Here is a 72,089-nt window from a genome sequence, read left to right on the forward strand (position 1 = left end):
CAATTTTTTCTTTCTGCATCTAGCTGAGCGCACCTTCATCCTGACGCGACTTTTGCGTACAAGACGTTCGTTTCATTTTCAGAACAGATACATCCTGATTTAAATACTATAATGTGTTGACTGGTGAATCATCCTTGGATGCCGCTTCCTTTGTTTTACGGCTGGTGTGTCGATACATCATATATAGCCGAGTGTCATTTGTTTCAGTTGGTTGTATTTAGATAATGCTTTCGTCTTTTGACTGTACTTTTATGTCCATTTGGACACTATTGCAATTGAACATGTGTAGCTATTATCCGACTCTACTAACATAATTTTGAAGATTAAAATTGTTGTGTTGGCAGAAGAGCGTGTTACTAGTGGAGGCCGAAATGCACGCGTTTTAGCTCACGCAGGCTGGCATGAGGAGGGAAGGACTATACTGACGTGAGGTCTAGAACATGACAAGGAATTCGAATTCAGAAAGCTGACGTAATTAGTTTGATACTTAACTTTAATCCATTAATGAAGAACGTCGCTCTTGACGGTACATGATTCACAATATTGTCTGTTCAGAATACATTCATAGTGAATGAATATGGCGCCTTGCTAGGTCGTAGCAAATGACGTAGCTGAAGGCTATGCTAAACTGTCGTCTCTGCAAATGAGAGCGTATGTAGACAGTGAACCATCGCCAGCAAAGTCGGCTGTCCAACTGGGCGAGAGCTGGGGAGTCTCTCTAGACTAGACCTGCCATGTGGCGGCGCTGGGTCTGCAATAACTGATAGTGGCGACACGCGGGTCCGATGTATACTAACGGACCGCGGCCGATTTAAAAGTTACCACCTAGCAAGTGTGATGTCTGGCGGTGACACCACAAAAAATTCGTTGAATTCGTCTCTTCTAGCACTAGTATACTAGCAGGAGAATTTACTGTTGCTTTTTTTTTAAAGTGATGTTAATACCGACATCTCTTTAATTAGTGTGTCTATGAAGAGAGACTGCACGTCATTTGGTGAGTATTTTCTGACAATTTATCTGGGTGAAAGCAGAATCACAATGTGTTAAGCGGTTCACGAAATATTTGAGGTGAGTAGCTTAGCTGAGTCACCCTACATATGAGCAAAACGCCCTATGACCGTCCGTAAGTAAAACCGAATATATATACAGGCTGAAAATTATTCAAACCAACAGACTCTGAGAGGTTGCACGGGACACAAGAAACAAATTTTCCTGTGATGATTTCTTAAACCGGTAGAAGAGGTACCTCTGGATGAAAGTTAATTAAACCAATAAACTCTGGGAGATTGCATGAGACAATGAAAACACTTTGTCTAACGTGTTTGCCTGTAAGGCATCATTTTACAAGGTCATCATATCTCACTCACTGTAGACAAAAAGTAACACAAACAAGTTTTCCCTCTTTTTTACCAAGAGGCAACAGCGTAAGACAACAAAATTTCAATGGAGCTGCGAGGAGACTATCAACCTTTTAGACCTCACCAGTGACATCAGCATTTATTTATGATGTACAGAAAAGTAACAGCAACAGACAAGTTAATACCAGCCAGTTCCCAGCATCCCATAACACATAAACATGCCGCCTTCCACTCTTTAGTGCGCCACCTACTATCTGTACCTCTAACCAAAGCGGATTTGGGAAATGAATTGAAAATAATAAAAGAATTAGCATACAGTAACGGTTACAATCCTACACTGATTGACAATATACTCGGCTAAATAAAGAGACAGAGGATAACAGCTCTCCTTTATCCATCTCAGACAGCTCAAAACTACACTGATAGCAAATGGCCCCCATGCTATATGTGGTTGGACTTCAAAGGCTCTTTCCAAGAAACTAAAGTCCAAGAAATATGCTCCAGCTTTTTACACTAGGAATACTTTGCTCACTTTTGTTCACCAGTAAAGATAAGATTCCAGAATGAAGCTATAGGATTTCCAGCAATCTGTGTGGCAAATTATATGTAGGTCAGCCAGGTAGGACTTTACGACGAGACTGACTGAACTTGAAAGAAGTTGGAGTCTCGGAAAGAAAGATTCCTCCTTTGCTGAAAATGCTCTGAATGAATGTCATTCATATGACGTGAAATGTGATGTTCTCTATAAAGAAACTACAGAGAGAAAACTAACATTAAGTAAAATTCTGTCCATTAACAAACACCAATCAAAGAATCCTGACCTGGTCGTTAATGACCAAACACAGTTCCATCACTCACCCTTATTAAAGTAACAGCCAATTATTATTCCGCTCACCATTAAGTAATAAGCTTGTTATAACTGTTCCACACCCACACTCCATAGAGGTCTATCTTGCCCTTCGTTTATTCGGTCTGTTCATCACATTCACCAGTTTGTCCATATGACATAGTAGCCTGTGTCATTATTCGCTTGTAGAACGTTTCTGTTTTATACACTCACGTAGTTTCAATGTTTGAATATACTGTAATGTAAGATTTATTTGTTCAGTTTCTCTTTAGGTATTACATCATGCTTGTGTTTTGTATCGATATAGTCATAAAATTTCACATATCTTTGTACAGCTATGAATTCTCGCTGATGTTCTGAGGACTATCTGTTCAACACTAAGTTCTCTGACGACTGCCTAAGAAGCGAAAGCCGAACTAACGAACTAATAAATATTATTGTGGAACATTAATACATTGTATTAATTACTTCATTTACAGTAGACGTTTAAAAATGTCACCACTGACTTATAAACTAAGGTCATGTTCTGTCGAACATAGTCACAGGCTGCTGCAGTGCCCTTAATTTCTCCTGCTGCTGGCACTACTATCTGGGCAACGAGATCCTCTTCTGATTCAACAGCTGTTTTATAAACAAAGTTGCGCGTCGCTCTTCACACAAAAAATCAGAGAGAGTTCAAATCAGGTGATTGAATGGGACATACTATGGACCGCCTCTGACAATCCACTTTTCTGGAAACGGTCGGTTCAAGTATCGACGCACAGGACGACTGAAACATACAGGCAACCCGTCATGCTGCAATTACATGCACTGTCTTCTAGCGAGATGCACACCATTCAGCTGCTGTGGGGAAAAAATTGTAGTAATGCTTGCAATTTAATGGCCTATGTAGGAGATACGGCCAAATTAAACAATCACCAATAACACCTGCCCAAAGTTCACATAGAAGCGCGCTTGATGAGTGCGGGAAAATGAGGCAGGTGGAATATACTCACTCCAAACATGCGAATTGTGGATGATGAAAATCCCATGACGTCCGAACGTTGTTTTAGAGGAAGGGTATTTAGAATGCACTTTACCCTGTTCTAGGTACCACTGCAACAACTGTTTTCAGGGTGGATATCATATGGTTCCAGGTTGAGCACATGCTGGAAGTGAAATGGATGTAACAATTTCTCTGATTCGTCATTCGTTCCTATGTTACGTGCAATTGCAAAAGTGCTGATGCAAGAACCTAGCTCCAAATGTTACAGGGCAGTTTCCGCAAATTAGAGAGTTCGTGGTGTGCGACTGCGTCCCTGTCCAGCTAATCTGCTAAATGACCCGGTCTCACGCAGACTTTGACGCAGACCAGTAAACTTCGAATGGTGAGGGGTACAGTGATTGGAGTATTGTTGTTCATCTGTTGTGGTCCATCATGCAGTAAGCACGAACCACATCGACATACTCCCTCCAGGTGAATCGCTCCACTAGTAAACAACTACTGTTTTGGGTCAAGAAATACAACAAAATGTGAACGTGGAACAGCTGTTACAACTGAAGACCCAAGCATGCCCTCAACCGATGCAACAGGAACAGTTACAGTAAAAAATCAGTCAGAGCGAATACGATCGCTATCGGATTAAATAATGCTCTCAGTAAATTATGACATAACAGAAAAATGTTTATTTTGTGGTCCCGTGCAACCTACCACAGTTTGTCGGTGTAAATAATTTCCATCCTATACAGCGACTTTCTCTAGCTTAACAATTTAAGCACCGCAAGCATCGCAAGACGATAGGAGTCACAAATGTTATTTACTCCAAATTTAATTAGTGCATAGAGTGACATGGTACTGATTTGAGCTGTGAGATAACACCCCACCTGGTCTGCCCAACTGCAGCGTCACCTAGGAGCGAGCTATGGCCACTGAAGAATGCACTGGGAATTCCACTGTAAAATGCGGAGGAGAGAGAGCGAAGGTGGAAAGAATACATTGAAGGCCTCTATGAGGGGAAGACTTGTCTAATGACGTGACAGAAGAAGAAACAGGAGTCGATATGGAAGAGATAGGGGATCCAGTATTAGAATCAGAATTTAAAAGAGCTTTCGAAGGCTTAAGATTAAATAAGGCAGAACGGATACATAACATTCCATCAGAACTTATAAAATCATTTGGGAGAAGTGGCAACAAAACGACTGTTTACGTTGTTGTGTAGAATGTATGAGTCTGACGATGTACCATCTGACTTTCGGGAAAACATCATCCACCCAATTCCGAAGTTTGCAAGGGCCGACAAGTGCGCGAATTATCGCACATTCAGATTAACAGCTCATGCATCCATGTTACTGACAAGAATAATATACAGAAGAATGGAAAGGAAAAGTGAGGATGTGCTAGATGACGATCAGTATGGCTTTAGGCAGAGAGGCAATTCTGGCATTACTGTTGATAATGGAAGCAACACTAAAGAAAAATCACGTCACGTTCATAGGGTTTGTCGAGATGGAAAAAGCGTTCGACAATGCAAAATGGTGCAAGATGTTCGAAAACCTGAGAAACGTAGGGACAAGTTATAGGGAAAGGCGGGCGATATACAATATGTAGAAGAACCAAGAGGAAACAATGAGAGTTGAAGGCCAAGAAGAAATGCTCGGATCAGAAAAGGTGTAAGGCACGGATGTAGTCTTTCGCCCCTAGTCTTCAGTCTATACATCTAAGAAGCAATGACGGGAGTAATAGAAAGGTTCAAGAATGTATCTGTGATCAAGCGGGGCTGTACTGTTATCAAATAATTGTGAAACTTCATTGTAGTTGAGCATCAGCTGTTTATTTTTGCGCTCAGTACTACCGGTTTCGAGTATTACACCAATACCAAAGCGTAACCAGCTTGTGACAACAACATTTGAAGCGAACAACTTCGATGTAGGTAGAAAAACATAACTTCTGTTACAATGTATAATCTCCAAAAAGACACATTTACATATCTCTGTCGTTGGAGATTATTATTTGTAAGAGAAGCTATATCATTTTCTTAACTTCATCGAAGTTGTTCGTTTCAAATGTTGTAGTGACAAGCTGGGTCCCCTTTGTTTCAGCTTGATAAAGGTCTATTGATCGAAACCGGTGCCATGGAGAATAAAAATAAACAGCTGATGCTCATCTACAATGAACTTTCACAATTCAAAATTAGAACTAAAATTCAAATGGTTCAATCGGCTCCGAGCACTATGCGACTTAACTTCTGAGGTCATCAGTCGCCTAGAACTTAGAACTAATTAAACCTAACTAACCTAAGGACATCACACACATCCATGCCCGAGGCAGGATTCGAACCTGCGACCGTAGCGGTCGCTCGGCTCCAGACTGCAGGGCCTAGAACCGCACGGCCACTCCTGCCGGCACTAAAATTCAAGGTGAAAGGATAGCAATGATAATAATCGCCTATGACGTAGCTATCCTCAGTGAAACTGAATGGAATGAACAGCCTAATGAATACAGAACATGGAATCAGAATAAATCAAACAAAGATGAAAGTGATGAGAACTAACAGAAATGAGAACAGCGAGAAACTTAACATCGAGGTTAGTGATCACGAATTAGATGAATTTCCTGGAATACTGCATCCTAGGCGGCAAAATAAACCACGACGGACAGATCAAGGGGGACATCAAAAGCAGACTAGCGGTGGAAAAAAGGGCATTCCTGGCCACAGGAAGTCTACTAGCATCAAACATAAGCGTTAATTTGAGGAAGAAATATCTGAGAATGTTCATCTGGAGTACAAAATTGTATGGTAGTGAAGCATAGGCTGTGGGAAAACCCGAAAAGAAGAGAATCGAAGCACGTGGGGCGTGGTGCTACAAAAGAACGTTGAAAATTTGATGAACTGGTAAGGTAAGGAATGAGCAGCTTCTCCGAACAATCAGAGAGTATAAGGAACATATGGAAAACATTGGATCAGGGTGGTAGGACATCTGTTAAGACATCACGGAATAACTTCCATGGTACAAGAGGGAACCACAGAGGGTTAAAACTATAGAGCAAGACAGAGATCGGAATACATCCAGTAAATAACTGAGGACGTAGGTTGCACGTGCTATTCTGAGATGAAGAGGTCTGCACAGGCGAAGATTTCGTGGCGGGCCGCATCAAAGCAGTCAGAAGACTGATGACTGAAAAAAAAAAAAATAAGAAAAGCCACTTGCCGGCTGCCGAACTGTAGCGATAGTACGGCACGAGATACAGTTTCTGTACGACCCGTTACCGCAATTTTCTTTACACTCCTTAAACATTAACTTTATATTAAAAAGTCGTTATAATCAGATAGATTAAGTACATATTAATATCTAACACTTCCAGCATCGCATTTTATTTAGGATGCTAGCGTCAGCTCGCACCACGGTACCAGTAGCAGTAACTCGCACCGGCCTGGCAGTGCAGTTGGGTGACCTTACGCCTGTCTCCTGTACCCACAGACCTTCCTTGCGAATCATTCTATTGAAGAAAACCGTACCAAAACCTCTACAATTGTTCCTGAGAGTAGATTTCACATACAGATAGAAAAGAGTGGCAGCGTACTTTATTTGTAGTAGGTCTGGATGATTCCAAGGGGATCCAGTTGTGGCGTTAGCTCACAGCTCCGATCATTGTCATGAGATGTCGCTATGTATGCCAATTAAATACATTCTTGACTCCTGAAATTTTGCGTAGCGTGCGCTGCTCTAATCGATTAAGTTATGCGACAGTGATTATATTCAGTTATCTGTTTTCTCTCCGGTTTTTAATCATAACTCTACCCAATGGCTAGTGAACAAAATTACTGTTTCATCACACAAGTCATTAGGCTGTACGTACTTAATGCTACCAATGCAAAGCGGCTACTAGAAGACAACAGCATCATCTTCACAGTGATGGGGGAACTTCAGTCCATCATTACTCAGGCAATTTGCACGAAATTTTTAAAAATTATATACACAAACCTTCTTCGTGAATCAAATCGTTATAGTGGTGGCTTAACATGCAGACAGATGTACAAAAAAACGGAATCGTTTGATATATAGTAATCCCCTTTTCGCCCAGATGAATTTTGAGATTCCTTCCTAATTAAAACATAGTCTCTTTTCACAGCCATATTAATTACAGAGACATCAATATCATCTATGGTTTCTCAAATGAAACTGCTGGAATGTAAACATATTAGGATGCTTCTGTATGACGCTAAATGAAACTGCTGTTACGCCCACATATTAGGATGTTTTCATATTACGCTTTCAGTTTATTTATAATTACCTATGTTATATTGGAACACAGAAGGATAAGGGGAAGGTGTGCTACTAGGTCTTCAAAATCGTAAACACCATAAAACTAAGCACGTCATCTAAGCAAAATATTACTTCCACTTGAGAAACTGATTTATTACCCAATAGGCTGAATATCTGATGTTACCCGGATATGTATTTATTTCAATCTTCTATTAGTCCATCTCCTCCTTCTCCCTCTCTCTGTCTGTCTAATCCTTCCCCTCCTACCCCTTCCCCCGGTTCATCTCATCCCATTTCCTTTCTGTGTTTATCTCCTCCAATTCCCTCTCTCTGTTCATCTCCTGCTCTTCCCTTTCCCTTCCATTTCCTCCTCCCATCTGCCTGATCACCTCCTCCTCCACATACTCTGCCTATCTCTTCCTCCCCCTCACTCTGTCCGTCTCGTCCACTCCCGTCTCTCTGTCCGTTCCCCCCCCCCCCCCACCCTATCTCTATCTCCTCCTCTTCCTATCTGCGCCAGTTTCCTCCTTCCCCCTCGTTGTCTGTCCATCTCCTCGTCCTCCCTTCGCCCTCTGCCTTATCACTCTCACCCCAATAAGAGGCTGGTGGTTCTTACACACCTACAGTATTTATTTCCAGATTATTACTTACATATGTACGAAATCGTTCTGTAGGTTTATGATGAGTTTCTTAACAGTGAATCTGAGCGCATGTGTACATGTCAAACATATTTCACTATGTTTAAGATATTTCACGCGTATTTGCACACATACGAGGGTTGGAACTTAAATAACGGCAACTATTTATTCACAACCGATGCAAAAGAGTTACATGTTTGCACCTGTTACTGTCCTTCAAAGTAGTCACCAGTGTTGTGTAGCACCCGTTGCCAGCCATGTGGAAGGCGTAGTATACCGTTAGCAGAGCCTGTTCTGTTGATGGTGCGAATGGAGCGGTCTTAAGTTATGGTGATTCTCGTGTGCGACTGTGATGCTGTTATCCTAACGCATTACGTTCCTCCACGGCAGATCGTCAATGCACAGTATTACTGTTCGTTTTTGGAGCATCACCTGCGACCAGCTTTGCGAAAGAAGCAGCAATACTTCCTGCGCAACCCGTCCATCATTTTCCATACAGCTCAAGCTGTGGCTGCTCTGTTCGGTCGATGGGACTGGGAAGTACTGTACCATCCACCATACTCCCCGAACTTAAGTCCTCGTGACTTTGAGTTGATTCCGAAGATGAAGGAACTATTTCATGGCATTCGCTTCAGAACTGTTTTAGAGATTCTACAGGCAGTAGACCGCACCAGTCGCACCATCTGCCACTGTTTAAGTTCCAACCCTTGTATTTTACCTGCAAGTATAGAGACTTTCGCCCCTGCAGTTTCATTTTCGTGCAGCTCAATGTTTCATGGGTTGTATCTCTTCACCTACTGTAAGGTGCCTCTTACGGGAGGAAGACATTTTTACCAGTTTTAATAAATTATTGTCTGTTATTGACGTATTCAAGATAGTTAGGAAGTGCTGTAGTCCGTAGCTGTTTGTGTATCGTATTTTCCGGGGAGGAATTGGGGACCCACCCAGCATTTGCCTAAACGAACATAGGAAACCTCGTAAAATCTGCACTCAGGCTGGGACGGGACAACAGTCTCGGCCCTTAATGTGCTGCGCGGATTCTGCCCTGGTTTGGCTGACCTTCCTGTCTCGTGTATAATCCAGCTGCGCGTTACGCTTTACGGCCATGAGTCGGAGAGCATTTTTCACGCTGGCTGGCTAGGTGACGAAGCGACCATATGTCGCGCGTAGTGGGGTAGGGCTCGGCGCTGGACCGTAGCAACAAGCGTCAGCCTGGGAAATATACATGAGATACGTCTACAGACGTTAAAGTAACTTCTGGCGTGCCACAGGGGAGTGTTATGAGACCATTGTTTTTCAAAATATATATAAATGACCTAGTAGATAGTGTCGGAAGTTCCATGCGGCTTTTCGCGGATGATGCTGTAATATACAGAGAAGTTGCAGCATTAGAAAATTGTGGCGAAATGCAGGAAGATCTGCAGCGGATAGGCACTTGGTGCAGGGAGTGGCAACTGACCCTTAACATAGACAAATGTAATGTATTGCGAATACATAGAAAGAAGGATCCTTTATTGTATGATTATATGATAGCAGAACAAACACTGGTAGCAGTTACTTCTGTAAAATATCTGGGAGTATGCGTGCGGAACGATTTGAAATGGAATGATCATATAAAATTAATTGTTGGTAAGGCGGGTACCAGGTTGAGATTCATTGGGAGAGTACTTAGAAAATGTAGTCCATCAACAAAAGAGGTGGCTTACAAAACACTCGTTCGACCTATACTTGAGTATTGCGCATCAGTGTGGGATCCGTACCAGATCGGGTTGACGGAGGAGATAGAGAAGATCCAAAGAAGAGCGGCGCGTTTCGTCACAGGGTTATTTGGTAACCGTGATAGCGTTACGGAGATGTTTAACAAACTCAAGTGGCAGACTCTGCAAGAGAGGCGCTCTGCATCGCGGTGTAGCTTGCTCGCCAGGTTTCGAGAGGGTGCGTTTCTGGATGAGGTATTGAATATATTGCTTCCCCCTACTTATACCTCCCGAGGAGATCACGAATGTAAAATTAGAGAGATTAGAGCGCGCACGGAGGCTTTCAGACAGTCGTTCTTCCCGCGAACCATACGCGACTGGAACAGGAAAGGGAGGTAATGACAATGGCACGTAAAGTGCCCTCCGCCACACACCGTTGGGTGGCTTGCGGAGTATAAATGTAGATGTAGATATAGACGGGAAGTACCGCCATCTTGGCGCCAAAGTCACCGATTTTGTTTATTTATATTTAATAATTAAAGTCATTTATGACAACATGAATACTAGGAGGAGCCTCTGGATGTTTAAAACTATTTATCATAATTTTGCTTCGTTAAAATTTGTAACCTCCCAACAAAAATTTTGAAAAACAATAATTAAATATAAATGGAAATCGTGTTAAACGTAACCTCCCAGCAAATTCTTACAAGACAATACAAATGTTAATGTGAATAGAGCCAAGTCTGATTTCCGAGCAAAAATAAAAAGAAAAGCCTATGATAATGAAAACGTGCCAAAAGTTATTTCCCCACAAGATAACTGAATAATAATAATCCAAATGTTGTTGAGCTCCCACAAAACATCGTTAAATTGAAATAAAAACGACTGTACCTTCCCTACAAAAATATTGAAAAATAATGGCCCAATGTAAACTCGACACAAAAATTGATAAATGAACATCAATTGTAATGATTTTTTTTCTTTTTAATAACGATTGCTTTGAAAACAGAATTATTATTGGGGCATTTCTTGAACAAATTAATTACAATTACAATTCATTATTAGCTGAGCGCAATGCTGCTTCATTACCTTATTTAACAATATACCTCTTCCTGAATCGTGACCAGAGACCCATGTCGACGCCCGCCGACTCCTCACACACTACTGTACTGACTGACTACTGCTCTCGAGCTGAACTACATGCTCTCGCGACTCGCTACGTACAACAACTGCGTCCAAGTCGGAACTGCACACTCGCGCGGTTAAGCGCAGACTACCAACGATAAATAACTCTCTGGTCAGAGATTCTGTCATGGCTCGCCATCGCTGTACTGAACACACTGAACACATACGTGTTTCAAATTCACACCCATTCATTAGCAAATGCATATCTTACTAAGTACGAACTTGATCGGAAATCCACGAACTGTGACGAAACTAGTAAGAGATACGGACTGCGCGCCAAAGTCGGCAGTGGGTGTTAAGAACTCTTCTTGTCTTGTTCGATAGTAGCCATGCTCTCGGTTACGAGTAGTTTGTGACATGAGTGTTTCATTATTGATCTAATAGGAATAAAAGTGATATTTCGGCACTCTGAATGTTAATTTCCAGCAAATAGGTACCCCAAAGTTGATCGACAGCAATTTCAGATAATTAGCTTCCACCGACAGAGACATCCAATGCGCCAATGAAGAATCTGCACGGGACGACATTTACGAGAGCTGCACCGCGCACAGGTAGGAGGAAATCCGACGACACGACCCACCAAGGCGGATCGAGGAAGGTCCGACTTACACTCGCAAATTCCGGGTGGAAATGCTGACCAGTTATACTGTCCGTCACATATACCACCCTCTATGGATTCGCGGGGAAGCTCAGTAATAACAGTACCAGTTTAGAAGCGAGGGGATCTTGCACTATGTGCTGTACAATAATATAAGGTTGCAGGTACATCCAGTGGTACGTGTGTCTCCTGTCTGCGAAATGTGTTGTGAGTAGAGTTAGTAGCAAACAACTAATAAATAAAACGTCATGAATGATGTGGCAGTTTCTCACACATCTCAGTGTTTATAACGTCAATCTCATGAACTAAGTATCGTACAATGATGTAATTTTTTTGGTACGTTCAGTGGTATACGATACGTGAATATTGTCAGCAAAATGTGTCACGAATGCAGTTAGTAGTAAAGAAGTAGTAAATTAAAATATCATGCTTGATGCGGCAGTTTTAATGAATGAGCAGCGAAAATTTTGTAAACGATAAGCTTTTTTCCTTTCATCCTGAGGTCATCAGGGAGAACAAGTTTCGTGAAGGTTTGAAATTATGTGTACAGTATGTTGCAAGTCTCTAAATGCTCTCATTCTCAAATAGTGGATGACTAAAGTGTGCGTATTCTCGCGTCGTGAGTTACACTGTCTTTTCACTCCCACCACTATAATACGTGGTTGAGCCTTTTCTCACACAGTAATTCTTTCTAGCCAGAAAGTAATATGCGTACCAAGTTTGGTTGAAATCGGTTCATCGATTTACGAGGAGATGTGGAACATTCATACCAACATCCATTTTTAGAATTCATGTGGATGCAACCAGTCTCTTTAACTGGGATGATGATGATGTTTGGTTTGTGGGGCGCTCAACAGCGTGGTTATCAGCGCCCGTACAATTACCCAATCTTTGCTCAGTCCAATTGCGCCACTTTCCTGGATGATGATGAAATGATGAGGACAACACAAACACCCAGTCATCTCGAGGCAGGTGAAAATCCCTGACCCCGCCGGGAATCGAACCCGGGACCCCGTGCTCGGGAAGCGAGAACGCTACCGCGAGACCACGAGCGGCGGACGGTCTCTTTAACTGTACGTATGCGCTCTCATTTCACATACCATATTGGTTGGGCGACACGACAGCTCAATGAACCAAGTGAAGTACAGAGAGCGAGAGCGAACCAAGCTGTTACTTTTACTACCCTATCATCTTTTACTTTCGATGGAAAGTAGCTGTCGTAGAGAGGACAATACTTTCGCCTTCAGTTCGTTTGTTCATCTACATCTACATCTACATCTACATTTATACTCCGCAAGCCACCCAAGGGTGTGTGGCGGAGGGCACTTTACGTGCCACTGTCATTACCTCCCTTTCCTGTTCCAGTCGCGTATGGTTCGCGGGAAGAACGACTGTCTGAAAGCCTCTGTGCGCGCTCTAATCTCTCTAATTTTACATTCGTGATCTCCTCGGGAGGTATAAGTAGGGGGAAGCAATATATTCGATACCTCATCCAGAAACGCACCCTCTCGAAACCTGGCGAGCAAGCTACACCGCGATGCAGAGAGCCTCTCTTGCAGAGTCTGCCACTTGAGTTTGTTAAACATCTCCGTAACGCTATCACGGTTCCTGTTCTTATTCTCAGCGCCAACTCCGTCTTGAACGGGGTCTGCTGTACTCAGGATTTGGCAAATTCATTTCATTTAACTTTGCGACCAGATGTCTTTCCTGTCGTCAGTTACCTAACGGAGGGAGGTCATGTCCCCACCTGTCTGTGAGCAGTGTAAACTCTGTTCCACATTTGGTCGTGTTTTAGCTGTTTGTGTATCGTATTTTCTGGGGAGGAATTGGGGATCCACCCAGCATTTGCCTAAACGAACATAGGAAACCTCGTAAAATCTGCACTCAGGCTGGGACGGGACAACAGTCTCGGCCCCTAATGTGCTGCGCGGATTCTGTCCTGGTTTAGCTGACCTTCCTGTCTCGTATATAATCCAGCTGCGCGTTACGCTTTAGGACCAAAGTTCTGTAAGTTCCAAGAAATCCTCGGACACCATGCACTCCGCCTCACTTTCTGCATCCGTTTATATTCCCCTATATGGATTCTTTACCATCTCATCGAAGTCCGATCCCTCCACATCGAGCACCAGCGCATTTGCTACACTGTCTGCAAACCCCATTGTCTCCCCTCCCATCACCAACCTTGGTATGTTGTCGCGCCTTCACAAACACAACCCTCCGTTCCTGCACCTACACACGCTCCAGATTCTACCCCCAATTCAATTTCAACAAACTCTCTCTCCAGAAAATGTGATCCACCCCAATATTTATCCATCGTATCAACTTTAACTCCTCCTCTCCATCCATCCCCATTCCTTGCATCTTGTAACCACTGCCCTAGCCACACAACACACATTTCCTCATGCTCTGTCATCCCACCGTCTGTATTTCCCACTATCCACTCCAACACCTACCTATCGTATTCATAGTTTTCCTGCCGAACAGACCCCTATCTTTTTAACCACACTCTCAACTCTATGGAATATACTCTCTCCTCCGACGATACTTCTCACCCAGAGCAGGTTCTTCAGATTTTAAGTGAAAATGCAGTGCTTCAGTGTTTTTTATCAGAAGAATTTCACCGTTCTATGATGTGTTTTTAAAATGCATATAATTTCATTTTTTAGCTGTCCTTCCTGATTTTACTTTAAAATAGGAAAACAGCCCTAATGTTTGTTTTCCATACTCATTACGTTTTTTTAACGCGCTCGGTTGAAGAGCGGAGTATTGTGCCGTTGACAGACCATCCGCAGCCCATATGGGCAGAAATAATAGTTACGTGAGAAAATTTATTGGAAAAATGGAAACGTGTGGTAAGGTCTTATGGGACCAAACTGCTGAGGTCACCGGTCCCTAAGCTTACACACTATTTAATCGGACTTAAACTAACTTACGCTATGGGCAACACACACACCCACGCCCGAGGGAGGACTCGAACCTCCGACGGGGGGCGCCGCGCGGACCTCGACAAGACGCCTGAGACCAAGCGGCTACCCCGCGTGGCAGAAAGGTTATTTAATCGACTATTTCTCATATGAAATATCTGGCAGAAAATTGTCACCTATCACACAAATGTTAAAGATTTCCTTTCACAATTTACGGCTGTGAAAGTTAACTGAGCATCAAAGACCCACACTAGTCGTGCAGCAGACATTATTTATTGAGAAAAATCAACAAGAGCTGATAAACTGCATAGCAAAATAAGAAGCTTTGTAACAATAACTTAGAAAACTACAAAAGTGTGCTAGAAGACTGACGGACGTTAGTAGGCGAAAATAAACAGATTTTGCTCAAAAACTTCATGACAGCTAATTAGCGCTACCTAATGGTTAAATATCCTGCCTCGTCAAAACTAACTACTATTGTTTTATCTTGTGACGTACATGTCAAAGTTTTGCTTTCGCAATTAATCACTGCACGGTACTTTAATAGCCAATCTAACCCGATAATTACTTCCGTAGTGAAGTCTGGCACGACAACAAACTCTTGTTCAAATCGTGCCCCACGTATCTCGAAGTTGACAAAAATCTGTTTTGTGACCGGTTTACTGGCCTTCCCAGTAGCACCGATAATTTTCACTCCTGTTACTGGCATAACTACGATGCCAGGTCTGTCTTTCAGTAGCTCAAATATTTTCCCAGATACAGCACTCAATTCTGCACCGGTGTCAACCAACACGTTTAGTTGTAGGTCGTGCATATTAACAGACACTACTATCTGTCTACCCTTGTCCTCGACTGTTTCTTTATTTTCCCACAGTAAATCCTCGTCTATATCCAGGTCATTCCATAAAAAACCATCCGGCTTTGATCCAAAATCCGGCTTATCTGGCGGCCTTTTCAGCCTCTGTTCACATACAGTTTTAATGTCAACACGTTTGTCCTGAGGCTTAGTCTGTAGCTTCGCCTCCAATACCGAAACCTTTTCCTGTAACTCGTCAACTAGTAAGTGTTGCTTTGCTATCAGTTCACTAATTGTCACCTTCATTGATTCCTCTTTGGTCAGATTGATCTCATCTGCCAATCTACCTGGAGGAATGTGCCCAGTAGTATCTGCAATTACTTCCTCTAGATCTGCGCAACCCACACTGCTATCGTCTGACCGTATAATGTCAGCTCTAACCTCATACACGCTGTAATCTATGTGCTTTTCTACCAATCGGGTCCCGCTATCACTAAAATTTTCGTAATCTTTCTCCTTAATACTCTCGCAATGTATAAACTGGAGGTTGGCGTCGGATGGGTCGGCTACTTCTACCACTATAACTTTCGGTAAAGTCTGCCGGTTAGGGCCAGAACTTTCCATTACTACTTCAACATCCAACTCCTGCGGGACGAAACACGACGAATCTTGCTCGTGCTCCCCATTAACATCAACTATTTCTAGTAAAGTCTGCCGGTTAGGGCTAGAACTTTCTATCACTTCACAAATACTATCTTCCTGTGGGACGAGACGCGGCAAATCATGCCCGCGCTCCCCATAAACACTTCTCCCGTACAGGCCCCTATAATCTCTTAGTTCGTCGTATAAGCGACCGAACTGCCTTAACCAGACCTCATCCCTCTCTGCATCCCCTCGCTCAATGACGGACGTGTTATCCGACATCTGATCGTCTCTCAACAATTGCGAATTATTCTTAAACTCAATCTCCAGTTCCGCTGTGGGTATTACAGCTGCCACTTTATAATCGTTTTCCGGAACACTACTTAAATTGTTCTCACTGACAGTGAATGTATTTTCTACTGCCGTGTCTACAGCTGATCTACTACTTGTGGGCGCACTCCTTTCTCTTAACATTGGCACACTCTCCCGCCGTTGAATATTCCACACGGAATTTTCGTAACGACAACACCTGGGTTTTCTCCTGTTATTGGGCCCCCAAAATTTCTCCACGCCCGGTCGGCCCCTCACCGGCGCGGCTAATGGTTTCCCTGTCTCGTCCCAGCAGATACGCTCCCCGGATGCTGCTGAGGCGGCTGATCACACCCTCTGGCGTTATTACTATTCTGCGAAGCCCGTATCACACTAGTATGATACTGGTTTCCGTCATTCCTGTTATTATTTGCATTGTACCGATTGTCATTACGGCTCGAACCACTATTGTTATTGCTGCCATGGTTGCGGTATGCATTATTCCCATGGTTATCGTTGTTGTGGTTGCCGTGGTACCAGTTGTTGTTACCACGGCCTCTACCACTATCGCGATTATTGCGCCAATTGTCCTCGTTCTCAACTCTTTCCAGGAAATCATTGATTGTCCTGTAATTGCTTCCTACATAGCGTTTTGTATCATCTGGAAGCTTCTTGTAGAGTTCCCAGACTATTTCGGATTCCGTGCGGCGATCACGCAAATATTCCAACTTGCGGATCCAGCCCTCACAAAACTCCTTCATCGAGCCGCGCGAATTCGCATCGAAAGGCCTCGATACGACAAATTCGCGCCAGACATTTGCTGTTTTTGCTCTGACCAGTATTCAGCCAGAAACAAATTTTTAAACTCGTCAAAAGTCAGGTTCGTAATGTTGAGGTTTAAGCCCCAACGCTTGGCAGCACCAGCCAACACATCAATAACCACATTAATTTTTCTCTCATTAGTCCATGATCTGGGTAAAACTCTTTCACAATTTTTAATGAAATCCGTCGGGTGTATACCGCCTTTTTTCAAGGGGTCGAACCGCTCCTCTTTCGTCAACAATTCCGAACTATGTGCACAGATTGGCACGTAGCTCTGTTTTTCGTCAAGTTTCTTTTCTAATTCCGACACTCTCGTAATTACTTGGCAAGCGGTTGTCGCAAGCGTTTCTACTTCCCTTTTTCTCTCTTCGCAGGTATTAGCCTGCTTCGTCAATTTGGTATCTACTTCGGATACTAAAGCCTTTAAAGTTTCCACCCTCTTTTGATCCTCTTTCTTCATTAATTGAATTTGTTCGGTCACCTTATTCTCGATGATCGGAGCAACTGCTTCTCCTACACTTTTCTCGATTCTGATAATTTCGGAATAAAAACGAGTATTTATGCTCGCAATTTCCGCCTGAACGCCTATCATTTCCTGTTTAAGATTACCGATTTCGGTATTAATCACAACAATATCTTCCTTGATTTTGTCAACTTTTGTGTTAACAACTCCCACATTGTTGTTAACAACATTAATAGCTTTGTTCTGATTGTCTAGCTTCCGTTCAATTTTTTCAGACTGAGCTTCTTGCTTTGCAGCCTGAGCTTCTTGCTTGGCAGCCTGAGCTTCTTGCTTGGCAGCCTGAGCTTTAATTTCTGCCGATTGACTCTTGATTTCGTTAATCAAAACATTCAATAAATCAGTTAAATTCCCGGAAACTACCGGTTTTACTTCCGTAGCGGCTTCCTCTTTAATTGTCCCCCCGTATTCGTCATCGAGGGATTCAGATTTGATTTTCACATCCGATTCCGAAACATTTTCTTAAGTTTGGAATTCCATTTCTGCTCTTTGTTGCGTTTCGGCGGTCGCGTCTTTCATGCTAGCCGCCTGCCCCTGAACAATGGGTACCACGGTGCGCGTTTCCCACTGTTCGACCGATTCTTCCGTATCCAAGTCTACCAAATTTTGATAATTGTTGCCTTCACTCATTTTAATAATTTTCAATATAAATGACAAATCTCAAATCTAATTAGGATTCCTCACACTAATATTCTCGCTGACGTATCGACCATTTCGTAACCAGTACTTTATTACGAGATTTGCACAGTGCTAAATTCATGTCCAGAACAACCTCAAATCCGAAGATTGTCCTGTCACCAGGTCGCCACGTGTAACCTCCCCCTCACTTATCGACCTTAATGACAGTGAAAAATTAAACCACTTGTACCTAATGGAAATTTGGGAAAAGCAATCGTCACCGAAGTTAATCTGTCGGTAAAGAGGGAGAAAAGGGTTACATCTAAATGAAAGGAAAACTGCAAATGAAACTGGTGGAAATTAATTTTGAAACGGGGTGAAGTTAATAAAGAAAGTAAATGTGCGGCCGTTACGTTAACGATTAACTAGCGGTAATTAGATATTTGAGATTTGGGGGAAATTACAGTCGCCAGTCCTAAGGACAATTACTATAGTAACTGAAAAAGAAAGGTTATTACACATATAATTAGCACTAGAAGCGTGGCAACCGAAGGTTGACACGTGTAGTGTGAAAACTGAAAGTTTGTCAGAAGTAATAAATTTCGTTACACTCTGACTTAATTTAGCAAAAGAATTAATAAAACCGGAAATCGAAAGTTAATTTAGTGACTGAAGTTAATAGTGAGCTTTCTTTCTGAAGCACATCGAAATTCAGTAAAATACGATTAGTCTTGGACTACGTCAACAATCATTTCAAAAGCTACTTGAATCTACGCAATTTAGAAATAAGAGATTTAACTTTGAACTTGAATTAAATTATTCTGAACAATTAACAATAGTAAAATTTAGTACGTACCAAGCTGAGCTGCAGTCACAGGTAAGCTAAAATATGATGACAAAACTCGCACTCTTAATTTGTGCTTGTGTAATCTAAATATGATTCTGTTTGGTTATGGTATACTTTAACTGAACTTTGAAATTAAAGCAGTGAAATGGAAAGATATTACTTTAATGCTGGCGTTTGAATTTCAACGACACTTGGGTTCCTTCCGGAAAAGGAAGGGACCATGCTTGGTAATGCAATTGGGACAATGAGCATCAAAGGTTCATGCTATGTTGCTGTAATTTAGTTATGAAAATGGAACAGTTTGAAAAGCTGAGGTCTGCCATACAGTTCTAAAACTTTACGTGCTTCCAGTCTTCCTTGTTGGTTGTTTGAAGTTTTGAAGCCGTCGATCGAGGAGGTGGCGACAGTCACCCATTGTCGGCCGTCGCTGTTGCAGAAGCTGGATGTTGGCGCGCCTTCTTCTCGACACGGTCACCAGGTGAAACGGGCTCTTGATGTGCGCCAGCTAATGCTTCCTGTCCGCGACACCGTGTCAGAAACTATCATAGCAAGTCGAGCGCAATTACATGCTGCCAAACCCCGAAAGCGCGGCAACTCGCGGGAGCGTCACACAACACACCTGCTCCACTGCACCACCCTAGCCAGACTCTCCCTCTGCCCGCGCTCCACCCGACGGAGTTAACACTACCAAAGATCCTAAACACTTCGGTTCTCCACACGACCTATCGATGTATTCGTTCGATAGCATAGTTTTCCCTAGGCCAGACACAGCGTATAAATACAAATAATATTCACAAAACAAACCAACATAAATGCATAAATATATATATACAAACAGTAAAACAATTACAATATATAAAGACACAGAAATGTCATATCTTCAGGTAACAAAATAAGGAAAAGAAATTTATAGTGCAGCAGATAGCATAGTTTTCCCTAGGCCAGACACAGCGTATAAATACAAATAATATTCACAAAACAAACCAACATAAATGCATAAATATATATATACAAACAGTAAAACAATTACTATATATAAAGACACAGAAATGTCATATCTTCAGGTAACAAAATAAGGAAAAGAAATTTATAGTGCAGCAGATGGAAATAGGAGGATATGCATTTCCGGCGTTACACATGGAAAAAGTTCAAAGAAGGGCAGCTCATTTTGTATTATCGCAAAATAGGGGAGATAGTGCCACAGACATGATACGTGAATCATTAAAACAAAGGCGTATTTCTTTGCGACGGGATCTTCTCATGAAATTTCAATCACCAGTTTTCTCCTCCGATTGCCAAAACATTCTGTTGGCACCCAGCTACATAGGGAGAAATGAAGATCACGATAAAATAAGAGAAATCAGGGCTCTCACAGAAAAATTTAAGTGCTCTTATTCCCGCGCGCCGTTCGAGAGTGGAACGGTAGAGAGACAGCTTGAGGGTGGTTCATTGAACACTCTGCCAGGCACTTCATTGTGAATAGCAGAGTAATCATGTTGATGTAGATGGCGGGCTCCCGTTGTAAGACATGGATTCAGAAGGCAGCTGATGTAATTCCATGCCTACTTAGGTAACATGGACATCTAGCAAAATTTATACACCAGAAACATAGCTCGGTCAATCCTTATGGATCCCAAATGTCTGTCTTGAGAAACTAATACACCACCTTTGTTGATCAGCACTCTCTGCATCCCTCGAGACTGCAATGATGACATTACGCTTGTTAAGGTAAGATTCGATCGTGCTGATTCCGTGGAAACCGAAGTCTTTCATTTCGTGCGATGATAGGAGTTTTTATTCTTTCTTCTTAATTTCATTCCTGAACCGATATCATTGTTGAGTTTTTCGATGATGAATTTTGCAGGGTGCTAGTTGGGATTGCATTGCACTGGGATTGGATGACGATAGTATGCACTGTCGGATACTCTCTTCTGCGACCTCAAGTAACCAAAGTGTTTGAAACGACTGGAAGTCACCTTCACTGAGACCTATTTGACATATGTCAGCTGTGTAACGGCGATTTCAGAACGGAAATACACTCCTGGAAATTGAAATAAGAACACCGTGAATTCATTGTCCCAGGAAGGGGAAACTTTATTGACACATTCCTGGGGTCAGATATATCACATGATCACACTGACAGAACTACAGGCACATAGACATAGGCAACAGAGCATGCATAATGTCGGCACTAGGACAGTGTATATCCACCTTTCGCAGCAATGCAGGCTGCTATTCTCCCATGGAGACGATCGTAGAGATGCTGGATGTAGTCCTGTGGAATGGCTTGCCATGCCATTTCCACCTGGCGCCTCAGTTGGACCAGCGTTCGTGCTGGACGTGCAGACCGCGTGAGACGACGCTTCATCCAGTCCCAAACATGCTCAATGGGGGATGGATCCGGAGATCTTGCTGGCCAGGGTAGTTGACTTACACCTTCTAGAGCACGTTGGGTGGCACGGGATACATGCGGACGTGCATTGTCCTGTTGGAACAGCAAGTTCCCTTGCCGGTCTAGGAATGGTAGAACGATGGGTTCGATGACGGTTTGGATGTACCGTGCACTATTCAGTGTCCCCTCGACGATCACCAGTGGTGTACGGCCAGTGTACGAGATCGCTCCCCACACCATGATGCCGGGTGTTGGCCCTGTGTGCCTCGGTCGTATGCAGTCCTGATTGTGGCGCTCACCTGCACGGCGCCAAACACGCATACGACCATCATTGGCACCAAGGCAGAAGCGACTCTCATCGCTGAAGACGACACGTCTCCATTCGTCCCTCCATTCACGCCTGTCGCGACACCACTGGAGGCGGGCTGCACGATGTTGGGGCGTGAGCGGAAGACGGCCTAACGGTGTGCGGGACCGTAGCCCAGCTTCATGGAGACGGTTGCGAATGGTCCTCGCCGATACCCCAGGAGCAACAGTGTCCCTAATTTGCTGGGAAGTGGCGGTGCGGTCCCCTACGGCACTGCGTAGGATCCTACGGTCTTGGCGTGCATCCGTGCGTCGCTGCGGTCCGGTCCCAGGTCGACGGGCACGTGCACCTTCCGCCGACCACTGGCGACAACATCGATGTACTGTGGAGACCTCACGCCCACGTGTTGAGCAATTCGGCGGTACGTCCACCCGGCCTCCCGCATGCCCACTATACGCCCTCGCTCAAAGTCCGTCAACTGCACATACGGTTCACGTCCACGCTGTCGCGGCATGCTACCAGTGTTAAAGACTGCGATGGAGCTCCGTATGCCACGGCAAACTGGCTGACACTGACGGCGGCGGTGCACAAATGCTGCGCAGCTAGCGCCATTCGACTGCCAACACCGCGGTTCCTGGTGTGTCCGCTGTGCTGTGCGTGTGATCATTGCTTGTACAGCCCTCTCGCAGTGTCCGGAGCAAGTATGGTGGGTCTGACACACCGGTGTCAATGTGTTCTTTTTTCCATTTCCAGGAGTGTACTTACGGAAGCAATGATTCAGATTTAATGTCTTAATTTTTTCATCAACTTCTTTTCATTTAAATTTATTCTTGGCCAATGTCCAGATTTTTCACGTTATTCCACTGTGATGTAAAGAATGAGGTTCCCTTCTCCACGTCCATACTTCCTTCTGGTTTTGCCCCATTTATATGACAGTCAACTTTTTAGTTGAGCCGATGAGAACAGCATCAGGAGATAGCTTGATGTACGAAGGATCTATGTACGTTAAAAGCGTTATTACGCCTTTCCATTAGTCTCCAAAAGGAAATTAAATTGCGATTGGAGTTGTTCACTGCTTCAGGTTCGGCCGAATGTTTCGTAATAGTTAACATAACTGACTGTTGTAATAATTATACTTCTACAATTGTAATACGAATGATGTGATAGCGAAGAGGCGTCGTCAGTGTGAAGCAAACTTGAAATAAAATACGAGCAAAATGCGCCATCATCGAGATACAACATGGAAATTCCGTCCCACACTTACCTGAGGTAAACTCCTTCTCGTTCTTCTCGTTACTTTGGTTCCCCTCTCCCTTAAGTTGCCTGAAAACTGAAAAGCTCCTTCATAAGGTTCTTTTCACGTTTATTGACAAAGCATAACGAGCACAGATATATTGGTCGTTACAGGTAACAATACCTTCTGTCCCTTCGGTTTTTATAGAATGAATGACAGTGTTGCTTAAGAGTCACATATTCGAGACATTAGTTCTGGTTCTTTTTTTCTATTGTTTCCCAGAGTCATCACAACTGCTTTTCCTTTCACATTATCAGAAATTGTAGTTACACTGCACTCACTCACTTGTTTTGTTTTCTTTGCGGCTTTGCGGTCCTGTTCTTTAAACATTGCAAAATTTCCTTGCTTTTCTGATTTTAAAACTATATGTTATTCGCCACTTATGAAATTTCTTTGTGGGTGTTCGCGTTTTGTGTTGAGCATCATACCATCTTTTCATTTGTGTTATTATGTGTTAATAGTGGTGCCAATAAAACTATTCAAAAGGAAAACTGTTTTCAAGTAATTATATAACATTAGAATAAATGTTGTATACTCATAATGTTAAAATATTTCGATGATGCTGAACAAGTGGAACAGTTCTGGTAAATGAGTTGTTTAGTTTAGAGTCCACTTCAGGCAGGATAACAAAACCAACTACCATAGCTACTGGAGACAAGAGTCGCGCAGACAATTTCCTCTGCTATTTATCATATAATCTGTATATTACTAGTAACAATGCTTTATACCACGTTCATAGTTACACAAATTCAAATTAAAACTGATTGACTAATATTTGGGACTTCTGCTTTCAATCAATGTGGCGGGAGCCAGCTCTGACACGTCTACGAAGCGCGTGTTTACCCAATAGTAACCCTCTCCAGGGACACATTGGCTAAGCAATTCTGCCTATCGAAGTCTAATGGGGCGTTGGAAAAACAGCAGAATACGTTCGGCGGCTATGTGACTGTCGATTTACTTCCTGGAGCACTTCAGAATTAACAGGGCAAATTAACTCGATATTTTCTTCTCATCCAGCTTAAATATTCTGAATGATTCTCACTTAAGGAATGACATAGAGGCAGAAAATTCATGTTTTTGAGTCCAAGAAGCTCGTTCTAATAGAAACGGTATGTTACTTCACCATTTAAGGTGGGGATTCTCCTTCTTACCCATCATTAGGACATCAAGGGGGAAGGTGTTCGCTGCAGAAAAGCGGCAATGTGTTCGGCTTGCAAGGTGAATTCTGCGTTAGTTTCTCGTTTTATCCGTCTGTGAAATAACCACTTGGAGCAGATCGGCAATCAGTACATTTGCGTACTTTCGCGGTAACCCTTCCTGTAATGCTACTTCAGTATAACTGTGGTCGGAACATAGACACAGACAACGTGGAAGCTGAAACTGAGCATTATCCTTGTATTTCATGGCACCGTGAGATACTTTGTTTTCTTAAAAAAGATCTCTTTCATAAGGTTATTGTGATAAGTTGTAATTCATTGGTACTAGTACAGAGCACATTAAGTACGGCAGCTTTTTTTCGTTAGTGTTTTGAACACACTTCACACAACTGATAAAGGTGAGGGATAAAAGAAGCAGCAATATAGTCTCTCACATTACGTAAAACTGTCTGACAGTGCTCGGATAATTTTTCGACTTCACGTCTGTATACAATATTGAACGCACTCCGTCTCTTGAGTGTAGGCTGTGAGGAGGGCAATAAAGCTGTGTAGTTCAACATAATGAGAAGGCGAGGGTTCTCGTGTAATCTGTCTCGAGCTGTACCAAAGACGATCTAAACAAAAATATGTGGGCTTCTCTATGTAATGCGGAGCTGACCACTGATGTCATACGATGCAGACCCTGCAGTATAAAAACAGGGAGGGGGTGTTGTGTTGTCACTGGAGACGCAGTGACAGCGGACTGGGTAGGTAAGGAGAGCTCAGTAACTTCGAATGTGCACTGGGCATTGGATATCACCTGAGTAGTAAATCCAACAGCGATATTCCAGCCCTTCTGAAGCTGCCCAAGTCGACTGCTGGGGAATTCACTGTGAAGGGTAAGGCGAAGAAACAATTGCAGATAAGCCAAGATCACGCAGACCTCGTGTGCTACCGAACGGTGACCGTCTAGCACTGTGGAGGGTGGTTATAAAAATTCGCGTGAAATCAGCGGAACGAATCACCCGTGATTGTGTGTAGGTAGTCAGACGAGTGGAGTACAATGATAGAGCAGCTCCTCATGACCCATACATGTCTGTACTGAGTGCTAAACAAGAAATGTTGTCGTGTAAAGGACGACGCCATTGGACAAAGAATAACTGGAAACGAATGATTTGGAGTGACGATTTACCCTATACCCTGTGGAAATCAGATGGAAGTGTTTGGGTTTGGTGAATGCCATCATTAGTAGATCCAATAGGGAGGTACAGAGGAAATGATATCACGGTGTAGGTAGGAGGGGGGGGGGGGGGGGTTCGTGGAGCGCTGCGTACTGCTTAAAGTACAGGTACTGTTCTGAGACGATGACTGTATCAGCACAAAAGTGCACGCTTGATAAAGCATCATCCGTGAGGTAATGGTTTGTGGACAATAACATTTTGAAAATGGTCCGATCTACCCAGATTCCAGACCTCAATCCAATGTAACACATTTGACTTGAGGTAGGAAATCGACTTCACTTCAGACCTTAGTGTCCGATATCACTACCTTCTCTGTCTTCACCTCTCGAAGAACAATGTGCTGCTATTCCTCCGCAGACATTCAGACACTTCATTGAAATAGTCCTTAGCAGAGTTGAAGCAATCATGAAGAGGAAGGGTGGACACACCTCATTTTAATGTTCACTAATAGGTGTTCAGATACTTTCGACCAGATATGGTTTATTAAGATTCTTGTTCATTTCATTCACGCGTGGTAAGTGTGAAAATTGCGCTGTGTTAGATAAGTAATTTTTTTGCAGGATTTCTATAGCTGAGATGCATATGGGTTGAAGGACCTTTTTTTTTGTTTCTGTCCTAAGAAACGGTTCTCGAAGTTTTATAAGTAGGCTCTCACGTACTTCCGATGTCTAGTTCCTTACATCAAAGTTCTCATTTTAGAATCCTCTACAATCTGAATAATTTTAATTCTTAAGCTCTGCAAACCCTGTGCAGTGATCCGGAACTCTCGAAGGGACATAAGCGACAAAATTTCGGAGATATTTCAGGAATGCTTTCTTATTATTTTAGTATCGGAGATCTGTGGTTTCCGATGCCTCGTTGCACATTAAACACGTTTTGTTAGATTTCTTCCCTCTGTCTATCATTTCTAACCCCGACGCAGACAGAGGGGTGTTATAAGTTTATCATGTGCATCTATCTCTAGTATCGTAGCCCCCAAACGAGAGACCCGGTTTTAACACAGTTTTTTGTGTTTGAAAGCTGGTTTAATCGGGATGTTTAATCAATGTTCAACGATAGTCTGTTCAGCTGTTTAGATTTCGTCAGCTAAATTAGGTAAAAATGTTTTCTGCCAGCGCGCTCGCGTGATACACGCTACGTAATACATAACAGCTACATCAAGTTACGTAGTACCAGATTGTAGAACTCAAAAGGATGTAAATAAAAATCTACGAGAACATATGTTTATTTTTTACGGTTGATCAAAAAAATGACTTTTGTCTTTTGAAGTCACCAATTTCAGCACCTACAATGGAAAAGAAAACGTAATTATGACTCAACAGTAAGAGATAAACGTATGCTCTCGCAGATTTTCTTGTAGTTCTTTTTGAGGTCTAGAATTCAGTACTAAAACAAATGATTTAACCCTAATATTTCAAGGAGCCCGTTACAAGAGATCTCAATAACAGCTCAATTTCTTCCGTCTTGATTTAGAATTATCGCCACTTCTTATTGCTTGTGACGTTAAATTAGCTAACACGTATATCGCATAAGTGAAAAAGTTTCACGTTGCACTTTAGTTTTTCGTCCTGCAAAGTACTTGTGTGAACGTGAGGGTAGAGTGAGGATCGTACTATGTCTACTAGTAGAATATAGAAGTTGTTGTTGTTGTTGTTGTTGTTGTTGTTGTTGTCGTCGTCGTCTTCAGTCCTGAGACTGGTTTGAAGCAGCTCTCCATGCTACTCTATCCTGTGCAAGCTTCTTCATCTCCCAGTACCTACTGCAACTTACATCCCTCTGAATCTGCTTAGTGTATTCATCTCTTGGTGTCCCTCTACAACTTTTACCCTCCACGCTCCCCTCCAGTACTAAATTGGTGATCCCTTGATGCCTCAGAACATGTCCTACCAACCGATCCCTTCTTCTGGTCAAGTTGTGCCACAAACTCCTCTTCTCCCCAGTTCTATTCAATACCTCCTTATTAGTTATGTGATCTACCCATCTAACCTTCAGCATTCTTCTGTAGCACCACATTTCGACTTTGATAAAAGTCGGTTTGTAGCCTATCATGATTACGGTTTATCGTATGCTGTTCGCGTTGGTCGAGATTCAATGACTGTTAGCAGAATATGGAATCGGTGGGATCAGGAGGGTAAAACGGAACGCCGTGCAGGATCCCAACGGCCTCGTATCACTAGCAGTCGAGATGACAGGCATCTTATCCGCATGGCTGTAACGGATCTCGATCCCTGAGTCAACACATGGGGACATTTGCAAGACAACAACCATCTGCCCGAACAGTTCGACGACGTTTGCAGCAGCACGGACTATCAGCTCGGAGACCATGGCTGCGGTTACCCTTGACGCCGCATCACAGACAGGAGCGCCTGCGATGGTGTACTCAACGACGAACCTGGGTGCACGAATGGTAAAACATCATTTTTTTCGGATGAATCCAGGTTGTGTTTACAGCATCATGATGGTCGCATCGGTGTTTGGCGATATCGCGGTGAACGCACACTGGAAGCGTGTATTCGTCATTGCCATACTGGCCTATCACCCGGCGTGTTGGTATGGGGTGCCATTGGTTACACGTCTCGGTCACCTCTTGTTCGCATTGACGGCACTTTGAACAATGGACGTAACATTTCAGATGTGTTACGACCCGTGGGTCTGCCCTTCATTCGATCCCTGCGAAACCCTACATTTCAGGAGCATAATGCACGACCGCATGTTGCATGTCCTGTACGGGCCTTTCTGGATACAGAAAATGTTTGACTCCTGTCCTGGCCAGCACATTCTGCAGATCTCTCACCAATTTAAAACGTCTGGTCAATGGTGGCCGAGCAACTAGCTCGTCACAATACGCCAGTCACGAATCTTGATGAACTGTGGTATCGTGTTGAAGCTGCATGGACAGCTGTAACTGTACACGTCATCTAAGCTCTGTTTGACTCAGTGCCCAGGCGTATCAAGGCCGTTATTAGAGCCAGAGGTGTTTGTTCTGCGTACTGATTTCTCAGGATCTATGCAGCCAAATTGCGTGAAAATATAATCACGTGACAGTTCTAGTATAATATATTTGTCGAATGAATACCCGTTTATCATCTGCATTTCTTCTTGGTGTAGCAATTTTAATGGCCAGTTGTGTATGTATATACAGAGTGAGTCCGTGATGATGTTACAGATAAATGAATCAATTTGTGGTAAGGCTCACTGTATCATAAACAAACGAAAGTTACGAGAGAAAAACCGCTTTAATGCCTCTGACTGTGGAACACTTAAACAATAATTAAATATAAACTTTATCTTTACGACGCTGCTTTCTGACCGCGTGGAGCGCTAGTGTCCCTCCAGCTGTCACACGGTAACAACTTTGGCTGCAGAGAGTGTGTTAGGCGATGGTACTGCTCATCAGCGAAGTATCGATAGTTTCCGCTCGGCACCGTGTCGCGGGCACCGGCTCGCGGAGAGCTTCCGCCGGAATTACTCGCTGACTTATCTGGCTGCCAGCGAGTTGACACCGAGCACGCTGCTAACTGCGGCGGGCAGGGCCGAAGCACGCCGGCGGCGCCGTGTTGACGCAGTACAGCTGTCACCATCAATCGTTTATTCGCCGAGAGGGCATTTTCCGGCGGCGGGCAGTCATTAGCGCGATCGCGAGCCATCGCGGCGCATCGGCTCGAGCAGCCTGGCGCGGCGGTCGATGGGACGTGTCTGCCGCCGCGGCCCCCCCTGGGGTCAGTTATTGTAGGGGCGATGAGGCCGCGCGCCGCGCACCGGTCGATACGCGATACCGCCCCCCGCGCCGACTATGATTGCCTCCCCCCCCCGCCCCTCCACCACTCAGTCCCAATCCCCCGCGGTACCTCTTACACGCGTCACCGCACCGCCCAGCACAAATTGCCTCACGGTTTCCGCGACTGACAAGTCATTTCCAAGGTATGACTACCCACAGCCAATTGCTACCGTCTTTACGTGCCATTCTGTTTCCTCGCCTGATTACAGACTGTCACTCAATCACCGCCGAAACAATCAGTTTTCGGTGTAATCTTTGTATGGAATTTCATGACGGTTTAAATCTGTGAGAGGGATCGGGGCTGGAACACGGGACACTGCCTTCTGTGGACACAGCTTTTGCCAGCTTAACACTGGCTGCGTAAGCGGAGGTCAGGGATCGAGTCCCCCCCCCCTCGGCACAGTTTTAATTGGTCAGCAGGCTGCGCAAAATCCGCGGTGAGGTGAAATATTAATTCTGTAGGCTTAATCCGCGTTTAGCCTCAGCTTCTATTTATGTTATTATTTTGTACGCAAACTGAGCGTTTATGAACTCTGTGTTTACAATTAGTATCACGACATTTCCGTGTTTATACTTACTAGCTGACAAACCGGCACTGCCGAGTATTCATTTTGACAACATTCTACTAGAAATGAAAACAATGAACTGTTTTTATAATGAAGCATTGAAAAAATTTCATTTCCATGTATTCGTAAAAACACTTTTGAAGTTATGAAACAGTCGCACAAAGAAAAATGCATAATGTAGAAATGTATAAATACGGTATCCCAATTAAGAAACATGTGCCAGGACTCCTTCTGTGCGTTGGACGCAGTTGTTTCGCGCGTCTACAACGCGACTTTGTAAAAGTCTGTATGACAGGGCTCTTCATAGCTGTACAGACGGCTACCGTTTTCGCCTACAGCCGTTAGCGCTTCCCTTTTGAAAGCTGTCAAAAGCGCTACCAGAAGTCAGGGAATTCCGTAATTTGAATCGACTGTACCAATGTCTCAGTATTTAATTTAAAAAAAAGCACTCCGTCGTCAGGCCACAAGTGGCCCATCGGGACCATCCGACCGCCATGTCATCCTCAATGGAGGATGCGGATAGGAGTGGCGTGGGGTCAGCACACCGCTCTCCCAGTCGTTATGATGGTATTCTTGACCGAAGCCGCTACTATTCGGTCGAGTAGCTCCTCAATTGGCATCAAGAGGCTGAGTGCACCCCGAAAAACGGCAACAGTGCATGGTGGCTGGATGGTCACCCATCCAAGTGCCGGCCACGCCCGACAGCGCTTAACTTCGGTGATATCACGGGAACCGGTGTTTCCACTGCGGCAAGGCCGTTGCCCAGCAGTAAATGATAACTGTATTAAAATTTCAAGTATCATGCAGCAGCTTTTTACGCATCTCAGTGTTTATGACGTCATATCTTCTGGTCTGTGAGTCCTACAACGATATAATTCTGTAGGTGTATTTAGTGGCATTTGAGGAACTTATTACGAATACAGCAAGTTTCACAAACATAATATATTTAAACATCTCGCATGATGCGACAGTTTTCCGCACATCTCACTGTTTATGACTTCATATCTGGTGAACTATGTTAGGTAGGTGGTTCTTACCCCCACAGCAATTGTTGCCTCACAGTAAAGGATATATGTACCAAGTTTGGTAGAAATCGCTCCAGTGGTTTAGGAGGAGATTTGGGGCACACACACACACACACACACACACACACACACACACACACACACACACACGCATCCATTTTTATAATGTGTATACATTCTGCTGCGAGGTCCAATATCTCGCCAATATCTCTTTAACCAGTGGTCTACGCCATCTTTTGCTCTTCTGAAACAGGCCCCCTGCCTTTTGATATTGAAGGGACATTCTAACCTCGATAAGTTTGGATAATGTTGCAATGCATCGGTGTCACGAATGTGTTCTGCGGAACAATAAAAGTTTGAGATCTACTCAGTATTTTTTGAACTATATTAAATTTATCAAAACTGAACATACCTGTCGGAAGTGAGTTATCTGCGATCCCAGTTTGTAGAAAATGCAATTATTTTCCGTCTGTCGATCTCTTTCTTTCTTCTCTTAAACAGGGCCTGTCGCTCATCTTCAGATAATTTCTCGTAGTTACAAACCAAGCAGCATTAATGGAATACTATCCGTTTCACTGTCACTTACTATGTGTAACTTACTGTGTTCTGTTAACAGTGGTTAATCTTTAACCACGAGAAATAATTAAATATGAACGACACTACAAACGGTCAGTTTGAGACAAGAGAAACAACCTTCGACAGGCGGAAAATACGTGCGTTTTCTATATCCGCATCATGGTGGTGCTTGTTTTCTTTGTGCTTCGAAATTTCAGATTTTAGTCAGCTTTTAGTCCATCATTCTTTATCTGTAGAACACTAAAACTCCAACAATATAACTATCTGAATGTTTGTAACGTGCAAGAAGCACTCCTAGTTATTTACGGCTGGTTGCTGCTGCATTTTATTAACATTTTCTGCCAATTAACAGCCACAGCTCTCCGATGTCATTAAGCAACAAAATCGCATTAACGATATTACCCGTTCTGTCTATCCATGTAAGTCCTCATTAAATCGTAATCGGAATTGTACATCACCTGCCCCTTACCTAAAATCTTTCCCAATATTTTGGTTCTCATTCTCCACCTTTGCACCTATATTCAAAACTTACGTTGCAAATGTTTACTAGTTTGAAATCCGTACTGTAATGTCTGAATGTGTTTCACTTACATCTACGTGTACAGGGAGGTCAAAAAGTGTCTGAAAAACTTTTAAGTGGGTTGCAGGGGAGATTGTGCTGAGAAATAATTGTTAAGAAACAAATTCGATACGTTGCGCGTTTTCGAGTTGTTTGGCACTGAAGTTAGCCAGTTAGCTCATTGCGCGGGCATATTCAAGTACTTGCACTCGTTAAAATGCGGTAACTCACAGACATCTGTGTTTTTGTGAGTTACCACTTGTTGGAATGCTCATTGACAGTTCAAATGTGCCATTTAGCGAAGTGTGTAAAAGTGACCTTTGTTCGGTTTGCGGAAACCAAACGAAGAACATCTTTGGTGGCACCGTCTCTGTCAGAGAGCTTGAATTTGCGCGCGCGACGTCCTAATTGGCTAACTTGGGACGGCGTAACGTATTGAACTTTTTTCTTAACGATGATTTCTCAGACAGTCTCCCCTGCAAGAACCTTACAAGCTTTTCAGACGGTTTCTGACCACTGTGTACATCTGCATCTGCCTTATCGTTTGCAGGATATAGTACTTTGTGTTCCACTGTAACTTCCACCCTTTCTCGATCCGTAGGGAATGGAGAAGGGGAAGAACGATTGTTGGTAAGCATTTTTTTGAGTTCGCCCCTGTCTAATTTTAACTGTGTAGTCTTTCCTCAAGAGATGGACGGGAGGAAGCAATATGTTGGTTGACTGTTCTAGAAACGTAAGCTCTCAGAACTTTAATAACAAATCACACCGTGATGTACAACGTCTGGCTTGTAACATCTGCCACTGGATTTCGATGAGAATGTCCGTAGGGTTTTTGCACTTACCATACGCACGTTGACGAAACACTCTGCTCTTCTTTGTATCACTATTTCCTCCAACAGCCTTATCAGGTAACAGACGAGTAATACTCAAGTATCGGTAGAAAAAGTGATTTGTAAGCTACCTCGTTTGTGGGTGGACCACGTCTCCTGAGAATTCTTCCAATGAATCCCCGACTGGCATCTCCCCTCTGAAATTATTTTCAAGTGGTCGTTGCGCTTTAAATCTGTGCGCACTTCCAAATATTTAATGGATATGACTGCTTATTGTGATAATTCAACCAAACGTGTGATCAAACAATAACTGGTCTTTCCGCCTTTTGATGCGCAATGCGTTACATTTGCTCATGTTGAGTGTCAACTGCCAATGCCTGCAGCTAGTGTCGATCCTCTGAAGGCCTTCCTAGCTTTCGATGCTGTTTTCTAACGTTGCGACGTCTCTGTATACAACAATGGCATCCGCGAATATCGTTATGGAGCTTCTGTCATTATCACTGATTATTTGTGTACACTGACGGAAAAAAATCGCAACACCAAAACATAATTAGTGTAGAGCAGGGGCGGGCAAACGTTGCACGCGGCTCATGAGCGCACAGCGCTGCACGTGTGCTGCTCGCGTGCAGGCGTCGACCGGGGCTGTGGCGACAGCCGGCAGGTTGCGGCAGTGTAGTGCCAGGCTAAGCTGCGGACGTTGATGCGAAGCAAGCACTATGTAGTGAACGTTGTATTTCAAGAAACGGAGAAGTGGAGATTTGCTATCTTTTAAAAAGTAATGGGAGAATCATTTTTTTCTTTGTGCAAAAACGTGAAAATTCGAAATGTTTGATATGTGACAGTATTCTCGCTGGTCAACGGAAGTTTAGTATTGAAGGCCATTATAATAAATTTCACAAGGACGAGTACAATTTATTGTCGGATTCTGAGCGGATGGGGAATTGACTGAGCTTAAGAAGAGCGATCTGACGATACCAGATGAATCTGTCGTAGTTGGCCGGCCGGAGTGGCCGAGCGGTTCTAGGCACTACAGTCTGGAACCGCGCGACCGCTATGGTCGCAGGTTCGAATCCTGCCTCGGGCATGGATGTGTGTGATGTCCTTAGGTTAGTTAGGTTTAAGTAGTTATAAGTTCTAGGGGACTGATGACCACAGCAGTTAAGTCCCATAGTGCTCAGAGCCATTTGAATTTGTCGTAGTCGCTGTTGTCACGAGAGATCTGCGACTTTCTCTCGTCATGTCTCTCATCTAACTGATTTAACATTTTATGGAGCACTGTTTTCAAGTTTTCAGGACGACAACAAAAATAGCCCAGCGGTATGTGCAAGTTATAAGACTGCGCTTAATATAGCGAGAGCTGGAAAACCATTTGCTGAATTAATAAGTCTCGGTTAAGAGCAAACATCAGTGATGAAAATTTACGTAACTGTTTGTGTTTGTCTGTATGTAGAAATTTTGTACCAGATATTAAACGTATTGTAAACTCCACCTGTGATAATTAAATAAAACGTATCGTAGGTAATAGGTACTCTTTCAAACCATGATTTCTTTCAAGCACTCCTACTAACCTTATTCATTCACTCAATAAAGCAAGCTAGGAAACAAAACGCATTACAGAGGAAGGAGCGGACAGAAGGTATGGTGGGGATGGGAGATAAGCGGGTGGCCAGCTTGCCCCTGTGTGCACGCGGAACACCTGTTAACTGCACGCGTGCAAGTGCACCGCACACGTGCAGGATTCCTGCCCGTCCCTAGTGTAGAGTAATGAAGTTTCGCGAATATATCTGTATAGGTAATATACGTGCCTGATTAACATTTCTGGTTCGCAGTTTAATGTAAGGGCGAGGTAATTCATTGTAAATGTGAAATACTGGCGCATTAATAATCGGTGTAACTAACAGAATGTTGAGTGCAAACAAACAAACGTGCATCCATCGTTGTACAGCTGACGAATGTCAGTTTGTGCGGTGGAGTTCCACGCCTGTTGCACTTAGATGGTCAGTACGGGGACAGTTGATGCTGTTTGTGGATGTTGCTAGAGCTGTCGTCCGATAATGTCTTAGAATGTGCTCGATTGCAGACTGATCTGCTGATCGAGCAGGTCAAGGTAACGTGTTGACACCCTGTAGACCATGTACTTATATGGATATGGTGTCTGTTCTTCTGGACATGTCCGAAAGAACAGACACCATATCCATATAAGTATATAATTCTGGCAATACCGGCCATGACCTTCTCCTTCCGTGCGGATGCACACATATTACCCGAACTCTTACGGCACTTGGTAAGAATGTCTTCCACGAGTAATGAGTGTGTTGGGTAGGGACGCTAGGGATGTAGTGAGTGGACGTATAAGGTGAGAATGTGGGTATAGCGGGAGGCGTGCGCGAGATAGTTTCTGCAGTTGCACTATCCTCTGCGCTCTCGGTGGCTCAGATGGATAGAACGTCTACCGTGTACGCAGGAGACCCCGGGTTCGAGTCCCGGTCGGGGCGCACATTTTCACCTGTCCCCGTTGATATATATCAACGCCCGTCACCAGCTGAAGGTTTTAATATATAATTCTAATTCCCTGTAGACCATTCTGGGCTACAAGTGCAGTATGTGATCAAGCGTTATCCTGTTGGAAAACACCCCCTTGAATGCTGTTCGTGAACGGTAGCACAACAGGTCGAATCACTACACTGGCGTACAAACTTGCAGTCAGAGTGCGTTGGATATCCACGAGAGTGCTCCTGCAGTCCTGCGAAATCGCACCGCAGACCAGAACTCCAGTTGTAGGTGAAGTGTGTCCAGCACCCAGACACGTTGGTTGCAGGCCCTCAACTGGACTCCTTCTAACCATCAAACGGCCATTACTGGCACCGAGGCAGAACCAGCTTTCATCACAAAACACAGCAGACCTCCACCATGCCCTCCAAAGAGCTCTCGCTTGACACCATTGAAGTCGCAAATGGCGGAGGTTTGGTAGTGGGATGCACGCTACAGGTCCATTGGTTTTGGTTCGGAGCTATAGTTTAAGCAACAGATTTGTGACAGTTCACTGTGTCACTGTGGTGCCAATTGCTGTTAAAATTGCTGCTGCTGCATATGCAGTACGATGCACCAGAGCCATACGCCAAAGACGGTATGGTGTTTCCTCTCGATAGTGCCACGTGGCCGTCCAGAGCCCGGTCTTCTTGCGATCGCTCTACCGCTGCCAGTAATCACGTGCAGCGGCTTGTAACCTCCACCTCACTTATCGACCTTAATGACAGTGAAAAATTAAACCGCGTGTACCTAACGGAAATTTGGGAAAATGATTCAAATGGCTCTGAGCACTATGGGACTTAACATCTATGGTCATCAGTCCCCTAGAACTTAGAACTACTTAAACCTAACTAACCTAAGGACATCACACAACACCCAGTCATCACGAGGCAGAGAAAATCCCTGACCCCGCCGGGAATCGAACCCGGGAACCCGGGCGTGGGAAGCGACAACGCTACCGCACGACTATGAGAGGACCAAATTTGGGAAAAGCAATCCTCACCGAAGTTAATCTGTCGGTAAAGAGGGAGGAAGGGTTACATCTAAATGAAAGGAAAAATGCAAAAGAAATTGGTGGAAATTAATTTTGTAAAAGGGTAAAGTTAATAAAGAAAGTAAATGTGCGATCGTTACGTTACCAATTAACTGCCTTTAATTAGATATTTGAGATTTGGGGAAAATTATGGTCGCCAGTCCCATGGACAACTACTATAATAACCGAAAAAGAAAGGTTAATGGACGTATAATTAGCACTGAAAGCGTGGCAACTGAAGGCTGACACGTGTTGTGTGAAAACTGAATGTTTGCCAGAAGTAGTAAATTTCGCTACGCTCTGACTTAATTTAGCATAAGAATTATTAAAACCGGAAAATTGAAAGTTAATTTAGTGACTGAAATTAATAGTGAACTTTGTTTCTGAAGCACTACGAAATTAAATAAAATAAGGTTAGTCTTGGGCTACCTCAACAATCATCTCAAAGGCAGCTTGAATCTACGCAATTTATAAATAAGAGATTTAACTTTGAACTTGATTTAAATGATTCTGAACAATTAACAATAGTAAAATTTAGTACGTACCAAGCTGAGCTGCAGTCACAGGTAAGCTAAAATATGGTAACAAAACTCGCACTCTTAATTTGTGCTTGTTGTTGTTGTTGTGGTCTTCAGTCCTGAGACTGGTTTGATGCAGCTCTCCATGCTACTCTATCCTGTGCAAGCTTCTTCATCTCCCAGTACCTACTGCAACCTACATCCTTCTGAATCTGCTTAGTGTATTCATCTCTTGGTCTCCCCCTACGATTTTTACCCTCCACGCTGCCCTCCAATACTAAATTGGTGATCCCTTGATGCCTCAGAACATGTCCTACCAACCGATCCCTTCTTCTGGTCAAGTTGTGCCACAAACTCCTCTTCTCCCCAATTCTATTCAACACCTCCTCATTAGTTATGTGATCTACCCATCCAATCTTCAGCATTATTCTATAGCACCACATTTCAAAAGCCTCTATTCTCTTCTTGTCCAAACTATTTACTGTCCATGTTTCACTTCCATACAAGGCTACACTCCATACAAGTACTTTCAGAAATGACTTCCTCACACTTAAATCTACACTCGATGTTAACAAATTTCTCTTCTTCAGAAACACTTTCCTTGCCATTGCCAGTCTACATTTTATATCCTCTCTACTTCGACCATCATCAGTTATTTTGCTCCCCAAATAGCAAAACTCCTTTACTACTTTAAGTGTCTCATTTCCTAATCTAATATCCTCAACATCACCCGACTTAATTTGGCTACATTCCATTATCCTTGTTTTGCTTTTGTTGATGTTCATTTTATATCCTCCCTTGAACACACCATCCACTCCGTTCAACTGCTCTTCCAAGTCCTTTGCTGTCTCTGACAGAATTACAATGTCATCGGCGAACCTCAAAGTTTTTATTTCTTCTCCATGGATTTTAATACGTACTCCGAATTTTTCTTTTGTTTCCTTTACTGCTTGCTCAATATACAGATTGAATAACATCGGGGAGAGGCTACAACCCTGTCTTACTCCCTTCCCAACCACTGCTTCCCTTTCATGTCCCTCGACTCTTATAACTGCCATCTGGTTTCTGTACAAATTGTAAATAGCCTTTCGCTCCCTGTATTTTACCCCTTCCACCTTTAGAATTTGAAAGAGAGTATTCCAGTCAACATTGTCATGAGCTTCCTCTAACTACAAATGCTAGAAACGTAGGTTTGCCTTTCCTTTAATCTTCCTTCTAAGATAAGCCGTAGGGTCAGTATTGCCTCACGTGTTCCAGTATTTCTACGGAATCCAAACTGATCTTCTACTAGTTTTTCCATTCGTCTGTAAAGAATTCGTGTTAGTATTTTGCAGCTGTGGCTTATTAAACTGATTGTTCGGTAATTTTCACATCTGTCAACACCTGCTTCCTTTGGGATAGGAATTATTATATTCTTCTTGAAGTCTGAGGGTATTTCGCCTGTTTCATACATCTTGCTCACCAGATGGCAGAGTTTTGTCAGGACTGGCTCTCCCAAGGCCGTCAGTAGTTCCAATGGAATGTTGTCTACTCCTGGGGCCTTGTTTCGACTCAGGTCTTTCAGTGCTTTGTCAAACTCTTCACGCAGTATCGTATCTCCCATTTCATCTTCATCTACATCCTCTTCCATTTCCATAATATTGTCCTCAAGTACATCGCCCTTGTATAGACCCTCTATATACTCCTTCCACCTTTCTGTTTTCCCTTCTTTGTTTAGAACTGGGTTTCCATCTGAGCTCTTGATGTTCATACAAGTGGTTCTCTTATCTCCAAAGGTCTCTTTAATTTTCCTGTAGGCAGTATCTATCTTACCCCTAGTGAGATAAGCCTCTACATCCTTACATTTGTCCTCTAGCCATCCCTGCTTAGCCATTTTGCATTTCCTGTCGTTCTCATTTTTGAGACGTTTGTATTCCTTTTTGCCTGCTTCATTTACTGCATTTTTATATTTTCTCCTTTCATCAATTAAATTCAATGTTTCTTCTGTTACCCAGGGATTTCTACTAGTCCTCGTCTTTTTACCTACTTGATCCTCTGCTGCCTTCACTACTTCATCCCTCAAAGCTACCCATTCTTCTTCTACTGTATTTCTTTCCCCCATTCCTGTCAATTGTTCCCTTATGCTCTCCCTGAAACTCTGTACAACCTCTGGTTCTTTCAGTTTATCCAGGTCTCATCTCCTTAAATTCCCACCTTTTTGCAGTTTCTTCAGTTTTAATCTACAGGTCATAACCAATAGATTGTGGTCAGAGTCCACATCTGCCCCTGGAAATGTCTTACAATTTAAAACTTGGTTCCTAAATCTCTGTCTTACCATTATATAATCTCTCTGATACCTTTTAGTATCTCCAGGGTTCTTCCATGTATACAACCTTCTATCATGATTCTTAAACCAAGTGTTAGCTATAATTAAGTTGTGCTCTGTGCAAAATTCTACCAGGCGGCTTCCTCTTTTATTTCTTAGCCCCAATCCATATTCACCTACTACATTTCCTTCTCTCCCTTTTCCTACACTCGAATTCCAGTCGCCCATGACTATTAAATTTTCTTCTCCCTTCACTATCTGAATAATTTCTTTTATTTCATCATACATTTCTTCAATTTCTTCGTCATCTGCAGAGCTAGTTGGCATATAAACTTGTACTACTGTAGTAGGTGTGGGCTTCGTATCTATCTTGGCCACAATAATGCGTTCACTATGCTGTTTGTAGTAGCTTACCCGCATTCCTATTTTCCTATTCATTATTAAACCTACTCCTGCATTACCCCTATTTGACTTTGTGTTTATAACCCTGTAGTCACCTGACCAGAAGTCTTGTTCCTCCTGCCACCGAACTTCACTAATTCCCACTATATCTAACTTTAACCTATCCATTTCCCTTTTTAAATTTTCTAACCTACCTGCCCGATTAAGGGATCTGACATTCCACGCTCCGATCCGTAGAACGCCAGTTTTCTTTCTCCTGATAACGACATCCTCTTGAGTAGTCCCCGCCCGGAGATCCGAATGGGGGACTATTTTACCTCCGGAATATTTTACCCAAGAGGACGCCATCATCATTTAATCATACGGTAAAGCTGCATGCCCTCGGGAAAAATTACGGCCGTAGTTTCCCCTTGCTTTCAGCCGTTCGCAGTACCAGCACAGCAAGGCCGTTTTGGTTATTGTTACAAGGCCAGATCAGTCAATCATCCAGACTGTTGCCCTTGCAACTACTGAAAAGGCTGCTGCCCCTCTTCAGGTACCACACGTTTGTCTGGCCTCTCAACAGATACCCCTCCGTTGTGGTTGTACCTACGGTACGGGTATCTGTATCGCTGAGGCACGCAAGCCTCCCCACCAACGGCAAGGTCCATGGTTCATGGGGGGGGGGGGGAATTTGTGCTTGTGTAATCTAAATATGATTCTGTTTGGTTATGGTATACTTTAACTGAACTTTGAAATTAAAGCAGTGAAATGGAATGATATTACTTTAATGCTGGCGTTTGAATTTCAACGACACTCGGGTTCATTCCGGAAAGGGAAGGGACCCTGCTTGGTAATGCAGTTGGGACAATGAGCAACAAACGTTCATGCTAAGTTGCTGCATTTTTTTGATGCAAATGGAACAGTTTGAAAAGCTGAGGTCTGCCGTACAGTTCTAAAACTTCACGTAGTTTCAGTCTTCCTTGTTGGTAGAATGAAGGTTTGAAGTCGTCGATCGAGGACGTGGCGACAATCACTAATTGCCGACAGTCGTTGTTGCAGAAGCTGGATGTTGGCGCGCCTTCTTCTCGACACGGTCACCAGGCGAAACGGGCTCTTGATGTGTGCCAGCTAATGTTTCCCGTCCGCGACACCACGCCAGAAACTATCATCGCAAGTCGAGCGCAATTACATGCTGCCAAACCCCGAAAGCGCGGCAACTCGCGGGAGCGTCACTCAACACACCTGCTCTACCGCCCTACCCCATCCAGACCGTGCTCTGCCCGCACTCCACGAGGCAGAGTTAACAGTACGCAGCTCCTAAACACTATGGTTCTCCACACGACCTATCGATGTAATCGTTCGATGGCATAGTTTTCCCTCCGCAAGACCCAGCGTAAAAATAGAAATAATGTTTACAAAACAATCCAATTACACATCGATATATATATATATATATATATATATATATATATATATATATATATATATATATATATATATGGTGTTACAAAAAGGTACGGCCAAACTTTCATGAAACATTCCTCACACACAAATAAAGAAAAGATGTTATGTGGACATGTGTCCGGAAACGCTTAATTTCCATGTTAGAGTTCATTTTAGTTTCGTCAGTATGTACTGTACTTCCTCGATTCACCGCCAGTTGGCCCAATTGAAGGAAGGTAATGTTGACTTCGGTGCTTGTGTTGACATGCGACTCATTGCTCTACAGTACTAGCATCAAACACATCAGTACGTAGCATCAACAGGTCAGTGTTCATCACGAACGTGGTTTTGCAGTCAGTGCAATGTTTACAAATGCGGAGTTGGCAGATGCCCATTTGATTTCCAGAACGAAGGTGTCCCGACAGGAAGACGTTCGAAGCAATTGATCGGCGTCTTAGGGAGCACGGTACATTCCAGCCTATGACTCGCGACTGGGGAAGACCTAGAACGACGAGGACACGTGCAATGGACGAGCCAATTCTTCGTGCAGTTGACGATAACCCTAATGTCAGCGTCAGAGAAGTTGCTGCTGTACAAGGTAACGTGGACCACGTCACTGTATGGAGAGTTCTACGGGAGAACCAGTTGTTTCCGTACCATGTACAGCGTGTGCAGGCACTATCAGCGGCTGATTGGCCTCCACGGGTACACTTCTGCGAATGGTTCATCCAACAATGTGTCAATCCTCATTTCAGTACAAATGTTCTCTTTACGGATGAGCCTTCATTCCAACGTGACCAAATTGTAAATTTTCACAATCAACATGTGTGGGCTGACGAGAATCCGCACGCAACTGTGCAATCACGTCATAAACACAGATTTTCTGTGAACGTTTGTGCAGGCATTGTTGGTGATGTGTTCATTGGGCCCCATGTTCTTCCACCTACGCTCAGTGCAACACGTTATCATGATTTCATACGGGATACTCTACCTGTGCTGCTAGAACATGTGCCTTTACAAGTACGACACAACATGTGTGCATGCACGATGGAGCTCCTGCACATTTCAGTCGAAGTGTTCGTACGCTTCTCAACAACAGATTCGGTGACCGATTGATTGGTAGAGGCGGACCAATTCCATGGCCTCCACGCTCTCCTGACCTCAACCCTCTTGACTTTCATTTATGGGGGCATTTGAAAGCTCTTGTCTACGCAACCCCGGTACCAAATGTATAGACACTTCGTGCTCGTATTGTGGACGGCTGTGATACAATACGCCATTCTCCAGGGCTGCATCAGCGCATCAGGGATTCCATACGACGGAGGGTGGATGCATGTATCCTCGATAACGGAGGACATTTTGAACATTTCCTGTAACAAAGTGTTTGAAGTCACGCTGGTACGTTTTGTTGCTGTGTGTTTCCATTCCATGATTAATGTGATTTGAAGAGAAGTAATAAAATGAGCTCTAACATGGAAAGTAAGCGTTTCCGGGCACATGTTCACATGAAATATTTTCTTTATTTGTGTGTGAGGAATGTTTCCTGAAAGTTTGGCCGTACCTTTTTGTAACACCCTATATATATATATATATATATATATATATATATATATATATATATATATATATATTGTAAAACAATTACAATATATAAAGAAATAAGGAAAAAATTTATAGTACAATAGATGGAAATAAGAGGACATGCGTTTCCGGCGTTACAGGCTACGTTCTGCAGTATCGCAGAAGGAACTTCAGGTTCTCGTAGCCCGATTACAAGACCTCGTTCAAACTGCGTGAGAGTTCATAATGGCGTCTTTGTCGCCTTAAAGGCATTTTTGACTAACCACAACTCACGTTTAATCTCAGATCAGAGGTAAATAAAGCTCCGGACAGTCATAGAGCGTATTTAAATCAAACCTGATTTGTATCGTCACAGTGGCGGTACTAGCGCAGTTTGAATAGATATCATCTTTCAGTTGTGTCTACCAACTTTCGTTTATGTCGCACAACTGCTTATTGATATCGCGTTTTTTTCCCCTTTCAGCATGTTTTGAACGGTAGTACTCCCTTGTGTTACGTTTACATCTGAAAATTTATCTGCGTTGAGAATAACATACTGTGTTCTGTTTACTAGGGACTCTTCTGTCCAACCACATAGTTAGCCAGATATTTCGTCTGAGTGCACGTTCTTCATTAGGTGACAGTGGGAACTGTATCGAGCGCATTCTGGAGGCCAAAGACACGGCATCAACATGGACGCCGGTCTCTTGGACGAAAGGCACGATTTTTTTTTGCGGAACTCTTGTTGATTTCCTAAAGAGCCCGTGTTCTTTTCGTAACAGTTCTTTGCAGGTGGTAAAGTCCCGACGAATTTCGAGGTTCGTTTTATAAATTGTGGGACTGATAAACTTATTGGGGGGATGTTGTCGAAAAGCTCGCACCTAGCTCTCGCCAAAAGTGTTGCAAACGCGAGAAGGGTTACGCATCCGAGTGCTTCCGGCTTGTGTAGGGCTGCAAAACTTTTTATGAAGTATGCGAGTAATATGAGAGCTACAGGGCATTCTGAATTACTCAGCTGTAATACGTTCGTGGGCAAAGCAACACTCTTTCAGTGTCCATGTTAAGCTGATACACACAGGTCTCCATAAGTTTCACGACAGACGCTACAACAGTTGCCTAAACGAGGAGAAAATTAAATTAACTGACATAAAAATTAAGTATGTTGTCTGCACTGCAATAATGCACGAAGCTGTCTTTTTTAACTTCCTGACACAGTAATCAGCTTCCTTCATCTTGAAATGTACCCAGCTCCCACCATGATGTTACTGATAACAGTTAATTAATGAAGGCATTTTATAGCAGACAGCTTCTGTTTTGCACTTCGAATTAATTTGGAGAGGAGTACATTCAGTTAAAGATTGCAGACTCTTAACTTCGGCGACGTTGTCTCGAGGATGATATCTTTCGTTGACCTGGTGTTAGTAATGGTCTGGGTTTTTTATCAGATGCTTAAATAAAACGCAAGATTCTTTTTGGCTTGTTCTATGAAGTTTCGGTATTGCAGCCGGATAACGTCGACTTCCTGTCATGATATTTCGGATGCCAACCTTCCAGCCATCTTGAGGTGAGAGCTTTGCACTGGAGACTGCTAGTTCATTTTGCTTTCTTCACACCAAAACAAGGCGCGCAGGCGCATGCACAAAGGCAGCCCCCCCCCTCCTGCAGGCCCGGGGGTTAGAATAGGACCCAGGTATTCCTGCCTGTCGTAAGAGGCGACTAAAAGGTGTGTCACACCTTTCGGCCTTTATGCGGTGGTCCCCTGTACAGTCTGACCTCCATTTTCAAATTTTTCCAGAGAGGAAGCCAATTGGAGAAGGGTGCCTTACATGGTGCATCGTGTCCATCGTGCATTGAGATCTTTAGCCCACTTTCTCATCGTGGCATTGCAGTCCCGCTCATCCTCCATCTCTTGGGCGAGGACAACTTCCTGGGTGCGTTTTCCTCCACCCACTATGCAGAGCCGTTTTCTGCGCCGACGATGACCATGGAATTCTTTGCAGCTCATATCCAGCATGGTAGCCAGTCTGTTGTGGTGGGGCCACTGTGTACCCTGTTGGTTGTAGCCCCCTGACTAACAGGGATCGCTCTGCTGATGCCCGCGCTATTAACTCCCCATGTATACCAAGGAGTAGACGCCCATCACCCTGGGGCATCGGGACTCCCGGCAAAGATTACACCTGCCCTTTTGATGGTAGGGGGCACTTCCCTCCCTGTTGCTCTCGCACCACCTACCTCAGGAGCACTGTCCCCCCAACCATTGGGGACACCAGTCTCCACTTCTCAGCCAGAGAAGCGTATGTCGTTTTTGTCTCCTCTCGCTAGGAAGGGGTCCCTTGGGTCACTCCCTTTCCAAGTTTCTGCTAATGGGAAAGATGACACCTGCCAGTGGCTGAAGTGCCCAAAAGCAGCTGGTCGTAGGGCTTCACAATCATCCTCAGTCCTGGTGACAATCAGTGAAGCCTTCCTAGCCAGATAAATCCAAGAATCAACGAGAGAAATCCAGAAAGAAGACCCCCCCCCCCCCAAGACCAAGGGAATTGCGCTGCTTACAAGCTCTGTGTCTGTGGATGAAGATGAAGATTCTGGCTTCTGTTGAGGACCTAGATCTGGCCAGGCCCTCAGGCACAATGGATATAGCCTGTTCAGGAAATAAGTCGGTGGCAGCAGGTGACCCTGAGGTGTAGTCTGCCTAATCGAGTGTTTCATGCCTTCCCAGTCTCACGACCACGTCATCCTCCAGTGGAATTGCGACGGTTTTCTCCACCACCTGGCTGAGCTACGGCAGGTGTTAAGCTTTACATCTGCTTTTGCACTGCCCTTCACGAAACCTGGTTCCCGGCAATGCGGACCCCTGCCCTTCACAGCTACAGAGGATATTACAAGAACTGTAGCGAATATAATAGTCAGGTGGAGTTTGCGTTTATGCCCTGAACTCAGTATATAGTGAACCTTTGCCCCTTCAAACTACTCTTGAAGCTGTGGCTGTCAGGACACAGACGACGCAGGAAATTACTGTCTACAATGTTTATCTCCCACCAGATGGTGTGGTACCCTTGAATATATTGGCTGCACTGATTGATCAACTCCCTAAACCTTTCCCAATTTTAAGGAGATTTTAATGCCTATAACCCCTTGTGGGTAGCACCATGCTTACTGGCCATGGCAGAGGTGTCGAAAATTTACTGTCAAAACTCGACCTCTGCCTCTTAAATACTGGGGCCGCCACACATTTCACTGTGGCTCATGGTATTTACATTGATTTATCAATTTGCAGCCCAGGACTTCTCCCATCTATCCAATGGAGAGCACATGACGACCTGTGTGCTAGTACCACTTCCCCATCTTCCTGTCACTCCCCCGACGTCATGCCCGTGGACGCCTACCCAGATGGGCTTTAAACAAGGCAGACTGAGTAGCCTTCACCTCTGCTGTCACCGTTGAATCTCCCCCACGGGGTGTCATGGATGTTGTGATTGAGCAGGTCACTACAACGATAGTTTCTGTGGCGGAAAACGCGATTCCTCGTTCTCTAGGGAGGTGGTCTCCGGATGTCGCTGAGCCAATTAAACAGCGTCGGCGAGCTCTACAGCAACATAAGCGGCACCCTTCACTAGTAGCCTTGAAGCAGATCCGTGCTCACGTTCGCTTGCTTATAAACCGACGGAAGCAGGAGTGTTGGGAGAGGTAACCGTCGACCATTGGGCGCCATACGTCACCTTCCCTTGTCTGGACGAAGATCAGCCGTCTTTTTGGGTACCAGACCCCAACAGGTGTCCTTGGTGTTAACACCAATGGCCTGCTCTCTACCTACGCAAACGCGATTGCCGAGCACTTTGCTGAGCACTAAGCTCGAGCCTCTGCGTCGGATAACTACTCCCCCCCCCCCCCTGCCTTTCGCACCCTCAAACGGCGGATGGAAAGGCAAGTCCTCTCGTTCACTACACGCCACAATGAACCCTATAACGCCCCATTTACACACTGGGAGCTCCTCAGTGCCCTTGCACATTGCCCCGACACAGCTCCTGGGCCGGATCGGATCCACAGTCAGATGATTAAACATCTCTCGTCTGACTATAAGCGATATCTTCTCGTCATCTTCAACCAGATCTTGTGCGATGGCGTCTTTCCATCGCAATGGCGGTAGAGCACCATCATTCCGGTGCTGAAACCCAGTAAAAATCCGCTTTGTGTAGATAGCTATCGGCGCATCAGCCACACCAACGTTCTCTGTAAGCTGCTGGAATATATGGTGTGTCAGTGGTTGGGCTGGGTCCTGGAGTCACGTGGTCTACTGGCTCCATGTCAGGGCGGCTTCCGCCAGGGTCGCTCTACCACTGATAATCTTGTGTCCCTCGAGTCTGCCATCCGAATAGCCTATTCCAGACGCGAACACCTGGTTGCCGTCGTTTTTGTCTTACGTAAGGCATACGACACGATCTGACGACATTGTATCCTTCCCATATTGTATGAGTGGGGTCCCTGGGGCCCGCTTCCGATTTTTATCCAAAACCTCCTGTCTCTCCATACTCTCCGTGTCCAAGTTGATGCCTCCCATTGTTCCCCTCTGTATTCACGAGGATGGCGTTCCGCATTGTATTGAGTGTATCTCTATTTTTAGTGGCCATTAACGGCCTAGGAGCAGCTGTAGGGCCGTCCGTCTCACCTTCTCTGTGTGCGGATGACTTCTGCTCCTCCAGTACTGGTATTGCTGAGCGGCAGCTACAGGGCGCCATTCACAAAGCGAAGTCATGGGCTCTAGTCCACGGCTTCCAGTTTTCAGCCGTGAAGTCGTGTGTCATGCACTTCTGTCGGCGTCGCACCATTCATCCAGAAACTGAACTTCATCTTAATGACCATCCACTCACTGTAGTGGAGACGTATCGATTCTTAGGACTGGTTTTCGACGCCCGATTGACTTGGCTACCTCATCTTCGTCAGCTTAAGCGGAAGTGCTGGCAGCACCTCAATGCTCTCCGCTGCCTGAGCAACACCAACTGGGGTGCAGATCGCTCTACGCTGCTGCAGCTTTACAGAGCACTTGTTCAATCCCACCTTGAATATGGGCGTTTGGTTTATGCTTCGGCGGCCCAGCGCACCACTGTGGTGTTCGCTTAGCGACGGGAGATTTTAGAACGAGTCCGGTAACCAGTGTCCTGGTGGAGGCCAGAGTCCCTCCATTGCCGATCCGACGTGCGCAACTGCTCGTCAGTTATGTTGCACACATTTGTACTTCTGACCATCCGAATCATCGTCTCCTTTTCCCACACGCGGCAGTCCATCTCCCGCATCGGCGGCCCAGGTCACTGCTCGCGATTGCGACTCGTGTGCGATCCCTTCTCTCCAAACTGGAATCCTTCCCTTTACCACGTCTACTTGTGGTCCATTCACGCACACCTCCATAGTGTACACCTCGGCCTAAGCTTCATCTGGACCTTTTGCATGGCCCTAAGGACTTCGTAACCCCGCCGCTCTACGCTGTCACGTCTTCTCGATTCTTGACGTGTTACGGGCCTCTGTAGTTGTTTACACCGACGGCTCGATGGCTGATGGTAATGTTGGCTTCGCTTATGTCCACAGAGGCCATATTGAACAGCATTCCTTGCCCGCTGGCTGCAGTGTATTCACTGCAGAGCTTGTGGCCATATCTCGCGCACTTCAGTACATCCATCCCTGTTCTGGTGAGTCGTTTCTTCTCTGTTCTGACTCCCTGAGCAGCTCACAAGCTATCGACTAGTGCTACCCTCGCCATCCTTTGGTAGCGACCACCCGTACTGGTCATAGAGCAGCCGAGGCTCGTTTAATTCTCAACATAGCATGTTTGAGCAAAGGACAGTAGCTGAAGGCCTGACAGACGATTTATCGCACGTAATACAATGTAGCGTGTACGGCATACTATAGCCAAGTTGTACGAGTACAGTTTGCCACTTAGTTAAATATTCGTCCTTATGTTGTTATTAGCACGTGACAACATTGCGAAACAAGCGTTTGCTCATCCACAGTTGGTACAAATGTTACATATGTGTAAATAATCGATATTTCCCATCTCTACTACGGACTGCCCTCGCCGCCGGCACAAAGCGCATATCACAGAGTACTGTGCGTGGGACTGCACGTAGGTGGAACGCATGCGAGGCAAAGGGCGATGTGTTTACTGCCCTCCGTTCGACTACAGACGACGTATTTACTGTGAGAATATCAACATACACTCAACGGCAGATCAATGGTTGACCGTTGTCTTCATGGATGAGTCCAGGATTAAATTCCAAATGAAAGGTGGACGTGTTTTACCGTCAAGCCGACAACAATGATTGTCCATCAAACCTACGCGAAGACAATATTTTCGGTTGAGAGTGTGTTGGTGTGGGGTAGTATACTTTTACGACGGTCCAAAGACCGGCACGTACGTGTACTTGACACTGTTGGTTCATATATAGGTGTTAACCTGTCGAAGTTAACTCATGAATTCACGGTACTAAAAAACAGAGCTTGTATGCATCGACGTGTCCCACGAATGAATATATTTTACAGCAATCATTTTATCACGTGCAGTGGCCAGCTTCACTTCCCAACCTGAATCCCATTGTCCAGGTTTGAGACGCTAAAGGATGGTATCTTGCTACTCACAGTCTTCCCCCCATGTCTCTCACGCTATGAGCTGTCTTGCCGTATGCTTTGCGTTGCACTCCAGGTTTGTCGCACTGCATACTACAACACCACAGCGACAATATCGAGACAGTAGTGAAAAGCGCATACTTCTAATCTGAAAGGAGATGCCAAGTAAACGAGGGCTTGCCGGAAAGTAATACCTCCGATATTTTTACGTGAAAGCTATTAAAGATTTTTAAACAGGTAGCCGTTATTAACATTCTACATGTTTACTCTTCATCTCTACCAATGTTCAAGAGAGGTAATAGGAGTAATTCAGTAAATGACAGGCCCATATCATTAACGTCGATAGACAGCAGGAATTTAGAACGTATGTTGTTTTCGAACATTATGCATTACCTCGAAGACAACTGTCTGTTGACACTTTGAAAGGTGGCTACACTGAGCCACAGCGCCAAAAAATCGCGCCAGAGAGTATTGTTCCGCCGCCTCCACTTGCAGTGATTATTGAGACGTAGTGGCAAGCAGTTCTTGCCGGGAAGTTGTGGTGGACACTGCTTGTAGCTGAAGTTGGAATGAGATGGGGTAGTAGTGAGTGTTTGTTCGATGTTTTATGCAGCTATGTGATGGGAGAGATAGCAGATGTTATTCCAATGGAGATATTGTAATGGTCAGAGTGCTTTTCGTCAATATATATGAAGGTAATAAATATTATGTTGTCTATTTATTTGTGTGTCCTGAATAATGTGTCATTACAGGTTCAGTCAACAAAGCATCTGGCTTGTGTTCTTGTATTAGAGTGTAATTTTGGTTTTCTTGCACAATTATAGTATTTCTAATTTTCTTTTATCACGTCAGTATAAATGGTATTTAAAAATTCTTGTCTTGTTGAATAAGAACCGTGCCAGATGTGTACGTTGAGTCATACTTCCACACACAGAACAGCTACACTTGTGCTATGTTGGCTTCGTAGATTTTATAGTTGCTGGGGACTTAATTAGTTAATTGTGTTAACAGAAATTTTCTTACATTCTTTGTTGTCATTCTATGCAGTCAGATAGCGTAACAATTAGTTGTCAGGGCCAGCCGTTTACGAGACTTGCGTAATCGGACATACAGCTACTAAAAAATATTTGCATTCATATTTAATTTTAATTTAGCCCCCATGCAACTTACTCAACATGGATGTAGAAAACATCGTTCTTGTGAAACGCAACTAGCGCTTTACTCACACAAAGTGCTCAGTGCCATCGAAACGGATTTTAGATTGATTCCGTATTTCTAAATTTCCAGAAAGCTTTCGACACTGTGCCTCAAAAACGGCTTGTAATCAATTGCATTCTTACGGAATATCGTCCCAGCTATGCGGCTGCAGTCGCGATTTCCTGCCAGAGAGGTCACAGTTCGTAGTAATTGACGGAAAGTCTTCGATTAAAGCAGTAGTGATTTCCGACGCTCCGCAAGTTAGTGTTATAGACCCCCTGCTGTTCCTTATCTATATAAACGATTCAGGAGGAGACAATTTGGACGGCCGACTTAGGTTCTTTGCAGATGATGCTGTCGTTTACTGCCTAGTAAATTCATCCGAAGATCAAAACAAATTGCAAAACGATTTAGAAACGATATCTGTATGGTGCAAAAATTGATCCTAAATAATGAAAAGTGTGAGGTCATCCACATGAGTGCTAAAAGGAATCCGTTAAACTTCGGTTACACAAAAAGCAATGAAATGTAAAGGCTCGAAGTTCAACTAAATACCTTGTAATTACAATTACGAACAACTTCAGCTGGAAAGAACACATAGAAAATGTTTCTGGGAAGCTGAACCAAAGACAGGGTTTTATAGTCAGTACATTTAGAAGATGGAACAGATCTATTAAAGGGACTGCCTAAACTACGCTTGTCGTCCTCATTAGGAGTACGGCTGCGCAGTACCATATAGGGTTAGCGGATAATATCGAGAAAGTTCAAACAAGGGCAGCACGTTTTATATTACGGGAAATGGGGCAGAGAGTGTCACGGACTGATACAGGATCCGGGGTGGACATCATTAAAAGAAAGGTGTTTCAAACTTTCTCCTCCGAATGCGAAAATATTTTGCTGTCGCTGACCTACACAGGGAGAAACGATTATCATAACAAAACAAGGCAAATCAGAGCACGCACGGAAAGATATAGACGTTCATTTGTTCCGAGCACTGTTCAAGAGTGGAATAATAGAGAATTATTGTGAGGGTGGTTCGATGAACCCTCTGGCAGGCACTTAAGTGTGATTTGCAGAGTATCCATGTAGATGTTGATGGAGACGTAGATGTACTTAGTCATTTCTCAACATAATCACCCTGGTGAAGAATATACTGCACCCAACGAGAGACCAGTTTGTTCATACCGCTGCTGCAGATTGAATTTTTTGAGTGGAGTCTCCACAAAGACCACCACATCAGTATTAATAAGGAAAGGACGGTCAACATTGGTCGTTGAAATAGAAACCTTTAGTTCTGTTGCAGATGGATTTCAATCACTGCGTGAGCATCAGTGCAGTAAGTCCACAAGATTTTAAACAATGATTGAAATCGAATTGCAACAGAAATAAAGATTTCTAATTCACTGACCAATACTGACCCTCCTTTTGTTATTAATGTTTGAATGTGTTGACCGGGCCAGAGCTTCACCTCTGCTTGCTGTGTTTGACTACTATCACAGTACAGTTCTCTCAGGCGTTTTTGGGAACAGTTGAAAATCGGAAGGGGCCAAGTCGGGACTGTATGGAGGATGATCGATGACTGTGAGCCGAAGGTGTCGAATTGGTGGAGATTTCGAGAGCTCGTCTGCTGTCCGGAATTGTCATGCTGAAGGAGAGGGTGTGGACGAAGTCTTCGTATTCGAAACTCGATAACAGCACACTGTTTCTGACGCACAGACATAGTTACGTCACCCACCGCCGTGTTACACGCTGCTATTCGGAACCCACTAGCGGCAGAGGCTGGAAATATATAGATATGTAGAATAAAGATATAGAATATTAACAACGTTTGTTTTTTGTTTACAAATCTTAAAGAGTTTCCACATTAAAAATTTGGAGGCGTTACTTTTCAGCACGTTTCGTGTACCGGGCGTTGCGCGTGTCATACGAACGAGATACATTACTATGGTGCAGCCCAAGGTGTTTTAGGTTCTAACGTACATTCATTGTCATGAAAGACATCTCCGCCTTTTGTTTTATTTCGTGTCATATGCGCTACTATTGTCACATTTCCTCTCATCTGAGTCGTTCTTGAGCGCTTCGCATTGCAGTGTTGTTCCTTGAACGTTCTTGATATCTCCGTAACATTGACGTTGTCTCTTGCTCTCTAGTTTCTGATATTATCGGCTCTGGTGACGTCACATAATCGTCTTAAGATTCTCATTGAAGCCACATCCTTACAAGGTGCCTTAGTTGGTACCGGTGTCTCTGCTCCGTACAGCAGTCACTACTGACTTACACACCGTTACTTTAGTGCTGGGCAGTTCAGTGAGTCCATTACTCTGATTATGAAATGGGAAAGGTCGTCAGATGCTGTGAGATAGAAGAATATGTCTGAAGTCTAAAGGAATGGAGTTATAACTTCTAAAATGTGCGAGTGTTTTGTAATTTTCTTCGATTTACTGAAATAAGTGTGTAAACGACTATAGCATAGCGTTGTCTTTTATTTGTCCTTATCTCTTAGCAACACACTTTGCAATGGAACAATGTCTCATCAGAATCGAAGGGCCTACTAACAATGTGTTCCAAGAAGACAGGGCTCCTGTTCACACAACTTGCGTCGTCCAGGGCTGGGTTTGTGAGCACGAGGATGAACTGTCGCGTCTCTCCTGGCCACCAAAGTCTCCAGATCTCAATATTATTGAGCCTTTGTCATCTTCTTTGGAGAGAATGGTGCGTGATAGCTTTCAAGCTCCATTATCGTTACCTGAACTTGCTACTATTTTGCAGGAAGACTGCTACTCCCTCGAAAACAATAAAGGCCCTGCATGTATTCAAACCGAGACGACTGGAAGTTGTTTTATAATCCATCGTTTTCCTACGCCGTATTAGGCATGATAACGTATTGCGTTTGTGGTATTTCCGTAGTTTTGTCCACTCCCTGTACGTTCTCTGTAAATGGACTACATTACCACCTTTCAATTACAATAAAGCATAAACAGACGCGAAATACTGGTTTGTGAACATTATTGCCCTTAACATCTCTTGGGAATGTAGCCAGATGGCTAAATAATTGGAAATCTAATTCCTACATTCACCTGTTCCAAGATGCTACTCCAGGCGGGTGGAAAATGAATGTGCGCAACGGAAAAAACTGAAAGCGAACCTGAAGATTTGGCCCTGTCTGACAATCCCCTGGAGCAGATCTTAGGATCTCTTTATAGTGATATCTCCTCCTTCTTGCTCTTTAACATATAAATTACAACATAAACATAAATGAATGATTAAGGGAACTAGTAACTATAAAATGGTAAATGCTGGTTCTGCTTGTACATTTATTGTAGATTAAAAACCCTTTATATATTACAAATGCTTATATATTAATGTCCAATGGAGATAAAGAGACAAAATGAATTTCTTAACTAATATTAGTGATCAATTGCCCAAATCTGCCCCTTTTTATGGCTACGCGATCTAACATAAGTAACGCGAGATGACTGACATCATCTACGTACCAAACACTAGAAGACACTACTTTCAAAGATGATCAACAGTGGTGTGCAACCTCAGTGGAAATAAAACTTAGGTGATCACATGTGTTTATCCTTATAGCCCTAATAAGTCGAAGCAATTAGCAACATCACCGTATGTACTGCGTCCAGTGCGTTGAAGTGATGGTTTTCGTACACGTCTGCGATGATGGAAGAACTCCAGCCACAAAATAAACTCTTTCAAGCACGTGGACGGCAGAGGGCGGTCCTCTGATTAGTGTACTCTAATACTGTCTTCTCCTCTCTGTGTTCTGCAGACAAGAAACGCGAACACCCAGTTACAAGGACGGAATTCAGATAATGTCTCTGCGTAAGTATAGACAGAAGAAGTGCTCTCAATCACAGAACACTGCGTACTCAAGGACGATTCCGTGCCTGGAAGCAAAGTCCACAATCGTATAAGTCCGCAACAGTACAGTGCCTAATCGTTATACAGGTAACTATAAAATTTCCCAAGAGCAAAGACAGTAAGTCCGTCTGTACGAACAAAAGCTGATACTGAGCGACCATCAAACTCGGGCGCTCAAATTGGAAGACCTCTTGTCTGCAACGCTGGCTTTCCAGCAAAGCTCGGCTCCCTTCTGTCGTAACTCAGAAGGCGAATCATATTCTCGAAACCAAGGAATATTTTCCCTCTCTGCAGATCTTCCGAAAGCAGAACAACCATATTTTAATCTTTTGTCGTCCAGCGCGGAAAGTTTTCGAGGAAATACCTATACTCTTACAATGATGGTACGCTTCACAGAGTAAAAATCCTCGCAAAAAACCAAGGCAGCGATTTCCGAGGTAACGCTTCCTCGTTCCTCTCTGCTGCGTCCAACATTTTCAGAGTTTCCGAACTACCGGGTGATCAAAAAGTCAGTATAAATTTGAAAACTTAATAAACCACGGAATAATGTAGATAGAGAGGTAAAAATTGACATACATGCTTGGAATGACATGGGGTTTTATTAGAACCACCCCATGTTGCTAGACGTGTGAAAGATCTCTTGCGCTCGTCGTTTGATGATGATCGTGTGCTCAGCCGCCACTTTCGTCATGCTTGGCCTCCCAGGTCCCCAGACCTCAGTCCGTGTGATCATTGACTTTGGCGTTACCTGAAGTCGCAAGTGTATCGTGATCGACCGACATCTCTAGGGATGCTGAAAGACAACATCCGACGCCAATGCCTCACCACAACTCTGGACATGCTTTACAGTGCCGTTCACAACATTATTCCTCGACTACAGCTGTTGTTGAGGAATGATGGTGGACATATTGAGCATTTCCTGTAAAGAACATCATCTTTGCTTTGTCTTACTTTGTTATGCTAATTATTGCTATTCTGATGAGATGAAGCGCCATCTGTCGGACATTTTTTGAACTTTTGTATTTTTTTTTTGTTCTAATAAAACCCCATGTAATTTCAAGCATGTGTGTCAATTTGTATCTCTCTATCTACATTATTCCGTGATTTATTCAGTTTTCAAATTTATACTGACTTTTTGATCACCCTGTCCTTCCGGCCCCTGCTACAATGCGGCCGGCCGCCGCTGTATTATGCTTCCACGCTCAGGTTCAAATGGTTCAAATGGCTCTGAGCACTATGGGACTCAACTGCTGTGGTCATAAGTCCCCTAGAACTTAGAACTACTTAAACCTAACTAACCTAAGGACAGCACACAACACCCAGCCATCACGAGGCAGAGAAAATCCCTGACCCCGCCGGGAATCGAACCCGGGAACCCGGGCGTGGGAACCACGCTCAGGTGTCCAGACCGTCCGCCTTAGCACTTCTTGTGTGAAGCAGGAGCAACACACCTGTGCAGGCTTTTTAACCCACGGATTGAGTTTCGTCTGCCGTTTCATTTCCACTGGCGTTCCAACGTCTACTAGTATAGGCAATTATTCATTACGCCGTTTTGGTAATAAAGACACGCCGTCACTTTTCATGCAATAAGCGTTAACAATTATTTCTAAGGTGTCTCCTTTAAATATTCATATATTCCATGTACAACCTATCAACTGATACCTAATTTCGGTCGTAAATCACGGCACAGTATGTAGATGACTGCTTGTAAGATGCAAAATTATAGCCACCTTACACTGTTTCTTGAGACCTATGCTACATTTACGCCTTCCAGTCACATTAACATGACCACTTGTCAAAAGCCTGAATAAACAACATCTGCAGTGTGGACCACTGTAAGATGCACAGGAAGAGAGGCAGTGAGATTCTGGATGGTACCGACAAGGATGTGGAGCCGCGCTGATTCCTGTGTCGCTGCCAGTTGCGCTGTGTTTCTCAGATGAGGAGCCATGGCACGAACATCTCGATCGAGTTGGTCCCACAGATTCTCGGTAGGACTTAAGTACAGAGGGTTTGGTAGTGAGGAGAGTACGGAAACTCTTCGTAGTGTTCTTCAAACCACGCACGTACACTGCGAGCCATGTGACACGTTACATTGTACTGATGGTAGATGTCATCGTGCTGAGGTTGGTTGGTTGTTTTGGGGGAGGAGACCAGACAGCGAGGTCATCGGTCTCATCGGATTAGGGAAGGACGGGGAAGGAAGTCGGCCGTGCCCTTTCAAAGGAACCATCCCGGCATTTGCCTGGAGCGATTTAGGGAAATCACGGAAAACCTAAATCAGAATGGCCGGACGCGGGATTGAACCGTCGTCCTCCCGAATGCGAGTCCAGTGTCTAACCGCTGCGCCACCTCGCTCGGTCCGTGCTGAGGAAAAACAAACAGTGTGCAGGGGTGGACGTGGTCCCCAGAGATATATGCTTACTTGTGTTCATTCATTGTGCCTTACAGAATGACGAGATCACCCAGGCAGAGCCCTCCGGCCTCGACTCTTCCGGTGATCGCTGCAGGGTGTCTGCTTTCAGACGTTTCTCGCCTACATGAAAAACTCCATCTGTCTGATGCGGGATAAAACGAGACTCTTCTGAAAGGGCCACTTGTCGGCGTTCAGTGGACTTACAGTTGTTGTTGTTGTTGTTGTGGTCTTCAGTCCTGAGACTGGTTTGATGCAGCTCTCCATGCTACTCTATCCTGTGCAAGCTTCTTCATCTCCCAGTACCTACTGCAACCTACATCCTTCTGAATCTGTTTAGTGTATTCATCTCTTGGTCTCCCTCTACGATTTTTACCCTCCACGCTGCCCTCCAATGCTAAATTTGTGATCCCTCCATGCCTCAGAACATGTCCTACCAACAGATCCCTTCTTCTAGTCAAGTTGTGCCACAAACTTCTCTTCTCCCCAATCCTATTCAATACCTCTCATTAGTTATGTGATCTACCCATCTAATCTTCAGCACTCTTCTGTAGCACCACAGTTCGAAAGCTTCTATTCTCTTCTTGTCCAAACTATTTATCGTCCACGTTTCATTTCCATTCATGGCTACACTCTGTACAAATCCAAATCCAGTTGTGGTACTGGCGTGCAAATTCCAGCCTTTGTCATCAATGAGCAGAAGTCAGCAAAGGTGCGTGGACCAGGTGCCTGCTGCCGAAGTTCATACGCAGTAACGTTAGCTGTATGATCGTTGGTCATTGAAGAGATCATGTAGACAGTCCCTGGGTTCATATGGGCAGTCAGTTGCTCGACAGTTACAATTATGTTTGCCCGTACACGTTTCTGCAGCCATCGTTCACCCCTGTCACCTAGGGCCGTGATGCACCACTGTTGCCTCGGTGCCGGTTTGGGATAATGCTATTGTGCTCTATTCTGTCATCCACGGCTTACTTTAACCACAGCGGCAAGCGGGAGGTTTACGAACATACACTACTGCCCATTAAAATTGCTACACCACGAAGATGACGTGCTACAGACGCGAAATTTAACCGACAGGAAGAAGTTGCTGTGATATGCAAGTGATTAGCTTTCAGAGCATTCAAACAAGTTTGGCGTCCGTGGAGACACCTACAACGTGCTGACATGAGGAAAGTTTCCAACCGATTGCTCATACACGAATAGCAGTTGACCGGCGTTGCCTGGTGAAACGTTGTTGTGATGCCTCGTGTAAGGAGGAGAAATGTGTACCAGCACGTTTCCGACTTTGATAAAGGTCGGATTGTAGCCTATCGCGATTGCAGTTTATCGTATCGCGACATTGCTGCTCGCGTTGGTCGAGATCCAATGACTGTTAGCAGAATATGTAATCGGTGGGTTCAGGAGGGCAATACGGAACGCCGTGCTGGATCCCAAAGGCCTCGTATCACTAACAATCGAGATGACAGGCATCTTATCCGCATGGCTGTAACGGCTCGCGCAGCCACGTCTCGATCCCTGAGTCAACAGATGGGGACGTTTGCAAGACAACAACCATCTGCACGAACAGTTCGACGACGTTTGCAGCAGCATGGACTATCAGCTCGGAGACCATGGTTGCGGTTACCCTTGACGCTGCATCACATACAAGAGCGCCTGAGATAGTGTACTAAACGACGAACCTGGGTGCGCGAATGGCAAAACGTCATTTTTCGGATGAATCCAGATTCTATTTACAGCATCATGGTGGTCGTATCTGTATTTGGCGACATCGCGTTGAACGCACATTGAAAGCGTGTATTCGTCATCGCCTTACTGGCGTATTACCCGGCGTGATGGTACGGGGTGCCACTGGTTCCACGTCTCGGTCACCTCTTGTTCGCATTGACGGCACTTTGAACAGTGGACGTTACATTTCAGATCTGTTACGACCTGTGGCTCTACCCTTCATTCGATCCTTGCGGAACCCTACATTTCAGCAGGACAATGCACGACCGCATGTTGCAGGCCATGTACGGACCTTTCTGGATACAGAAAATGTTCGACTGCTGCCCTGGCCAGCACATTCTGCAGATCTCTCACCAATTGAAAACGTATGGTCAATGGCGGTCGAGCAACTGGCTCGTCACAATACGCCAATCACTACTCATGATGAACTGTGGTATCGTGTTGAAGCTGCATGGGCAGCTGTACCTGTGCGCGCCATCCAAGCTCTGCTTGACTCAATGCCCAGGCGTATCAAGGCCGTTTTTACGGCCAGATGTGGTTGTCCTGGGTACTGATTTCTCAGGGTCTATGCGCCCAAATTGCGTGAAAATATAATCACATGTCAGTTGTAGTATAATATATTTGTCCAATGAATACCCGTTTATAATCTGCATTTCTTCTTGGTGTAGCAATTTTAATGGCCAGTAGTGTAGCTGTTTCGGAAATGCTTCCACCCTTGGTCCAAAAACGAATGATCATGCCTTTAAGGAGGTCAGATAAATAGCTCCATTTTCGCATTACTACAACGACTGCACTGTTTCTCGCGTCCCGCAAACGCTTTGCATACTCTCCACTGCTAGTGCTGCCACTTGCCGTCTGTGAGTGGTTACTGCGCCTGGTTTAGGCGGTGGTCAGATTAATGTGACCAGACAGTGTATGATGTTGGAAGCATAATGATCACACAGTCACCATCCATTGCAGATTCTCTAAATTTACCAAACACAGTTTCGTGAAAATTATGTTGCCCTTCTTTCTAGAATTCCAGTTACCATTACCCAAACAAATCCGGTATACTTTCATATGCGCTGCACCGTCACGTTACAGTGCTGCCAGAGCATCTCTGAATTCTTTCGATGTCTGTTTGTCCTGCTTACGTGATGAGGACTCTAAATTCAAAAATTCCAATTACTAAACACATGGGCAACTCTGTCCCAAAATCCTTCCAATAAATCTGTCTGCCATTGGCAATCTGTAACATAATTTCAATTTGCTTCTTAATATTACCCCCAAATACTAACACCGCGTGACACGCTCTAGATGATCACCACTGATCTTTTAATCGGATGGTGTCGGTTTCCTCTCTGTATTATAAGTACTGAGTGTGCTAGATTCATCGGAACGGGGAGCACCTCTGAGGATGCCCAGTTCAGTTCCCCACATGCGGGGCCAGTTTTAAACGCCCGACGTCTCTGGAGCAAGGTGCGAGAAGTGAGCACCCGTACCGGCTGGAGGCTCAATAAATACCAAACATGAAAACAGGAACAACGGGTAAGGAACGAGAATTCACCGTTAAGTAGTGATATAGATAGCACCTCTCCATGTACCCACTTAGTACCGAAAGTTACCAGATATTAGCAGACATACTAGCGACCGCTCTAACTACTCCCAAGCTATTTAAACTAGAGCGCTCACAATTAGTTAACCTTAACGAGCTAGGCGTTGTTTATAGCAACGTCAGTAGGTCATTATGTGAACTATGACTGTGCTAATGGGCGCTGGCCGTAACTTAAACTAGGCCTTCAGCTTAAGGGGACACGCCCCTGAGCGGGCTGCATTTTCAGCATTATCGTCACCCTCATAGGGCAATGAGAGATACCTCGAAATTCTCACACACAATTAGAGTCATTAGTCAAAGCATTTCCCAAAAAATCGTTGAGATATTTATTATATTTTGGTAATGACAACGATATTTATAATAATATAAAAAACGGAAGGCTATTTCATTGCGGTACCATTTTCTTTGGAAACACTGACTGCACAGCTCGGAGAAAGTGTCACAGTACAGACAACATTCACATAAGTGTTTTATGCCTGCAAATTCCTTCCCTGATGCTGATCTGTGAAAAACACAAGCAATTTATTTTACTAAAACAACAAATTTTAAAAATGTAGTTCAAATATCACCGACATCATCATCACGTTATAAATTTTTCAGTAAATAGTAGGCAAAGGAGGTAGAGGAGGTCATTCTAAATATCTGTACCAATTTTTGTGAGTTTAACATCAGTCATTTAGGGGAAACGTGTATCTGAACGATGAAAATTCAAGTTTTAGGTAAATTGCAAATGAAGAGTTACAGATTTATTATCTTACCACTATGCTCGTTTAGAACATTCCAGCTGCATACTCCAGCTGTCCTGCTGTTTCCTTATCCTCCATACTCTTTCTCTTCATTCTTTTCTTTATCCTTGACTCTTTGCTAGCACCTTCTGCAGCTGTCTCGTCTTCGGTTACCCACTGCTTATCAATAGCAGTTAGAGCTGAAGTCATATTCCTTCCCGTCTGGGTGTTCAATTTCTTCATAACATTGATCCTTGAAATTGCACCATCATTGAATGTTATTATTGCATCCATTACACCAATCTTCAGCACTGTCAGCCCAACAAATACAGTTTTAGGTATTCTCTCCCATGTACAGCTGTTGAAGCTTTCATTTGCACTCTGTGAGAGACCATGCATACATTTCCTAAGTACATTTTTATTTGCCAGATCCCTATATATAAGCCTAATTGCCTCCATTACAGTAAGTGATAAGGAATGCTTCTGGGTATATCGTATGCCTGTAGCATTGCTCAACCAGTACTTGCGCCACGAATCTTCCCCTTTTTGGACACAAACCATGCTGTGGGGTTTCGTCTGTTGACACTCTGTGAAACCATGTTGCCCAAACAGCTCGTCTCATTTTCTCCAAATCTCCTACATTTCTACTTATTGCTAGTCTATAATATTGAGTCAAAGAATCAATTTCACTTTTTGTAAGACGACCTGGACCACCTATGTGTTTTCCGTCCGACAGTTTTTTTCCACTAAGTCTTTACATAATTTTCTCATCTGAGCTCCCATTCTTTTTCGTACACGCCCAACACATTCTAACTTCTCTATCAGAGTGTCCCCATATGGTCTGTCATCAACAACAGTAGTGTGTCCTTTACAGTCTCCATCCCCAAGGTAGCCTACATACCTCACACCACGACTGACATCTAATCTTCTAAAAATGTTTAGAACTCCTTCAGTTTTCATGTTTCCACTTGGGCCATCTAAGTTCTTTACACAAACATAGGTGCCAATAAATTTACTTGAAAAACCCTGGCAGTGCTTTGTTAGACCTTCATAACCTAGTATCTTACCAGTTTCAATAAATGTGGCATTTACAACCCCATTCAGAGAAGTATGAACTCTCTTCTGCCAAGATCCATCAAATACTGTTACAATATCTGTATTCTCAGAAAAGGCTACTGCTTCTTCTGCTTAATGTTCACTTACACCACATAAAGCATTATATATTAATTTATTGTATCTGTCAAACCTCAGTGGAGGTGGAGGCAAATCCATAGCTGCACAAAAAGTATGGGCAGCTCTCCTTTCTCTTCCAATACATCGCATTTCATAAGCTCAAATGGCTCTGAGCACTATGGGACATCTGAGGTCATCAGTCCCCTAGAACTTAGAACTACTTCAACCTAACTAACTAACTAACCTCAGGACATCACACACATCCATGCCCGAGGCAAGATTCGAACCTGTGACCGTAGCAGGCGCTTGGTCCCGGACTGTAGCACCTAGAACCACTCGTCCACTGCCGCCGGCTATTACATAAGCAAGCTGAATATTTACACTGTAATGTCGACTATCAATTACTGGCGATGTCATAGTATCACTGGCCGGCCGGTGTGGCCGAGCGGTTCTAGGCGCTACAGTCTGGAACTGCGCGACCGCTACGGTCGCAGGTTCGAATTCTGCCTCGGGCATGGATGTGTGTGATGTCCTTAGGTTAGTTAGGTTTAAGTAGTTCTGAGTTCTAGGGGACTGATGACCTCAGAATTTGAGTCCCATAGTGCTCAGAGCCATTTGGACCATAGTATCACTGTACATCTTACACGAGTTACAGAAAAGCCCGCATCTCGTGGTCGTGCGGTAGCGTTCTCGCTTCCCACGCCCGGGTTCCCGGGTTCGATTCCCGGCGGGGTCAGGGATTTTCTCTGCCTCGTGATGGCTGGGTGTTGTGTGCTGTCCTTAGGTTAGTTAGGTTTAAGTAGTTCTAAGTTCTAGGGGACTGATGACCATAGATGTTAAGTCCCATAGTGCTCAGAGCCATTTGAACCATTTAGTTACAGAAAATCACTAACCGACTTGACAGACCCTTCCTTACTGAAATGTCCTCAGAAACGTCAATACTACCTTCACAATTGCATTACTTACATTTCACAGCACTCTTCAAAAGTCTTGACAGCATATTGAGGTTCAGAATAACATTTATGTCGTTATTGCTGCTCACAATACAACTAAGCTTGCTCTTATTACATTCAGAAAGTGAAAGTTTACGTCTAGAAGCACTGCCTGTAGACACAGTTCTCACAGGCGACTTTTGAAGCAACTGATGTGTATTATTCGGTTGTGTTTGGAACTGGTTGCTGCGAAACTTTCGCTTGGGGCTAAATTTCTTTACTCTCGGCATTTGTGGCACAGGAATATGGCTTTGGCGCGAATAGTGCCCTCCACCTCACACCGCTTGGTGGCTAGCGGAGTATGTACGTAGATAAGTAGATGTAGATGTCGATACGACCGACCCATTACCGTGTTTCAGTTTTCGTTACCCACTCAAGGGAAATCGTCTCGTTGAACATTCTTCACTTGTAAACATGGTGCCATCCGTGAACAAGACGGAAACAAGAAAAATGCGGCTTTCTGCGCAGCTAGTTAGCTAGTATTAGTGGTTAGCGTTTTAGGACGCTAAAAGGCGAGGACATCGCTGCCCTTGCATGGAATGAGAAGAGACGAGGATGGTAAAAATAAAATGTGATGTGTTGCGACAGTGAAAGGAGTCTGTGACCACTAGAGACAGTGCCGTTAAGTTCCTCCAAAAATCGTAACGTAACACACACAGACACACTCTCACACAGATATCATAGTAACAAATGTAAATTCACCTGATGATGGATGTTTAAAAACTTGAAACGCGTCTTGGAGATAGATAAACAGTGACTGGTAACAGTAAACTTGTTGTTTCATTTAGTGTTAATAAGTCACATTAGAGCCTAATCTAAAATGTTCATTTTTAAAAAATTAAAAAAAAACAATAAATTCAAAGCCAATGTGTATCAACAAACAAAAATTTAAATTACGTCACTGACATCGGAAGAATCATAAAATACCATCCATAAAATGCAGATAAACCACAGGAGAATAACTGTTCATAAAATCACATATTTATTTATTAATTTAGCGTATGGCATTTAAGTACATTTCAGTATTGGATCACGTTATTCTACATTACATAAAATTACATATATTCACAGACAAACATCTAGGCCTTGTATATATTCGATGGATCTTTGGGATGCCACGAGGAATTCTTCAAAGTCCCCACTGAACGCTCTAGCGCTGCATTCTTCTCTGATGTGTTGGATGGTCTGCTTAGGTGCGCCGCAGTCACATGCTGGAGAAGACAGCAGTCCGCATTTGAAGAGTTAACCAGATCTTGTGGGGCTGATCAAACCCAGGTACTGCCTCAGTAATACATTAGGTGGCAAGTTGTCGGGACGTTCTGGAGCCATTCTCTTCTCCAAGAGTTGATGTCAGACCCAGTGAGGCTGTCGAGAGCAAGAGGAGGATGTCTTGAACGAAGCCTCTTGGTATTCAGCTCAGGTATACCGATGTGTACCGGTAGTTCAGGGTCTGCTTCGGTCTTGCTGTATTCCCTGACCAAGGCTGCTTCTCGTCGTATTTTTGGGGTAGTATATGACTCACGACAGGTAGCCATATGTTAGGGGTAGAACTAATAGTTCCTGAAATAATGCGCATTGTTCTGTTAAGTTCGACATCGATTTTGTTCACATGACTACTGTTTAGCCATAGTGGTGCACAGTACTCCGCCGAGTATACCAGGCTCAGTGCAGACGTCCTCAGAGTTGTTGCCGTTGATTCCCAGGTGTTCCGCAGAGTTTATGGATGAGGTTGTTTCTTGTTCTCACCTTGGCAGCTGCTTTTGTAAGGTGTGATTTAAATGACAAGGTTCTGCTTAAAGTGAACCATAGGTACATTGGCCCCTTGTTGTGGTTGAGGCACGTGTCGTCAAGGTATACTTCCGGAGCTCTTTTGACTTCTCTGTTATTGAGGTGGAAGCAAGTTACTCCTGTCTTCGTGGTGTTAGGCCTAAGCCTCAATTTACGGGAGTATGCTGCGAGGGCATTGTATTAAAATCGGTGTGCCTTGTTACAATAGCCCAGTCATCAGCATAGCCAAATTTCATACAAGCTGTTTCTGGCATGTCAGCAATGTATAGGTTGAAAAGCAGTGGGGCTAATACTGAGCCTTTAGGTAAGACATTTTGAAGGAATTTCTGGCTACTGACTTTGTTTCCCATGACGACCTGGAATCCTCTGTTATCAATCATATTACCAATAAGCTTTCTCACTTTTTGACAGGGAAGTATTTTCATCAGTTTATAGGGCAGGCCATGTCTCCAAACAGTATCATAGGCTGCTGACAAGTAAATGAAGGCCACAGATGTTTTTAATTTCTTTTGGAATCCCGCTTCAGTATGTGTCGTAATGGCCAGGACTTGGTCTGCACAGCTTCGCTTGGGACGAAAGCCAGCTTGTTCTACTGGGACGGCCGTGAGTGTTGTCTGACCGATCCTGTTAAGTACTACTCGTTCCAGAAGTTTGTACACCATGCTAAGCAGTGCTATGGGCCGGTAGTTTTGCGGAAGATTTCCCAGTTTACCTGGCTTTAGGAGGGCAATTATCTTGGCACGTTTAAGTTCTTGGGGTATGTTTCCCGTCTGCAGTAGTGATGTGAAGAACTTTGCTAACCATATTTTGGTATATTTGCCAGACTTGATAAGAAGCTCTGGGAGGATGTCATCTGAGCCAGGGGCTTTACCTGGTTTTGTGTTCTTTAATGTTACCGAGATCTCTTCGGGGGTGATGCCGTATGAATATTTAGTGTCAACACTGGCTGTTGCTTTTAGCTTTCTAAGTTCACGTTTAATGCGTATTGTTGTCTCTCGGTGGCTTACCCCTTTAGATGTTTTAATAATGTGCAAAGCAATTTTGTTAGGTGTTGTGGGGTTTCTTCTCGAGTGATACGGCTGGATCCTCCTAGTTTTCGAAGCAGGGACCATGCTTTTCTGCTGGATACTTTAAAGTCCATAGCCCGAGTAGTTTTCATCCACTTCTGTCGTCGTGCAGTATCAAGGTTGTGTACAAGTTCATCTGCTGTTTCTCTGTTACCGCTGCTTTGTGTCATTATACAATTCCTCACATTTCTCATTCCAGCCTGGAATGAATTCTTTGCGGTATCCTCTAGGTATGTGCTTTTTTGCTGTACTAATGACTGCTCCCACTAATCTTTTATAGCTATCAGCAGATGGACGGGTCAAGACCAGGCATTTATCGAGGTCTTCAGAGTAAGCTTTCCAATCCGCTATTTGTAGGTTCCACCTGGGTCGAGGAGTCGAGCTTATCAATAGAATACTTGTACCGATTTCTACTAGGACTGGACGGTGTGGACTGTGAGGGAAATCTGGCAGAACATTTCGGCTTGTGTTGACCAGCTGGTGATTTTCATCAGCTGTGACAAAGCATAGGTCTGGGTCATACTCTCGTTTCGAAGCTGCTGATCTGAAGGAACCACGATCTTTAGCATCGAAAATGAGGTGGATGTTGTTTTCTTCTGCCCAGTTTGCTAAAGCTTCACCATTTGTATCAAATGTTCTGTATCGCCATTGCGTGTGGTGGCTGTTAAAAGTCCCCAACGAAGACCGCGGGATGCCATGGTGGTTTGTAAATGTTACTTATGACCAGTTCACCTATTTTGATTATCACAGAGTGGATATTGTCATTTTTGGAAGTGGATAGCAGGTGAGCATTCTCTACTTTATTTTTCACGTATGTGGCTACTCCATAGGCATGGTGGTATGTTGCACCAATGATACCGTATCCTGGTATTATTCCTCTGGAGCGTAGTTGATCTTCGTTATCTGTGTGGGTTTCTACATCTACATCTACATCTACATCTACATCCATACTCCGCAAGCCACCTGACGATGTGTGGCGGAGGGTACCTTCAGTACCTCTATCGGTTCTCCCTTCTATTCCAGTCTCGTATTGTTCGTGGAAAGAAGGATTGTCGGTATGCCTCTGTGTGGGCTCTAATCTCTCTGATTTTATACACATGGTCTCTTCGCGAGATATAAGTAGGAGGGAGCAAAATACTGCTTGACTCTTCGGTGAAGGTATGTTCTCGAAACTTTGACAAAAGCCCGTACCGAGCTACTGAGCGTCTGTTCTGCAGAGTCTTCCACTGGAGTTTATCTATCATCTCCGTAACGCTTTCGCGATTACTAAATGATCCTGTAACGAAGCGCGCTGCTCTCCGTTGGATCTTCTCTATGTCTTGTATCAACCCTATCTGGTACGGATCCCACACTGCTGAGCAGTATTCAAGCAGTGGGCGAACAAGCGTACTGTAACCTACTTCCTTTGTTTTCGGATTGCATTTCCTTAGGATTCTTCCAATGAATCTCAGTCTGGCATCTGCTTTACCGACAATCAACATTATATGATCATTCCATTTTAAATCACTCCTAATGCGTACTCCCAGATAATTTATGGTATTAACTGCTTCCAGTTTCTGACCTGCTATTTTGTAGCTAAATGATAAAGGATCTATCTTTCTGTGTATTCGCAGCACATTACACTTGTCTACATTGAGATTCAATTGCCATTCCCTGCACCACGCGTCAATTCGCTGCAGATCCTCCTGCATTTCAGTACAATTTTCCATTGTCACAACCTGTCGATACACCACAGCATCATCTGCAAAAAGCCTCAGTGAACCTCCGATGTCATCCACCAGGTCATTTATGTATATTGTGAATAGCAACGGTCCTATGACACTCCCCTGCGGCACACCTGAAATCACTCTTACTTCGGAAGACTTCTCTCCATTGAGAATAACATGCTGCGTCCTGTTATCTAGGAACTCTTCAATCCAATCACACAATTGGTCTGATAGTCCATATGCTCTTACTTTGTTCATTAAACGACTGTGGGGAACTGTATCGAACGCCCTGCGGAAGTCAAGAAACACGGCAGCTACCTGTGAACCCGTGTCTATGGCCCTCTGAGTCTCGTGGACGAATAGCGCGAGCTGGGTTTCACATGACCGTCTTTTTCGAAACCCATGCTGCTTCCTACAGAGTAGATTTCTCGTCTCCAGAAAAGTCATTATACTCGAACACAATACGTGTTCCAAAATTCTACAACTGATCGACGTTAGAGATATAGGTCTATAGTTCTGCACATCTGTTCGACGTCCCTTCTTGAAAACGGGGATGACCTGTGCCCTTTTCCAATCTTTTGGAACGCTACGCTCTTCTAGAGACCTACGGTACACCGCTGCAAGAAGGGGGGCAAGTTCCTTCGCGTACTCTGTGGAAAATTGAACTGGTATCCCATCAGGTCCAGAGGCCTTTCCTCTTTTGAGCGATTTTAATTGTTTCTCTATCCCTCTGTCGTCTATTTCGATATCTACCATTTTGTCATCTGTGCGACAATCTAGAGAAGGAACTACAGTGCAATCTTCCTCTGTGAAACAGCTTTGGAAAAAGACATTTAGTATTTCGGCCTTTAGTCTGTCATCCTCTGTTTCAGTACCATTTTGGTCACAGAGTGTCTGGACATTTTGTTTTGCTCCACCTACCGCTTTGACATAAGACCAAAATTTCTTAGGATTTTCTGCCAAGTCAGTACATAGAACTTTACTTTCGAATTCATTGAACGCCTCTCGCATAGCCCTCCTCACACTACATTTCGCTTCGCGTAATTTCCTGTAGGGCAACCACATCAATGTTGTGCTTAGTCAATTACTTTTGAAGAATTTGCATTTGGTTTTACTAATGCCCTCAATGTTCAATTGGTATATTTTAATACTTGTTCCAAGTTTCCTAGATGCTTGGCTCTGAGAAGGGCTTTTGATGTGTTTACGAGTCATTTCCTCTCGTTTATGTACTTCTCGTGTAGCCAGGAGATCTAGAAAGATTGTCTGGCTGCCAGTTTTGTTGCCTTCTTAGCACCACCCAGGGGTCATGTGTGAGGCAAATTTCAGGTTTACACCCACGAACGTGAAGCAACATCGATCCCCAAATCACGTATAAAAATCCGCTAAAGATAAGTTTGAAAGGGACCAGATTACTATGGCTGTGTGACTACTTAGAAAACAAGAAATATTATAGGAAAGATCTATGATACTCACAAAAGAGCCGTACATTTTTAAAGGGAAATCACTTTGTAATTTGGTGATTTTGAGTTTGGTATTGCTTCCGATAGTATATTTGTAGCCGCATAAACTGATATTAAAGAGATGTCGGTCTGTATGTTAATGTACATTCTATTGGATTCTAAAAAATAAAGTTATTTTTACAGGGTCATCAGTCAATGACTCATGAAAAACGAAGACGCATCTGTCATGACTCGTTCCTTTGAAAATAAAGCTTAGATAACAGCACTGACGATATGGTATACCATTTAATACCTTCCACCCGTACCCCTAGATAGCGTTACCATTAGCGTTCACAAGAAAACAATATGCTGCAGTTGTTCTGATTATTGTTCATTGTCGTCTCTGCTATCCGCGTAATTAACCATGCATTGTAGGGTGGGACTAGTGTTTACCGATTGTTTGTAGTACAAGAAGTGCCTCCAAATGTGTGGCTCAGGAATATACGGAACTTCGTCTACTCTCATACAACTGTCCGGTTCAGAATGAGAGTCACACACTCAGCAGATTTCTGTTGTACCTAACAGATTCTCTGAAAATCCTTAAAACTGAACATTAATTTCCAGTAAGAGGAAACAGTTTTTAACTCTGTAATCGGGATTTAGGCATTATATAAAGGGATCTAAGGGAAAATGGCTCTGAGCACTATGGTACTTAACATCTGAGGTCATCAGTCCCCTAGAATTTAGAACTACTTAAACCTAACTAACCTAAGGACATCACAAACATCCATGCCCGAGGCAGGATTCGAACCTGCGACCGTAGCGGTCGCACGGTTCCAGACTGAAGCGCCTAGAACCGCTCGGTCACAGCGGCCGGCGCAGCTAAGGGAAAGGGACAGAGTGTGTATGACGTCACAGAGGTAATTCTTACAAGTTCGAAACCATGTATATTTCTCGTTAGAGAGGTTGCCGCTTGAAATACTAAGAGTTAAAGTCTTTTGGATGTCGTTCTACAAGACAATAAGAATTTCTGAAGAAACTCAAAGTATTGGCAGAGCAAGGAAGGTCACATTCTGTTTTTGTAACACAAGAAAGGTTTTTTTTGTTCTACATCGATCAATGGTTTTGTTAGTCATACTTTTCGTCTGAGCTTAAAACGTGATTCGTTGACTGTACCAGAAAAACTAGATTATACAACAGGAAATCTTCCAATTCAGTCTAATACAATCAAAGACTTGGGTGCAAGATCATCGTTATCTGCCTGGCGAAAACCTAAGTTCCCAAGAAGAAATTTTGAAATTATCTGTAAAGAACGACAGCCAAATCGGCGGGTGCGTTAGAAATTCAGTCTCTTGTCTGACAATCACATTTTCCTCATATAACATAAAAATGCGAATTATACAATTTAGCTCGTCTCATTGACATTTAAAGTACAGAGCCAGGTCTGCCCTCAGGTCGTCAAACAGACGTGTTACACATGTTAGACACACGTAAGAGAAAACCGTGTGCTAATGGGCAGTGTCTCAATCTGACAAAGAGGGGACGCCTAATCGTCATCGCCGAATTCGTCCAAATTCGTGGTACACGCAAGGCGTGGTGAGACAAGAAAGTGCCCCAAGTGGGAACTCGAGATGGCCAAGCGTTTAGGAAATAAAAGGAATTTTGATACGGATCTACCACCATGTTCGCCTTATCAATTGTTCCTGTGAGGCTGTGTTCAGGAAGCAGTGTTTGGCTCAGCGGTAAGAGATCGAATTACGCATTGAAAGGGTCGCAGGTTCGTCTCCACCAAGTGGCAAATATTTTTGTGCTCCTTGGCAATGCGCAAACTACTGACATCACGAATAACCACAACATCATATTGGTTATTTTATAATAAACATACGTATACGATGAAATGCGGGACTGCAAACATTTAAAAAGAGATTTAGTTAACGTGTACGCGGGAATGTTGGTTTACATACACGATGTTCCCGTGTACGTTTTAACTACAATCCCATTTTAAATGTTTGCAGTCACGCATTTCATCCTATGTACTTACAAAAATTGTAGTTACATAAATGACTGAAATAACCTATATGATGTTGCGGTTATTTGTGATGACAGTAGTGTACGCATTGCCAAGGAGCACAAAAATATTAGCCACCGGGCGCAGTCGAACCTGCGATCCTTTTAATACGAAATCCGATCCCTTACCGGTGAGCCAAACACCGCTTCCTAAACAGACTCCCTCAGGGGCAGTTGATAACGTGCAGATGGTGCTAGATCCGTATCAAAATTCCTTTTATTTCCTAAACGCTTGGCCATCTGGAGTTTCCAGTTGGGGCACTTTCTTGTCTCACCATAAATTTGGACGAATTCGGCGGTGACGAGTAGGCGTCCCCTCCTTGTGAGCCTGATACAGACTACTTCCTCAGCTCGTCGCGGTCGGAAGCAGGTACGCTACAGTCTCAAAATGGCTCTGAGCATTATGGGACTTAACATCTGAGGTCATCAGTCCCCTAGAACTTAGAACTACTTAAACCTGACTAACCTAAGGATATCACACACATCCATGCCCGAGGCAGGATTCGAACCTGCAACCGTAGCGGTCGCGTGGTTCCAGACAAGCGCCTAGAACCGCTCGGCCACACCGGCCGGCGCCACAGTCTCACACCACAGCTTTCACCTTCCGCAGCTTATTGCATCCCACTTCCAGCGTTCCATCAATACACGGTCTTCCGGACCATGTGTGTGGTGGTTGACTGCCAGGGGACTGAACGGCGAGCAGGAGATAGAAGAGAGCAAGCCTTGTTGTCAGCATCAGAAACTTAATTTTCCCGAATACCTATGTGCCTCGGAACCGAGCAGAAAACTATTTTCTTCCTTTGCAATGGCAAGAGAGAAAGAGCGTCTCTCACATCTTGCATCGTCCTCTAAGCTGGATACATGGGGCAAATAGCAAGAAGGGCGCTTCAGGAATCAGAGAGCATATGAGGAAGTTCTTGCCACGGTGTCGTCTCATTCTCTCTGGTGCCCTCAGCATAACGAACAGTTCCGCATCGTAAACTGAAAAACTTCTCTGGGAGCCCTACGCTGAGGACAAAGACAACCCTACGCCATTGGGCCCTTACGCAGCTTGCATTTGTCGTGAATCTCTCTCTCGGCACAGAGACAAGTGTAATGTGCTGCGAATAAACAGAAAGAAACATCCTTTATCATTTAGCTACAATATAGCCAGTCAGCAACTGGAAGCAGTTAATTCCATAAATTATCTGG

Source organism: Schistocerca cancellata, chromosome 2, assembly GCF_023864275.1.
Source record: "Schistocerca cancellata isolate TAMUIC-IGC-003103 chromosome 2, iqSchCanc2.1, whole genome shotgun sequence".
In the NCBI taxonomy this organism is placed as follows: Eukaryota; Metazoa; Arthropoda; class Insecta; order Orthoptera; family Acrididae; genus Schistocerca; species Schistocerca cancellata.